This window comes from Cnephaeus nilssonii (genome assembly GCF_951640355.1).
Source record: "Cnephaeus nilssonii genome assembly, chromosome: X".
In the NCBI taxonomy this organism is placed as follows: Eukaryota; Metazoa; Chordata; class Mammalia; order Chiroptera; family Vespertilionidae; genus Cnephaeus; species Cnephaeus nilssonii.
The window spans coordinates 112,603,173-112,675,261 of NC_137071.1; the positions used below are offsets into that span (position 1 = coordinate 112,603,173).

At 37.9% G+C, this 72,089-nt stretch overlaps 1 protein-coding gene across 1 annotated transcript; it reads right to left on the reverse strand.

The window, feature by feature from the left end:
• Window positions 1-39,135: 39,135 nt before the first annotated feature.
• LOC307095849 (constitutive coactivator of PPAR-gamma-like protein 1) lies at window positions 39,136-43,788 on the reverse strand (the record flags this gene model as incomplete). The annotated part of the gene is given in 6 exon segments (XM_079765448.1): window positions 39,136-39,607; window positions 39,609-40,204; window positions 40,208-42,342; window positions 43,274-43,532; window positions 43,534-43,677; window positions 43,681-43,788. Coding segments are annotated over 6 exon segments (3,345 nt in total). The 3' UTR covers window positions 39,136-39,504.
• Window positions 43,789-72,089: the final 28,301 nt, after the last annotated feature.

A 72,089-nucleotide genomic window follows, 5' to 3' on the forward strand; every position in this document is an offset into this window, starting at 1 on the left:
ACCCAAAGAGAATATGCTATTTTTGAGTAGCATTTAAAGAATTTACATTGGTATGATAATCATAAATCTAATTATTTTGGTACTTGCAACATTAAAAAATAGGAAACACAATTACTTAGGAGTCAAGAAATCAAGACTCATCTCTCACAATTAAATTAAGTGCACAGCAAATGAAAATGTTCAATATTCTCAATATGGGGATAAGGAAAACAAAGCAAAACAAACAAAAAAACTTGAGTTCTGTTATAGTTAGTTCTGAATTCATAGGATTTCCGTCATGTACATAAATAAACCTTAGGGGCTTATTTACATAACAATATGAGTTTTGGATTTGGGTGGGGGGTGAAGTGAGGATTGGATACAATCCTTTTTCAGGGATCCTAATAACTCTTCACATAGAAACTATCTGTTTTGCTTACACGTAGAACTTAATTTTAAATCATTATATACTTGCCAGACCTTATAGATTTCACATTTAGTAATGCAGGCTCACAAGACAAGTTGTCTAAACAATAACAGAAAATTCAACCATACCTTTATATAAAGATGAGTGTACATTTATCCATATATTCATCTATTCAGTAATATTTAATACATTTCTAGAAGACAATATCCAATCACTACAGCAGGAAGACAAAGCATGTACACAAAGCAGGGTAATGTATTGTCTGTGGTATAAGAAATTAAAACATTTTATAGGAGTTCAGAGAAGAGACAGTGGTTTTTATGACTAAGAGAGAACAGAGAAGTTTAGGGAACAGGGGAATGCTCTGGTCCCAGCTCTATTTGATGAAACATAAAGTGGTCAATATAAGGTAGTTTGGAGAATGAGGAGCTTAAAGCAGGGAGACTAAGCAGTAGGCTATAAAACAAAGAGGAGCTTTAGACTCAATAGAGTGGTAGCTATGCAGATGAAAACTAGATTACCTGGGGTGAGGTAGGGAGGCCCAAGGCATCACAAAGGTAAAAGAAACAGGCCCTGACAATGTTTGGATCCTAAGTAATAATAGGGAAGAATGAAAAACAACTCAGTATATTTGGTTGGAAAGACCCATAATTAACAAAAACAGGAAAGCCAGACAAAAAGGTGGATATGGGAAACATGGTGAATTTGATGAATGCTGAAAACCTAGGTTGGTAAGAACAGTTAAACACAGACTTCTGTCACCCCAATCACCACCAGAGTTCTGTTCACATTACACTAATGAGGCTCTCACCTCATTTTATACCCCAGAGGAGTTAAGCTGTGCAAAAAATTCTGTCTTCAGTGCCCTAGAATAAATTTTCTGTTAAAGTGAATAGTGAGACAAGTAACCCATGATGGAAAAAGGATTACAATTAAAAATATATTTAAAGGGGTAAAAACATTCTCTTTATATATCCCTTTGACCTTCTGAGACTGCCAGGCTTCTAATATAAGAAATGTGGATTGAGAGTATCTATAGGCATATACCAGTGTTTGGTATGTGAGATGATTGTATTATTATTAATCCTTACTTTCATTATATAAACAATACAGTCTGATTCAGGAATAATAGGAAAGTGAAGAAACCCATAATGGGAATTTCCATAGTTTTTCTCAATTTTGTTGCTTTACAGTTCTCTCCTCTGTTTCAGACCCATGTACACAAAACCTAATCTTTCCAAAAAAATGAAGAAAATTAGGATTGTTTGTGTTTACTTACTGTTAACTTAGTACTTTGTATCTGTGAGGATGTACTGCTATCACAATAATACATAATAGTTTTTAAAAATGAGTTTTTAAAAGGATAACAATGAAAAATGCTAATTGAGGACACTCATTAACAAGTGTATGACAACAGTAAGAATCACCAACACAAAGCTAAGAAAAGATATCTAAATGAAAATGAGATTTAAGCCCATACTGGGTTATAAAGGAAGACCTTTGCAAAGAAAGACTGGAAAAAAAAACCATTATCCATGAAATTCAAGACATATTGCTCCAAAAAGTCCTGGATAAATAATATCATTTATAATTCATATGAGAAAAGTGGATCTAAATTTGGATTATTTTTCTATTTGACTCTCAGATATAACTGACCTTTAGATTAAATTTTCTGGTGTCAATTTCTCATTAATATTATATGTTCCAAACCATCTTTCAAGTGGGTTTTCTCAACTTCTGATCTGGGATGTTGTATGCTATTGATTATATACCAGTTCTTATTTAATCTACAAATTAAGTTTACATTCAAATAAACATCATTATTAAATTCTAACTTAAAAATGTTTTGATTTAAATTAACTTTATTTTGACAGAACTCTGAAAACAACTTAAAAAACAATTATTTATTGCTATTAAATTCCATAATTCCTATCTTTTACCTACCAGATATCAAATCCTGTGGTATTTATATCCATAAAAATGTTTTATAGATTAAAGAATAAAAAAGTTTTAGGTTAAACATAATTTCTGCAAGTTGTTTGTTTTAAATGTGTCAGTTGAATCAGAATTTCCTTGCCTAAATAAACCATTAGTATTTAAAATACTATTCCCAGTGCCCAGCTGTCATAGTTCAGTGGTTGAGCGTCAACCAATGAATCAGGAGGTCATGACAAACAATAAAACAAAACACCAGTCAAGCCTGTACTTCATTCCAGCCTTGTGCGACCCTAAGCTGAGAAACCAGACAAACTGAACAGGACTTCTGACTTACAGGGCTATGAAATCATAACTGGGTATTATTTCAAGCTGCTAACCATGTGGTAATTTATAACACAACCATAGAAAATCAATACATTCTCTCAATATCCATACCTTCTTTTTCCTTTTTTTATAAGAGAACCTCCCAAGTTTTAGCTAAGCATTCAACTGCACTAATGGATGTTGAAATGTATTGCACAGATCTCCCTTTAATGATCAAGCCATTCATTTTTCTGGATGTCAGGAGTGGTGGTGAAACCAAAAATGTGGGTGTTTTTAGTCCAAGTTCTTGTCTCGCGAAAATCAAAGAATGAAGTCACGGACAAAAACGATTAATGGAACTATCGTTTATTGGGAGAAGCCAGTCCTGGGAAAGGTGCAGCTAGGGTTCCAAGAGCAGTTCTGTATCCAGAGCTTCCTTTCCATGTTACAGTGGGGAGTCGTTTAGTATCCCGGCCAATTAAAGTCTAATAGTCCATGTGTGGAGGCCCTCATGGCCATATGCCACGTGGGCACAGGGGATGTGCTCCTCAGCAACAGGAATGTCAGGTATCCATTGTGCGCTGCTCTGGGGGAGAAGAGAAGGGAGCGAGTGCTTTTTTTGTATATTGCTTGCCTCCCTGCCTTGTGATTGGTTATCTGCACACTGTCTGTCTCAGTAATAACCATACATTTTAAAGTTCATGCCTTTTGCGTGCACTCTTCCTTCCCACCCCAGTTGGGGAATCTTAGTAACTCCGCTTAGCTGGGTTTCTGGTTTCACTTCCTCCTCCCCTGGTCCTGCCCCTGTCTACCTAAATTGTTTCTGTCTCAGTGGCTATTGATGTCTTCCTTCTTATGAATTACCCTTGGCAAGCTGGTTCACCCAAAGTCATGTCCCCTCCTACAGGGAAGTTTCTATCCAATCACTTGTTGGTCCAGGATTGCCTCAATTCTAGACAATTCTGAAGGGATAACAATACTTCAGAGATTCCTGAGGGATCTTCTGTGGTCTCTGTTGCAAATGCACTGAAGTTCAACTCTGCTTTTAGCAATCCTTCTTCCAGTGCTTCCTTACAGATATTGCTTCCAAGAGCACCTATCCCATTAAATTCCTGAGAGAAATATCTTCTTTGAAATCCCTTTCCAGGGAAACTTGACCTAAGACAACTGTCCAGTGAGATAACGACATTCCTTGCCTCAAATTTGGTCACATGATCAAATACCAGAAAATTGAAGATGAGCAAAAATGCTGTGTGCAATTTTCAGATAATATCCCTAAAAGAAATGTGTTTGCCATTCACTCTTCCCCCCCACACACACACCTTCCTTTGGATGTAGTGATGGTGAAGCTTAGATAAAGGCAACATCTTGGGAGTTGACACAATAGTAATGACATAGAGGAAACCATTTCCTGGTTAACCTCAGGGGAAAAAACTCCCTATACTTCTTTACTTACCTGTGAGAGAAATAAACCTTTCTTTTTTAAGCCTCTGTTAATAGATAGATCTGTAAAAGTGGTTAAACAAATATTCTAATACATGTAGTAATTCACTAGCCTAGTGTTTAAGGAACCATTTTGGTATGGAACTATTTGGAAGATCATTTACATATTGTTTCTTGTGTGTTGGACTTTTAGAGGTTGCAAGAAGATTCATCCAAACCTACATGATAACATTTAAAGCATCTATAATAGGCATCCTTATTGTCCTTTTCACAATTAAAATGAAGGCTAAATGCCTTGGTAAACTAATATAGTATTTTGTGTTTATAATAATTGAATGCCTATACTCAAATACTATTTATTGAATAATCAATGTGGACACTTGTTCCAAGAACTGAGATTGAAAAGCTTAATATGACACTGTTAGCAGTTTATGGTCCAATGGAGATTTCAAACATGTAAACAATTATAATACAGTGGGCACAGTGCTATAAAATGGGAGAGTCTCCAGAACTAGGTAACATAAAATAAGAGTAAAGACTTTTAATTGTGAGAAACTAGTTGAGAAACAATTGAAAAAGATGATGAAGGCCTAATCCTCTGCAGTTCGGATGGTTCAATAGAAGAAGATATTTAGAATTTAGAATTGATAATACTTGGTGACTTATTGAGTGTGGAGTATGAGAAAAAGGTAAATATAAAGGACAACTCCAAGAATTTTAGTTATATAAAATGGCTCAATAATAGTATCATTAACCAAAATATGAATGACAGGAAGAGGAGATACTTTCAGGAGATGAATTTAATGAATTGGTTGGAACAAACTTCCAGACAATGAGGTGAACCTGTTTAATATGTGGACTGTAAAACTGAAAGCAACAAATAAATAAACAAGAGAAACAAACAAACAAACATCTCATAAACACAGACAACAGTATGGTGGTTACCAGCTGGAAGGGGTGTGGATGTAGTAAAGGGTAAAGGGGGTCAAATATGTGGTGACAGAAGAAAATTTGACTTTGGATGGTGGGTACATAATGCAACATATATACAGATCAGGTATTATAGGAATTTACACTTGAAAACTATATAATCCTATTAACCAATATCACCCAAATACATTTAATTTTAAAAAAAGAATTTAAAAACATGACTGGAGGTTGGGAGAAAAATGAGTAATCAAGATAGGGAAAGTATAACAGAATAAAATAAATAATTTGGAGAATCTGCAATTACCCATAAATATTGAGTGAGTGATAAGAAAAGAATGATTAGATAGAAAATTAAGACCAACAGTGCTTGAAATGTGGAAAAAAGGAAAGAAACTCAGCAAATAAAAGTGAGAATTAGTCCCAGAGTATGAGACCCAGGAGAGAAAAAAATGTTTCAATAAGTCAGAAGAGAGTTTTAATGTAGTAAAAAGGGTCATCAAGGTCAGGTGCACAAATGAGTAAGAAAGATAATTTTTTAAAGCAGATAGCTAATGAACATTTCTCCTGCATTTCAGTAGAATAGAGGAAGATGGAAGGCAGATAATACTAATTTATAGAGTTTGGCCAAACATGAGAATTTAAGAAATTTTAAAATATTTAAACAAGTTGTCAAGGAAATTGAATTTCTTACATAGAAATCATAGAATTGATAGCACAAATAACTTGAAGATCCCAACAATATGAGTAAAAGATGTTGTCGGATACTATCCAAAAAATTTAAAAGGCACAAAAAATATGCAATCAGAATAGTAGTCAAAGAAATAGAGATTATAAACTAGTGAGGTACAAACTTGCACACACACACACACACACACACACACACACACACACACACACACACCATCCAATAACCTTTTCTAGCATTGTCAAATGAATTCAGTATTAGCATGCCTTGTTATTGCCATTGTCATTGGTACAAATCTTTTGGACATCCACAAGATAATTTCTATGAAAACTATAAAATATTCATATCTTTTGATGCTCTAATTAAATTTCTTAAAACACACACTAAGAGAATTATCCAAAACTAGAGGCCCAGTGCATGAAATTCGTGCACGGGGGTGTGTGTCCCTCAGGCCAGCCTGCACCCTCTCCAATCTGGGACCCCTCAAGGGATGTCTGACTGCCTGTTTAGGCCCGATCCTACCGGGATCAGGCCTAAACGGGCAGTCGGACATCCCTCTCACAATCCAAGACTGCTGGCTCCCAACTGCTCGCCTTCCTGCCTTCCTGATTGCTCCTAACTGCTTCTGCCTGCCAACCTGATCACCCCCTAACCACTCCCCTGCCAGCCTGATTGATGCCTAACTGCTCCCCTGCCAGCCTGTTTGCCCGAAACTGCCCTCCCCTGCAGGCCTGGTCATCCCTAACTGCCCTCCCCTGAAGGCCTGGTCACCCCTAACTGCCCTCCTCTGCAGGCCTGGTCACCCCTAACTGCCCTCCCCTGCAGGCCTGGTCCCCCCCAACTGCTCTCCTCTGCAGGCCTGGGTCCCCCACAACTGCCCTTCCCTGCAGGCCCGGTCGCCTCCCACTTCCTCTGCCTGGTCACCCCTAACTGGCCCCCCCTGCAGGCCTCAGTCTCCCCCATCTGCCCCCCCTGAAGGCCTGGGTCCTCCCCCAACTGTCCTCCACTGCAGGCTTGGTCCCCCCTAACTGCCCTCCCCTGCTGGCCTGGTCCCCCAACTGCCCCCCCCCCTGCAGGCCTGGGTCTCCCTCAACTGCCCTTCCCTGCTGGCCTGATCTCCCACAACTGCTCTCCCCTGTAAGCCATCTTATGGTGGCCATCTTGTGTCCACATGGGGGCAGCCATCTTTGACCACATGGGGGCAGACATCTTGTGTGTTGGAGTGATGGTCAATTTGCATATTACTCTTTTATTAGATAGGATGAGCCTCAAATATTCATTAGAGTTATTCTTCTAAGAATTATTTTTAATACTAACAAAATCAGAAGCTAAATATTCAACAATAAGGAACTATTCTTTTAAATGTCTTATCTGACAGAATGATTTGCTAGAAAAGCATAAAGATTATGCTCATAACAATAGCAATAAGGAAATGAATTTGCTATGATATTATAGGGAAAAGTGTACAAGATTGTATTAACACTGTTTACAACTATGTAAAATATACTGCTGTGATAATAAGTTCTATTCAACATTCTTTTTTGTTTTTCCTGAAAAGGGCCAGAAAGTAAATATTTTAAGTTTTTTGGACCATACAGTCTCTTTGCAACCACTTAACTCTTCCATTGTGATATAAAAGCAGCTACAGACAAAACAGTAAGCAAATGTTTGTGTTGGTGTTCTAATGAAACTTTATTTACAAAAGCCTGTGGTAGGCTATAGTTCTTTCGCCCCCTCCCATATTGTAGAACAGATCTGAGGTACCAAATTATTGTGTTAGGTTTCTAGAATTATAGATATCATTTTTTGTCCATCCTAATTTTTTAATTTAAATGACTTTAAAAAAAATAAAAAATAAAAACATTTCCAAAAGTCTATGTAATTATATAGAAATAGAAAAAATAATCTGGGGAAAATATGTTTTCAAGATTTATACATGCACACAGAGACAACTATTATAAGGTTTTGGGTCATTGTACAAATTAAATAGAAAGAGTAAAAATGGAAAGTCCCCTTTATCATGCCCCAATCTAGCCTCCATGCATTTTTTGTGTAATTAGAATTATTAGCATTAGGAGATTTTTTAATGTAATATATATTATAGAGCATCTATATTAATATACTTGCACCTACTGTATTCTTTTTATTAGTTACATAGTATTCACTATTATGAATAAAATATAATTAATTCAAACTTTTTCCTACTAAGGCCTTAGCAAAAAATTAGAATCAAGCTAGCCTAACTGGTCTGGCACCCGTATGGGCATTTCTATAGGACAAACTTGCCAAAGTGATGATTTACTAGGCTATCAAGTATGGATGTTTAAAATGTTGGTAAATGTTAGCATACATCCTTTAAATTTCACTTTTAAATCTAAAATTTCAGTTACACAAAGTTTGAAAGTACCTTTTTACAACAGGTTGTGCATGTATAAGTGTTTGTGCATGTATAAGTGTTGCATTTGTTTGTTTTAAGATAGAAGAGATTGAAGCATGTATACAGGCTGATAAAGAAGGGTAAATTGCCTGGCCGGCATGGCTTGGGGGTTGAGCATGGACCTATGAAGCAGGAGGTCATGGTTCGATTCCCGGTCAGGGCAGATACCTGGATTGCAGGCTCGATCCCCAGTGTGGGGCATGCAGGAAACAGCCGATCAATGATTCTCTCTCATCACTGATGTTTCTATCTCTCTCTCCCTCTCCTTCCCTCTCTGAAATCAATTTAAAAAAAAGAAAAAGAAGGGTACATTGAGGATATAAAAAAGTGGTGCTTATTGATGGAAATGGAATCAAAAGGTCAGAGGGGATGAATGCAAGTGAAAAAAATATGAAATATATCTGAGGGACTGATGGATAATAAAATGTAGTTTAAAAGATGGAGGTAAACAATACTGAGTAAATTCCTTTTTCTATTTTCTATGTTAGGAGGAAAACATGTGCTAGTATTGAGGGAATGGAACTTGAGGAGAAAGGTAAAGTTTGACACAGCTTCCATGGGCAGTGAACACAGGACATAAAATTATCACTTAACTGCATTGATATTTTGGCAAATCCTTTCTGAGAGTTAGTGTTGATGTGTGAAAGGGAGAAAAATCTCGAGTGATTTAGGCACATAAAAGAGGTGAGGTCAGAACTGGAGTTTAAGAAAAATGGGTAGATAACCTAGAGGAAGAATTAGAGATTGACACCTGCTGTAATTCCTGACCCCATCCCTGACTGGGATTAATATTACAAAGTGGCTGATGGGACAGTAAGAATAATGCAATTGATCTTGACTTGCTTTCTAATTTTGCCTGGATTATGTATTGAAAATAATGAATTTGTGAACAGGTGTATTAAGAGATAAGGTTGTTAATTTAATTTGTGCCAAAGTGTTTCAACTTATACTGGAGGAAACCGGTAGGTTTTAAAGATTTTGAATCAGGTTTGTGACCAAATGGTGATTTGGGATAATTAACATTGAAGCTGTTCAGATTAAATTGGAGAGTGGAGTGATTAAATGTAAACAGAGAAGTTAGACTACTGAATTAATTGGTCTATGTGTTAGATGATGAGGCCACTTCTAGAGTAATGTCAGAGATTAAGAAAAAGGTACATAGTCAAGAAATATCATGAATGAAGAATCAACAGAAATGGGGTACCAGATAGATATTTATGTCTGCATGGGAAGAGAAAATGCAGGGAGTAACCAATGGTTACTGTTAACAGTGATGGGAAGGTTTTAAAGAAGACAAAAATAGATCCAGAGACAGATAAGCATCGAACAGACAGTCAAACCTCAGAGGAAAGGCAGGAGAGGGTGGAGGGAGCGGGTAGAGATCAACCAAAGGACTTGTATGCATGTATATAAGCATAGCCAATGGACACAGACACAAGAGGGGTGAGGGCATGTGCTTCGGGGCGGCAGGGGGGGAAATTGGGGGAAAAGGAGACATATGTAATACCTTAATCAATAAAGAATAAAAAAACAAAAAATAAAATAAAGAAGATATTGTTTTTGGGGAAAGATTTAATTTTGAATCTCAGAATAACACATTTTATAGATAACTGTGTTTATAGATAAGAAATAAATTCTTATTCAATTTATCGAATTTAAGTAATTTGTCTAAATTCATAAAATCAATTAGTAATACAAGTGGGCTTAGAACCAATAGATGTATTCAAATATAGTACTTTTCTATAAAAAATATATTTGTTCTCCTTTGCACCAAGATTATTTATCTCCTTAAGATATTTCCGTTCGATTTCCACAGATAATTTTAGAGACATGTCTTCTGAAATTATATATAAACTGAAGTAACTTTCAAGAAACCTGAGACTTTCAATCCTCTTGTGTAACACTTCTTGGCGGTCTTGTAATTAATCCATCCTTAATTTTCTAGATCAGAAACAGATTATAGTAGTTTATAGAGTATTCTACCATTCAAGACAATTTACTTAGTAACTTATCTTGTTCTTTCTCTTCAAAGCAGTTAATGAGTATTAACAGCCTTAATTGTGATCGCTTCCAAAGCTGGAGGCTACTTATTTCACCAAAGTTTTATTTATAAATATGACATTAATAAGAGTTGTTTTAATTAAGCTATAGACAGTTTTAGAAGTCATTTTGTTAAAATTTGGCAAGAGGAAAGGCAAAAAAGTCAAAGCAGAATATGTATTGTGAATTCTTAAGTACATAAAAAAATAAGAATAATTGTGTAATATAAGTTGCAAAATTTATATGTACATCCTATATAATAAAGATGTAATATGCAAATTGACCATCACTCCAACACACAAGATGGCTGCCCCCATGTGGTCAAAGATGGCTGCCACAATATGGCCAGCAGGGGAGGGTAGTTGAGGTTGATCAGGCCAGCAGGGGAGGGCAGTTGGGAGGGACCAGGCCTGCAGGAGAGGGCAATTGGAGGTGACCAGGCTGGCAGGGGAGGGCAGTTGGGGGTGACTGGTTGAGCAGGGGAGGGCAGTTGGGGGCGACTAGGCCTGCAGGGGAGGGCAGTTGTGGGAGACCAGGCTGGCAGGGGAGTGCAGTTAGGAGCGACCAGGCCGGCAGGGGAGGGCAGTTGGAGGTGACCAGGCTGGCAGGGGAGGGCAGTTGGGGGTTACTGGGCCAGCAGGTGAGGGCAGTTGGGGGATATTGGGCCTGCAGGGGAGGGCAGTTGAGGGGGATCAGGCCAGCAGGGGAGGGCAGTTGAGGGGGATCAGGCCAGCAGGGGAGGGCAGTTGGGGGTTACTGGGCCAGCAGGGGAGGGCAGTTGGGGGCAATCGGGCCTGCAGGGGAGCAGTTAGGCATCAATCAGGCTGGCAGGGGAGTGGTAAGGTGGTGATCAGGCTGGCAGGCAGAAGCAGTTAGGGGCAATCAGGCAGGCAGACAGGCGAGTGGTTGGGAGCCAGCAGTCCTGGATTGTGAGAGAGACTAAACGGGAAGTCGGACATCCCAGAGGGGTCCCAAATTGGAGAGGGTGCAGGCTGGGCTGAGGAACACACACTCCCCTCCCCCCCCCCCCCCCCGTGCACAAATTTCATGCACTGGGCCTCTAGTAAGAATATATAAATATAAAACAGTATGGGAAGCATGATAAGTACTGTTTAAGGGTTAGATGTTATTATTTGCTGGAAGCTAAATTCCAGCATGTCATAATAAATGCAAGAAGTCCTCAAAGCATTGATGGGCTTCTATATTCAGCAGGGCTGAATCATATTATTGCCTGCTGGAATGGCTCAAAGCATTTCCCCAAACCTGAAAATCTGCATATATTATTGCCTGCTACTGGAACAGCTGAGGGCAGTTCCTCCAATCTGACAATGCCTATGTATACCAAACCTTGCCTTTGGTATGTATATCTGCTTTGCCTGAGGGAAATTTGTGTTAATAAAAAGCTAGAAATCCAGAGATTTGGGGAACTTGGTTACTGAAGCTAAGTCTCCTCTGGCTCCCCAAAATGCCTTCTAAATTTATTTTTCATGTCTATTCTCTTTATTAATTTACATGTAGCCCCTTCTCCAGATTCCTAAACTCTTCTAGATGCTGAGAAAGACCCCAGCAATTACTGTTTTTGTTGTTATTCCATAATCTGATGAGAACATGTCTGCACTTTATTCTAGCCAACACCTTTAAATGGAGGACACCAATTACCTGATTTTGAATTCTGATTCCTCATTGTAGTGGTTGCTTGACCTTAAAAGTGATAATTATATTCTCAACCATATTTTCACTGTCAGAATAAATAGGTATAATAATAGAACTTACCTTATTGCAAATAAAGGTTACATAACTATGTTATATTTCTTATCATTGCCTAAAATACAATAATTTACAGTCTTTGTTTTATAAACAAGAAAACCAAGACTATGAGCTGTTAAAGGACCTACTCCATGATTCCACACTAAATAAGTATTTGGGAAAGCAGAGATCTAACCCATGCCATTATTCTTAACACCATATTTCCTCCATTAAATCACCAAAATCATGCCTCTGATTATTATTCCCTCTGCCACTGTTGCTACCTTATTTCACTCCTTCATCCTTTACTCAATTATTGCAAAAGCCTGGTAACACTTGTCACTCATTTCCAATGCATTTAAATTTGTTTTTTCAAGAATGAATTTTTTTATTTCTTCTTTTTGTACTGACAATTTTTGCTTCATGCATTATTGTGTTATGTATTAGTTGCATGACCTTTAGGAGTATTTCTAACTCATTGGTGAAATTACTACTTTATAATTATGAAATATTATTTATTTCTATAAATAATCCTTGTTTTGAAGTCTATAATGTTTGATATTAACATAGCCACTTCAACTTTCTTATTAGTATTTGTGTAGAATATAGTTTTTGATCCTTTTGCTTTTAACCTATAATTCTTTTATATTTAAACTGTTTCTTCTTTATTTGATCATATGATCTTAGTCTTTTTGCTGGAATTTACTTGTAAGTGTATTTATTGAAAGAGTTGGTTTAAATCTATTGGCTTCTTATTTTCCCCATTCTTTCTTTGACCCATTTCTGTTTTTATCCTGCCTTATTTTGGATTAATTGCATATTTTTAGTATTCCATTTTATTTCCACTTTTGGTTTATTAGCTATACTTCTATTCCTCACTTATAGTTCTATGTGACATTGTTTATGATCTGCTGATGACAAATGTCTTTGAGTTTGTTTTTCTAAAATCCTCTAATTTTCCTCCATTTTAAAAATAAATTCTCACTAGCTTGACAAGTATAGCTTTTCCGTTTTGTTTTGTTTTCAACCCTTAACAGATGCTTTCCTATTGTTGTCCAGCTTAAATGGTTTCTGACAGGAAGTCTAACATCCTTTCTATGTTACAAAATTTATCTCTTTTCTCCTTTTCTTTTTAACAAGTTGGTTTATCTTTTATAACTGATTTTCAGCAATTTGAATTTGATATGCCTTCATTTGGTTTTCTTTGTTTTTATCTTGCTCTACTTTCATTGCAGTTTTTGAATCCATGGTTTTATTTACAGTTTTTATAAAATCCACAAAATGTTCTTCAATTATTGTTTCTGACAACCTTTCTCTTCCCTCTCCTTTTGATATTTCATTTACATCTATTTATAAAATTTAATAGTGTTTACAACATCACTAATACTCTATTCACTTATTCAGTCTTTTTTTTCCTTTTTTTCTGTTTGCCCTTCATTATTATTAGTTTCTACTGTGATGTGATGTGATCAAATACACTTATCTTTCTTCTTGGAGTGTCAGTGTCTACAACGCTGTTAATCCAATAGAGTATAATTTATATATCCTAGGTCACACTTTTTAAAAAAAGTTCTACAAATTTCACTTGATTATTTCTTCTATGTATTCTATTTTCTTCTACATTACATTTGTGTTTTCCAGCAAATACTTGAGCATATTGATTACATTTGAAATGGCTAAAAGATCTTGTCTGCTAATAACAGAAACTCTGTCATTTCTGGGTATGTTTGTAGTGACTGTGTTTTCTCCTGGCTATGACTCACATTTTACTTCTCATGTCCAGTAATCTTTATTGGATTATAAACATCTTAAACTTTACATTTATGAGATTCAGAATTTGTTGTATTCAAAGAGTGTTAGACTTTGTTCTGGTAGGCAGATTAGTTACTTGAAAATAAGTTTGATCCTTTTAAGTATCATTTTTACTAGGGCAGACACAGAGTAGTTGATAATATAGAGTTCATTTATTTTTATCATTAATGTGTGATTTCTCTGAGGTTCCTACTGAGTGCATTGTGTGTTCTCCCTGAAGGTTGGGATCTTGAATGTGAAGACAAAAATTTTACCACCTTGAAGCTGCATTTTTGGGATATTAATTTTAAGTGGTTTATTAAGAAACAAGAGGCTCAGAAAGAACCTTTGACTCTCTCCTTGTGTAAAGTATTTAAATAGAAAAACCTGCTTCAAGAGTAATCTTAGGCTGTTCATCATAACCTAATTTGAATTAAGAATTGGAAATAGGAGGACTTCAGGTAGGGGCCTGCCAACTAGATACCCACTGTGTCCCACTGAGTTACCTAGCAAGAATTTGCCTGCCATGTGTGTTCATGTCTTCCTCAACCACCTGTAAATCACCCATTCTCACCTCTGAAATCTAAGACTCCGTTCTCCCTGTCTCCTCCTTTGTCCAAAATGTCATGTATACCCAATGCTGCTTCATTGACTTTGGAATTATTCATGCTAATGTGAATTCCTCTCGTGCCTATACTAAAATTTGATTTTCTCCTGTTAATCTTTCTCTGCTTATTTGATTATCAGCCCAGCTAGAAGAACTTAGAAGGTGGGAGGAAAAGTATTACATTGTTTTTAGCCCCTACAAGTAATTCCTGGATCAACCTTAATTTGGAGGCTTGTGAATCTTACTCCCCCCCCCACCTTAGTTTATTTCTCCTGGGAAGTTATTATTTTTGCAATCTCTTGCAGTTTCTCCAAATGCATATACAAAATTGATTTAAGTCAAAGATCCAAGATGAGCCTTATGTTAGTTCATAGAGCTCTTTTCTTTGTAGCTTCATTCTATCTGGAATTATACCTTAGAACTTCTAGCCACTGTGGCCTCTCCAAATTTCAATCACTATCTCCATTGTGTTGTGAGAATTCAGGGGTCTATTTGGCTTCTCCAAATCTGTGGCATGGTCTGCAGTTACAGCTAGGCTGAAAGCCAAAATAATTGCATGTCTCACCTTGGATATTTGCCCTTTCTCAGGGCTCACAGTCCTGTGATGTCTGTTTCCTAATATCTGTGCTAACTGTTTTTCCAGTGTTTTATATACAATATCTTGTATAGTTATTGACTTAATCAAAATTCAAACAGAAAGTGAGAACCTGTTACTCCCTCATGGCTGTAAACAGACTTAATTTTTAAATCTTACTTTAAAATCAGCCACTGCCATGGAAAATAGTGTGTATTATCTACCTCCATTTTGATTATAAGACAATGGGCCCTGGATAGAATTAGTAACTTGCCTCAGGTCACATAGGTAGTAAATGGTGGCATATAGGCTGGGCATGGAGGGGGGTTGGTGGTAGAGAGAGTAAGCAAAAAAGTAAAAAATATATAGAGAGACAAAAACTCACGGACATGGACTACAGTGTGGTGATTGTTGGGGCGAAGTGGAGGAAGGTAAAGGGGGAATAAATGGTAATGGACAGAGACTTGACTTGAGGTTGTGAACACACAATACATTGTACAGATAATGTGTTGTGGAATTGAGCACCTGAAACCTGTATAATTTTTTTGCCCAGTGTCACCACAATAAATTAAACAAAAAAGAAAAACATCTATATATATAAAAGCCTAAGAGACCTTCTGACTGTTCAACAATCCAACCAACAGCTATGTTGCACACTGACCACCAGGGGACAGATGCTAAACACAGGAGCTGCCAAGCTGTGGTGACTTGGCAGCTACAGTTCTCAGATGACTCACCTGGAACCAGAGAGGAAGGAGCCCAATTCCAGTGTGAGTCACCTGAGAACTGCCCTCTCACAATCCAGCACCCCTCGGGGTATGTTGGAGAGCCGATTTTGGCCTGATCCCTGCAGGCCAGGCTGAGGGACCCCACCAGTGCATGAATCTGTGCACCGGGCCTCTAGTATAGTTATAATTTTTTTTTTTAAAAAGTAAATTAAATTTAAAAAATTAGTCGGGAGCTCAGGTTCTTAACCAAATTAGTTATTCTACTAATTCAGTCTTCTGAACAAATTATACATTTAGTTACCAGGTATCCTTTGGACATCTAGCAAAATAGTGAAGGTAGTTTAACTTTTTCTGACATACTAAATATCCTGAAATTACAGTGAGTGAAATTACTATATTGTCTAAAAGTAAGCAGGAAATTTCAACCTGAATCATTATTTCCAAACTGTAAATGCTTAATCATTCATTCACCCAATAAAGATTTATTGATATTGGCACTGTTCTTTTGGAAGATGACAATATCCTAATAGAAAGAGATTTTTTATAATAATTTAATCAGCAAGCTAAAAACTCTTAATCACTTAGTTGTTTCTCGCAGAGTCAAAAGCCAATGAGATCGTAGGCAGTTTTAAGGTGTGAACCAGGACTTAATTATCTTTGTATCTTCCAAAACAGCTAGTTCAGTCACTAACAAGAACTTTGTAAATATCCTATATAATAAAAGCCTAATATGCTAAGTGTCCGGTCATCAGGTCGTTTGTCCATCCAGTCAAAGCATAATATGCTAATGATACGCTAAGGCCCTCAACCACTTGCTATGATGTGCACAGACCACCAGGGTGCAGATGATCAGACTGGTAGGTTACCTTGCTGCTGGGGTCTGGCCGATGGGGACTCAGTGAGACGGGACAGACACACTCTGGTGCCCTTCCACAGTCCCTCCCTGGCCCTGATGGTGCACCAGTGGGGTCCCTTGGCCTGGCCTGCACCCTCTTGCAATCTGGGACCCCTCGGGAAATGTCAGAGAGCTGGTTTTGGCCTGATCCTGCAGGCCAGGCCGAGGGACCCCACTGGTGCATGAATTCATGCACCAGGCCTCTAGTTAAATATAATTAACAAGCAGTCAGGAAGAAAGTTTGATTTTCAGTGCATATTTGCTTATATTTCTTTGACTTGCCTAGAAAACTAAGAAGGCTGCCTTTTATCTCTAAAAGGCAGCGGTTACTATTTTTTAAATGATAAGTGGTGACACATTAAATCTGACATTTTGTTGAGTGACCATTTTCCTTAAGTGGTAAAAATGTACCAAAAAAGAGGGTTGCATATGAATACCCAATACTTTTTTTTTATTCTATTAACCTCCACATTTTCAATGCAGTGACCTGCATTCTCCAGAAGCTTATTCATTTTTTCTCAAAAATTCATTTGTGCACATTTTCTTGGTTAATCTGGTTGCAGAACTGCATGGCTACTTTATTTTGCTCACTTCTAAATTGCTAATTTACTTTTTGTGAGGTATTGACAGTAGAATAAATGAATTTGCTCTGATTGGTTGCAAGAATTAAACCATAAGAAGGGTTAGGAATTAATCTTAGAATGCTCAGGCTGGTTCTTCTCAAGTGTGACCACAGGCTTTTATTAACTCAAAATCCAGCCCTCTTCCACAATGTGACTGAATTAGGAAAAGATTGAATGTTGAGTAGGAATGACTCTTTTCAGATGGTAGTTAGCATTTAGATATGCTATTAATTCCTTGAGGTAGAATGATGTTGGGCTGAGAAACTAAATAAAAGTTATTTTTTTCTGTTATTTTTTTACAATGGTTGCTAATTTGAAATTTAGCCATTGTTTATATTTACTGATAGTAAGTGATTAATGAAAACAAAATGGATAACATAGGGAAATACATCAACCCATAATTTGTCATCAAATTCACAGCATTTTAGAGTTTAAAAGGAGCTGTCTATTTAAAATCTCAATTTATATACAAAATATCTGATGTTCAGAGATTAAGAGATTTACCCAAAGTAATGTGTTACTGGTCAGTCAGGACTTCTGATTCACAGTCCAGGATATTTCCATCAATCAATACTGAGTGTTTTCTTTGCTTTGAGTTACTCAGAAGATGTCAAAATCACTAGCTCAGTGAAGCCTTAGAAAATGTCTGTGATTAACCTGTTGTGCTAGGGTGAGAAAGAGTTTCACACACAGGTGTTTACATCTCATTAGCAGTTTCCCATGTGACTCCAAAGTGCACTTGAATAAAGAAAGAAAGCAGAAAGAATAATATTGAAGAAAGAACCATGGTATTGTTAGAGAGAAAAGGCTACTTAAAACCTCTGGTGACAGGTTCAGATGGACTGGTGAAATAAGATAAAGAAGAATGATTCAGGCTGACAGAAAATGAATTGAGGTTTTTTTGGACAGAACAGATACTGATGGAGAACAACAGAGTTTGTCAACTTCCAATTAAAGAAGTCAGAGTTATATTTTTTTTATCACAGTCTGCTATTTTTTACTTCCTATAATATTGTAACCTCATGAAAAGACTCTTACAAGAAATACAAGGTTTGAAAGCATACCTTTGATAATGAACAATCCCATGAACTTTCTCTCAGTGGGGATTTTTTTTTCTGTTTGCTTGTTTGTTTCTTTTTTATTTTTGGCTTAAATTAATCAGATTAATTGGAAATATTGTTTTTAAAAGAACCAATTTAATATTTCCCAACCATATGTCACAGATTAAAGAAGCATTGTGTGTTTTTAATTTTCATTCCTGGCATCAGCAGGACCAAAAGAACACAAATCAAAAATCCCTGATATAAAATAGATTGTCAAGTACTGTTCTAAATTGTTCCCCAAACCTCAGAGACAAGTAGACAGGTTCCAAGATACAGAACACATTTGCAAACCAGAAATTATTAAATAAATCATCAAATATTTAAAATTCTAAACTCTTATTTTTAAAACAAAATACCTTGGCAAGAAAGTGTAGCTTAATAACATCACAACAAAGCACGCTTCTTTCTGGAATCTTAAATCTTATTTTATGTCATAAATGTAGAATAATCTTTAGTTGGCTTAAATGAGGGAGGTGAGTAACTAGATTTCAAGATAATAAAATTATGATCACAAATAGTCTATTCTACTCCCAGGTATTACAAGAAGGACACTGAACATAATCTAACCATTTTTTGATAACTAAAGATGAACATTAAGATCATCCTTTTTTTTTAAATCCTCACCTGAGGCTATTTTTTTCCATTGATTTCTACAGAGAGTGGAGGAGAGGGAAAGACAGAGAGAAACATCAAAGTGAGAGAAACATCAATTAGTTGCCTCTTGCACACACCCTGACCAGGTCCTGGGCCAGGGAGGAGCTTGCAACTGAGGTACGTGCCCTTGACTGAAATTGAACTCAGGACCCTTCTATCCACAGACCGACACTCTATCTACTGAGCCAAACCGCCTAGGGCAAGATCATCTTTTATTGTACTATGTAAGAATAAAATTCACGACTATCTTTTAGTTATTCTATTCCCTTCCTTAAGGTCACATTTTGAGTCTTTACTTCTCCTGCCACCATTATAAGTGGCTTCAAAAGTTTCCTCCAGTTTCTTCTTTGTTTGTTACTAATAATCTCTTCTGAGCCAGGAAACCAGATGTTTAATCTGTATGTTAAAGCAAAGTAGCTACTCTGATTGAGAAAAACGAATAATTCAAGGCTAGGAGTTTTTGGACGACTATTTTAACAACTCGAAACTTTACCCCTATTTATTGCATTCTATCTATGTTCTTGAGGGTTGAGGTTTAATTTTAATTTTCTTTGAACATTAATGTGAGATATTCTGATAAATTTGTATATTATACATTTTTATTTAAAACAAAGCAAGTCAGACACTAAAAAAAAAAAGTGTTCATTTTAGAACACTTACATTGTAAAAGCCAACAGTTAAACTTTTTTGGGGGGGAGGGGAAAACTGTAATGGTAATTTGTCCCCATCAGAAGAGAGAATTATCCTTCAAGGTTGAGTGGATATAATTGGCCATCATATAACTCTCTTGACAAATAGTGCCTTCAGGCAGTGTGGCTGTAATAATTGTTCAATTACATACTTTTGGCTTTCAAATGATCAAAGCCATTATTATGTATCACATTAATAGATATACAGGCATAATTAAGCACATTGATAAAATGTTTTTGTGGGGGGAGGAGGATGAGTTTAGCTTTGAAATTAAGCTATAATGTAATTACCTGTAATTTTTAGTAATTGTAATTTAATTCCCTCTAATCTAATAATGATGATTACTCTCTAATCAAATAATTTTACCAAATGCAATCCCTGTCATCAAATTGAAATGCAAGAAGATGGTTCCTTGTTAAATTTAATAAAACTGCTAAAAAAGTATTATTTTTGTTAAAACAAAAGTTGTATTAACTTTTGTAAAGGAAGTGTTTAAACTATGACACTGTATTTCTAGAAAAAAACAAAGTCCATTATGCTTAGGGGCTTTATCATATGTAGTCCAACAGAAGAGTGAGACACCAGGAGACATTTTGAATTCAAAAGTGAAGTGGTTTGCCTTAGTTACCATTGCAAACCTGAAATCTGTGACATATTTACTTTTATACAGGTGAGATTAGGTATTCAGATGAAATGATCAATTAAAAAAGCTCACAGTGTCTTACAGAATTATAAACAAGCTAAAAAAAATTGGGACTGAGGCAGGAAACTACACAAAGGTAATAATCAGTGGCTTAATAAGGGAAAGGATTTGTATCTGACGCTTTCAAGCCACGAAGGCAACTTTATTATATTTTTAAAGCAAAGTGATATATGCATGCTACCTGGAAAATCCTGTCTAATACTTTATTTGACACCTAGAATCTAAAAAAATTTCAATTGGGATATCCACAAAAAATGAGCAAAATTTTATTGTCAAGTTTTTAAATTAACAAGTAGAAAAGTATCTCCAATTTTCTACTTAGTAATGGCTCCTTTGGACTTGTGTCACTTGCTGTAGAGTGCCTCCATTTATTGCCCAATTATATTCATACATTATGCATTTTAAAAGCATTTCCTCTCCACTATTTCACTTGAGATACATAATCATTCTTGCTTCCTTGGATTTAAAACTGTGAGATTTGACTGGATTTATAAAGCTAGTTTGGTTCATTAGCAATCTTTTGTCCTGAAATTTAAGTAAGAGCCCTTCAGTTTGTAAAAGAATACATTCATGAATTCTTTAGAAACAGTGGAACTGGGTGAGTTATAAGATGAAGAAAGGCAGATTCCACTCTCAGAAAAAGAGCTCCTCATATTTTCTGTCTGATCTACATTTTAGAGTGGGAATCTGCTTTTACTTAAAAAAAATACAGTTCCTGGGATCCAAGATGGCGACTGGAAAGAAGGTAGGGAGGAAGAGTGTGTGAGAGAGTGAGGGAGCAATAGAGGAGTGTGTGGATGTGTGTGAATGAGAGCTAGGGACAGTTATATCCTGCAGGTCTTCCAAGGGGCTGCCAAACCAGGCAGTCTTAGACAGCGAAACCCTGCTGCCACTGCAAACACTCTGGGGAGGACATTGCCGGCACAAAGACCATGCCATCTTGAAGAACAGAACTTTTTGAGACTAAGATCCTAGCCTCGTCACTACCCAATCTGGTCTCAGTTGCAAACCGGGATCCTACAGTCACACAGGTAAAAGACCTGCGACCACAGCTGCAGACCCACAGACACCAAGACCCCAGGCACCCTGGCCTCAGATTTCTGTGACTCACAGAACCAATATCCCTCCCCACCAGCCCCACAGCAGTGGCATAGGAACTGCCAGACCCTCTCCACACAAACAGGCTTCCTGCCCACACACAGCAGTGGTGGCTCTACCTGAATTTGAGCCTGGGTGTGTGGACACGGGAAGTTGGTTTCTCGCACCCAGACCCTGTGCCCATGCAGGGAGGTTGCACTGAATTTGAGCCTGGGCACGTGAACTCAGGGAGTTTGTTTCCCGTGAGCAGACCCTGCACCCACACAGGAGGCTGAGCTGAATTTGACTAGGGTTCACAGACACGGGAAGTTTGTTTTCTGCAGTACACACCCACGTGACCAGACCCCACACCCACACAGGGCAGCAGTGCCACCTAACTTTGATTCAGGTCAAGCTCACACAGAAGGCTGTTTTCCTCAGGGCAGGAGTGGACCTCCTGCCAACACAGTATGACAGTGCAACCCGGTCCCCCAAGCAGACCTGGGACCGACTGTGATTCTCTGTGCAAGAGGCAGCACTGAGCACCAGTGACTTTGCTCTGTTTCTCATGTGCGTGCCTGGGATCCCTGATTCCCAGTGCACACTAAGAGCCAGTGACTCCAATTCTTGGTGCATACACACATGGGGATCCTGATTCTTGACGGGAGGCCAAACCAAGAAACAGAGGCTCTGATACTTGATTATCAGCACAGACACAGGGGGTCTCTGACCCCTGACACGTGCTAGGGGACTCTGATTTCCAGCACATGCCAGCGGGGTTTCTCTTTCAGCGTGGAGCAGGCGGGGTCCCTGATTCTAGGTGCACACACGAGGCCACACTAAATGCCTGTGACTCTGATCCTGGGTGAGCGTGGATCCCACCAACCCACAACAGCCACACGTCTTGGTGACAGAGCTCTTCAGTGACATTCGGGGGTTGCAAAGCTCCCACTGCACATGGCCCAGGCCTCCACAACTCGACATTTGAACCTTCTGGTGATAGTCAGAATGGGGAGAAAACAAAACAATCCCCAGAGGAAAGAAAATGAGGAATCATCAAGAAAGGAAATAAGTGAAAGGGAAGCATGCAACATGACAGAAAAAGAAATAAGAGTAGTGGTTGTACAGTTCATACACCAGATGGATGAGAAAATGAACAACCTATGCAAAAATCAGGAAGAAATCAAAAGTGATATAGCTATGATCAAAAACACCATGGAAGGTTTCAACAGTAGACTAGAAGAAACAACTGGAGAAAAAAATTAAAAAGCAGGAGGAGAGCCTAAGGGAGCTTTGGGACAACACAAAATGAAGTAACATACATATAATAGAGCTGCCAGAAGGACAAGAAGAGCAGCAAGGATTAGAAAATCTATTTGAAGAAATAATGACAGAAAACTTCACAGATATGGGAAAGAAAAAAAGTTACACAAGTACAGAGAGTCCCAAGTAAGATGAATCCCAAAAAGACCCACAGCAAGACACATCATAATTACAATGGCAAATGTTAATGACAAAGAGACAATCTTTTACAATTAGAGAATTACCTACAAAGGATCCACCATCAGATTATCAAATGATTTCTCAACAGAAACACATCAAGCTAGAAGGGAATGGAAGGAGGTATACAAAGTGATACAAAGCAAAAGACTGAATCCAAGAACACTCTATCCAGCAAGACTATCAATCAAATTAAAGGGGAAATCAGGAGCTTTGCAGACCAAAAAAAAGCTAAGGGAGTTTATCACTACCAAGCCAGCAATGTAAGAAATGCTGAAGGGAATGCTGTAAAAAGAAGAAATAGAAAGGGAAGAACGAACACAGGCATAAAATACAGAAATGGCTATAAACAAGTACCTATCAATAATAACATTAAACAAAAATAGATTAAATACTCCAATCAAAAGACATTTAGTGAATGAATGGATTTGAAAACATGAATCAGATACATGCTGTCTACAGGAGACCTACCTCAGAACAAGGGACTCACACAGACTGAAAGTGAAGGGATGGAAAAATAACTATCAGGCAAATGGAAATGAAAAAAAAACAGTGGGGGTAACAGTACTTATATCTGACAAAATAGACCTCAAAGGGAAGACCATAACAAGAGACAAGAAGGCCACTTCATAATTCTAAAGGAATCAATACAACAAGAGGATATAACTCTGGTAAACATTTATGCACCCAATGCAAGAGCACCCAAATACATAAAAAAACTTCTGGAAGATATCAGGGGTGAGAATGACAGCAACACAATCATAGTAGGAGACTTTAATACCCCATTAACATTGCTGGATAAATCCTCTAAACAAAAAATTAACAAAGAAACATCAATCCTAAATGACTCACTAGATCAGATGAACTTAATCAACACCTTTAGAATATTCCACCCCAAAACTACAGAATATACATTCTTCTCAAGAGCACATGAGACATTTTCAAAGATAGACTATATATTGGGACACAGGCAAAGTCTCTCCAAATTCAAGTAGATTGAAATAATACCAAGCATCTTCTCAGATCACAATGGCATTAAATTAGAAATCAACTACAGCAAAAACAATCACAAAAAGTCAAACACTTAGAGGCTGAATAGCATGCTATTGAACAGTGAGTAGGTTACCAAAGAGATCAAAGAAGAAACAAAACATATCCTGGAAACAAATGACAATGAAAACACAACAATCCAAAATCTTTGGGACATAATGAAAGCAGTACTGACAGGGAAGTTCATAGCATTAAAGGCCTACCTCAAAAAAAAAAAACAAGAAAAACTGATAATAAACCATCTAACTCTGAAACTTGAAGAATCAGAAAGAAAGCAACAAGAAAAGCCCTGAGTGAGCAGAAGGAAGGAAATAATAAAGATCAGAGTGGAAATAAATGCCATAGAGACCAAAAAAAAAGATTAATAAAACCAGAGCTGGTTATTTGAAAGGATAAACAAGATTGATGAAGCTTTATCCAGGCTCACCAAGAAGCAAAGATAGAGGACCCAAATAAACAAAATCAGAAATGAAAGATGAGAAATAACAACAGAGCACACAGAAATACGAAGAATCATAAAAAAGTACTAGGAACAAGTGTACTCCAACAAACAGGTCAACCTAGAAGAAATGGACATATTCCTAAAAAAATACAACCTTCCAAAACTCAACCAGGAGGAATAAAAAAATCTAAATAGGCCTATAACTATGGATGAAATTGAAGAATTAATCAAAAATCTTCCAAAAAAACAAAAGCCTTGGACCAGACGGCTTCACAGGGGAGGTTTATAAAACATTTAAAGAAGAAATAAAAACTATCTCCCTCAGACTATCCCAAAAATTTCAAGAGGAAGAAGCACTTCCAAGCTATTTCTATGAAGCCAGTATTACCCTAATCCCAAAACCAGATAAAGACAATGCAAAGAAAGAGAATTACAGGCCAAAATCCCTCATGAACATAGATGCCAAAATCCTCAACAAAGTTCCAGCAAATTGAATCCATCATTACATTAGAAAGATCATATACAATGACCAAGTGGGATTTATTCCAGGGATGTAAGGATGGTACAATATCTGCAAATCAATAAATGCGATACACCATATAAACAAACTGAGAGATAAAAACCATATAATCATATTCATTAATTCAGAAAAAGCATTTGACAAAATCCAACACCCTTTCTTGATAAAAACACTCACCAATGTGGGAATAGAAGATAATACCTCAACATAAAAGCCATATATGACAAACCCACAGTCAACATCATACTCAATGGGAAAAAACTAAAACCATTTCCCCTAAGAACAGGAATAAGACAGGGATGCCCACTCACACCACTCCTGTTCGACATAGTACTAGAAATACTAGCCATTGTGATCAGACAAGAAAAAGAAATCAAAGGCACCCAAATTGGAAAAGAAGAAGTAAAACTGTCCTTATTCGCAGATGACATGATATTGTACTTAAAAATTCCCAAGGACTCAAAAAGGAACCCTCGTACACTGCTGGTGGGAATGCAGACTGGTGCAGTCACTGTGGAGAACAGTATGGAGTTTCCTCAAAAAACTGAAAATGGAACTCCCATTTGACCCAGTAATCGCACTCCTAGGAATATATCCTAAGAAACTGGGAACACCAATAAGAAAGGATATATGCACCCCTATGTTCATAGCAGCACAATTTACAATAGCTAAGATCTGGAAACAGCCTAGGTGCCCATCAGCAGATGACTGGATCAGAAAACTATGGTACATCTACACAATGGAATATTATGCTGCCATAAAAAAGGAATTCTTACCATTTGCAGCAACCTGGATGGAATTGGAGAACATTATGCTGAGTGAAATAAGCCAGTCAATGAAAGAAAAATACCACATGATCTCACTCATTTATGGATAATAAAGAACATTATAAACTCGAACAAAAAGATAGATACAGAGGCAGTAAAGCATCAAACAGTCTGTCAAATTACAGCAGGAAGGTTAGGGAGAGGTGGGGAAGATAAGAGATCAACCAAAGGACTTGTATGCATGCATATAAACATAACCAATGGACGCAAAACTCTGGGGGGTGAGGGCATATATGGGAGTGGGGTGGGGGGGCAATGGTAAGATATGTACACATATAATACCTTAATAAAATAATTTTGAAAAACAAAACAAAAAACACTAGTAGACTTAATAAATGAATTCAGCAATGTAGCAGGATACAAAATTAACACCCAGAAGTCTTTGGCTTTTCTATACACCATTAATGAACTCACAGAAAGAGAAATTAAAAAAAGCAATCCAATTTACCATTGCAACAAAAAAATTAAGATACCTAGGAATAAACTTAACCTAGGAGATAAAGGACATGTACTCAGAAAATTTCAGAATGCTGAAAAAAGAGATAGTGCAAGACATGAACAAATGGAAGAATATATCATGTTTATGGATTGGTAGAACCAACATCATTAAAATGTCCATACTACCCAAAGGAATCTATAGATTCAATGCACTCCCCATTAAAATACCAACGGCATACTTCAAAGACCTAGAACAATTTCTCAAAAATTCATCTGGAATAAATAAAAAGACCCTGAATAGCCACAGCAATCCAGAGAAAGAGGAACAAAGTTGGAGGGATTACAATACTAGATATCAAGCTATATTACAAAGCCACTGTTCTCAAAACAGCCTGGTACTGGCACAATAACAGATATATAGACCAGTGGAACAGAACAGAGAACCCAAAAATTAACACAAGCCATTATGCTCAAATAATATTTGACAAAGGAGGCAAGAGCATACAGTGGTGTCAAGACAGTCTCTTCAATAAATGGTGTTGGGAAAACTGGACAGATACATGCAAAAAAATGAAACTAGATCAGAAACATCATGCACAAAAATAAACTCAAAATGGATAAAGTACTTAAACATAAGATGGGAAACCATAAAAATATTAGAAGTGATAGGCAGTAAAATAGAAGACATTTCTTGCAGCAATATATTTAAAGATTAGTTCCTAGGACAATGGAAACTAAGAAGAAAATAAACAAATGGGACTACATCAAAATAAAAAGCTTCTGCACCGCAAAAGAAACCATCAACAAAACAAGAAAAAAGCCCACTGCATGGGAGAACATATTTGCCAATGTTATCTCCGATAAGGGTTTAATCTCCAACATTTACAGGGAATTCATACAACTTAACAAAAGGAAGATAAACAACCCAATCAAAAAATGGGTAAATGACCTAAATAGACACTTTTTGAAAGAGGACATTCAGAAAGCCAGGAGACATATGAAAACATGCTCAGTCACTAATCATCCGAGATATGCAAATCAAAACAACAATGAAATAGCATCTCACACCTGTCAGAATGGCTATCTTCAACAAATCAACAAACGTCAAAGGCTGGAAAGGATGTGGAGAAAAAGGAACCCTTCTTCACTGCTGGTGGGAATGCAGACTGCTGCAGCCACTGTGGAAAACAGTATGGCATTTCCTATGGAAATTAAAAATGGAACTGCCATTTGAACCAGTAATACCACTTCTAGGAATATATCCCATGAAATCAGAAACACCAATCAGAAAGGATAGATGCACCTCTATGTTCACAGCAGCACAATTTACAATAGCTAAGATTTGGAAACAGCCTAAATGCCCATCAGCAGATGAGTGGATTAAAAAGCTGTGATACATCTACACAATGGAATACAATGCAGCTATAAAAAAGAAGGAATTCTTACCATTTGCAACAGCATGGATGGAACTGGAGATCATTATGCTAAGTGAAATAAGCCAGTCAGTGAAAGAAAAATACCACATGACCTCACTCATTTATGGCTAATAAAAAACATTATAAACTCATGAAAAAAAAAATAGACACAGAGACAGAGAAGCATTGAACAGACTTTCAAAATACAGAGGAAAGACTAGGAAGGGTTTGGGGGGACTTAAGAGATCAACCAAAGGACTTGTATCCATGCATATAAGCATAATCAATGGACACAAGACACTGGGAGGGGGGTGAGGGCATTTGCCAGGGGGTGGGGGAGGCTGGGGGAAGGTCAATTGGGGAAAAAAAGGAGAGACATATGTACTACTATTTGTATTTCTTTAAACAATCTACACTAGTAAAAGATAAACATGCAAATTGACCGTCCCTCTGCTATAACCACCAGCCAAACAGAGAAAGTATGCAAATTAACCCAACAAAGATCGTGGTTAATTTGCATATGCATGCGCGGAGTGAAGACCAAAGACAGTGTAGAAGGAAGCCAAGCACTGCAGAAGGGAGCGAAGCTGTGGATAAGCAAGCGGGGCGGCGGAGACAGGAAGGAAGCAAGTGGGGCGGCAGAGATGGGAGGGAAGCAAGTGGGGCAACAGACGGTCTCCAAGCCTCCTTCGGTGGGCTTCACTCTCTTCTCTGCTTCGCTCCAGCCACAGGAAGCCCTATTATTGCAAGAATCTTCCTGCAATGGGCCTCTAGTAAAAAAATAAAATAAAATAAAAACATTTCCAAAGTATACTGGATGCTAATTGAATATACACACACATGCCTGAGGGAACACAAATATATGTATATGTATATGTATATATATATATGTATATGTATATGTATATGTATACGTATGCACATGCACACACACATTTTATGAGCTGAATTTTGTTGCCTCAATTCTTAGATTGAATCCCCTACTCCCAGTACCCCATAATGTGACTATATTTGGAGATAAAGTCTTTAAAGAAATAATTAAGCTTAAATGAGGTTATTTGGGTAGACCTTAATCCAATCTGAATGGTAAGATTTGGATACATAAAGAGGCTGTTGAACCTCAGAGGGAAGGCAGGGGAGTGTGGATAGGAAGAGATCAATCAATGGACTTGTGTGCATATATATATAACCCATGGCCACAGAAAATGGGGTGGGGAAGGCATGGGGTGTGGAGGAGGACGGGAACGGGCTGAAAGAGGTTTATGGGGGAAAAGGGAGGACCTAGGTAATACTTTCAACAATAAAGAGTTTAAAAAAGAAGAAGAAGCATTGGGTTTGCATGAGCACATAAGACAGGAAATGTGAGGATGCAGGGAGAAGGAGGCCATCTGCAAGCCAAGGAGAGAGACCTCAGGAGAAACTAAACCTCCGGAACTGAAAAATCCATTTCAGTTGTTTAAACCAACCAATCTGTTATTTTGTAATGGCAGCTCTAGCAAACTAATATACATGGCAAACAGATTATATATATATATATATATATATATATATATATATATATATATATCCTATCTAATAATAGCGTACCATGTAAATTACCATCACTCCGCTACGCCCACGATTGGGTGGCGGGAGGCTGGGGGCGGGACTCGGGGTGGCCTATCCGGCCATTGAGAGGCACGGATCCGCTGCCACTGACAGGCGCTACCCTGCTGTTGAGAGGCGCAGGGGGCAGGACTCCCGCCCCCTGCGCCTCTCAACGGCCAGATCCACGGCCGCTGAGGGGGCCTGCCGCGGACACCCAGCGGTGCCTCTCAATGGCAGGGTGCTGGCTGCTGGCACAGGGACGGGCCTGCAGAACATGCCGCTATCCTCACACCAGCTGGGAGGCCGCGGAGCCCCCTGGTCAGAGGAAGCATGGCCTTAACAGACCCGCTGAGCCAGCGTCGGCCGGTCCACGAAGTTAGTCGCCCCAAGAGCCAGGAAGTCAACCCTCGGAACAGAACTGCAAACGTGCGTCACGAAAGCGTGCACAAGGCCGCTCCAGGCAGCGCCCACGGGAGCCGGAACACGGATGCTCCAGGCAGCGCCCACGGGAGCCGGAACACATGCTCCAGGCAGCACCCACAGGAGCCGGAACAGAAACCCAACGTCCCCGGGACAGGCGGGTGAGAACCGGGTGCGTTAATTCACGCACCGACTGCTCAGGTACGGGGCCGGAACGTCCCGGACTCCGGTGGCTGCTGGCTGCTGGCACAGGGACGGGCCTGCGGAACATGCCGCTGTCCTCACACCAGCTGGGAGGCCGCGGAGCCCCCTGGTCAGAGGAAGCGTGGCCTTAACAGACCCGCTCCCACCCGCCAGGGGGCCACGCCGTCGCCGCTCGCCGAGGTGGTCCTGGGGGTGCTGCTGTGACGTCACCTCTGGAAGCTCTCTGTGGTTTAATGATCCGGAAGCTCAACCAGAAACAGCCGGTGGCAGATGTACCAGAGGAGACGGGGCAGGGCTGTACGTCCCTGCCGGCCAGCTGCGCCTCTCAACAGCAGGGTAGGCCCCATCAGCGGCCGCGGACCATCAAAAGTGGGGGAGCTGGGTGACTGTCTGCTCTGACACCAGGCCTTTCAGAAGCTAGCCGGAGACTTCTGAAAGGCTTGGTGCACCAGCAGACAGGCACCCAGCTCCACCTCGAAAAGCAAAAGCATGTAGGGGACCCTAGATGTGCATGATTCAATCATGCACTGGGCCTCTAGTATATATATATTCTACCAGCTAACACTATTCTGCATCCCCTTGCCAAGTGATAATATAATATTTAAAAAAATATTTAAACTCCAATGTATTATTGATGATAGTTTTCACTGACATGAGCTCTTCAGAAGGCAATGTAAAATATCTGGCAAATTTTTAAATAGCTATACTAATAAAAGGTTATTATGCAAATTAGTCACGATGCCCTCACAGTATCACCCAAACAGCAGGCTGCATGGGACGACAAGGACGGCTGGGGGGTTAGCGAGGGACGACCAAATGACTGACCAGCAGGCTGCGTGATGAAGTTTGGAGGAAGATTAGTCTGAGGGGGAAAAACAAAGGGGTCTAAACCATCTTCTGCATGTTAAACACATATATCGTAAAAATAAAAAATAAACATGCTTCGATAACACAAACTAATTTTGTTAATTGTGAGAAATGATATCACTGGGTATTAGTTGCAGTTTTTAACAAATTTTTTATAAAGTTTTCAGCAAGTATAAACAAAAATAAATCCTAACATAATATTACACAATGCACTTTCAGAAGCATTGAAACTTTCCACACTGTGACTGAAAACTAAGATCTAATTGAAGAAAATCCCCCTTTTCTGAATTTTCAGTTTGTGTGACCCTATGTTCTAGACATTGTTGCACTATTAAATGCAATTAATAGCAATTAAAAATAGCATTAATAAAAATGGTAAATATAAGTGTGACATTACTTGAGATTAAATGACCATTATTCACACCATTTTCTGAAAATGCTTCTTTTTGTGTTTGTTTCTTTAATTTCTTGAGAATAAGTAAAGTATTTTTCCTTTTTTAAAAACTTATTTCCATTCTTGTCTGGTTGCTCTCTGAGTGTAAAGACAAGCCTGCTGAAAGGTATAGACAGGTAGGAATTTTTGAGTAGAAGGATGAGTCCTACTGGGAATTTCTCAAGTAGTTTCTACTAGGTAAGCACATGATCTTCTAACTTTCTCACGGATAAAAGTAATGCATGTAAATACACTAACCCCTTCCTGAAGTTTAAAATTAAAGTTGATCTTGCTTAAAATGCAAGATTTGCAATCTACCTTAAAGTAAGGAGGTATTATAGTAATTTTCCAACCTTTACAAAATCAATACAGTCATTTCTAGCCTATCCAGCTCTCCCAAATTTTGCATTTTTGACACTTTTGCAAAATTATCTCCTAGCATCTCTGTAGTAATTCGCATTGATTGCAATGCACTTGATCAGAGACAAAGCAATAAACTGCAGGCCCTGATGCTGCTAAAGTCAGCAAATAAGCCAGTTATGGTTTCATTTTTTATTTTTGCTTTTTTAGGCCTTTTAAAAAAAGTTTTGTATTAAGGAAGTTTTTTGTTCTCGAACTTAGAAACCATCTTTACACCAGGCTTGACTAAGCCATCTAAGCTAACTTCATTATCCTAAATGTTAATAATTGCATTTCAATAATGGTTTTCATTAAAGTACCTCCAGGCGCTTAACACACATCAATTAAAGTACAGCACACCCCTGTGAAGCAGGTCAGGATTATTATATCCTCTGAGACACAATGAGGTTACTGACTGAAGGTCACGGAGCAAATGAACAACCAAGTAAGTAGTAGAAGACTACAGTTCAAACTAAACTCTTGTTTTCTCTCAATATTATATTTGGTTTCCTAAATGCTATATGCATTTTATTTGCCTTTAATTATAAATGAAGTAGAAATTCAATACTTCAAATACTTTGAACTTAAAATACATAACTATAGGTAGCTTAACCAATTCAGATCTACACAAGATTGATCAATTTATGTCATAACTTTTAAACATTGCTTGGGTTTTATACTTCCTGCTCAAGAAAAATCATTAGTCCAACCCACATGGATTTTAAATATTAATGCAAATATTTATCCTTCTGTATAATTTTCTCATAAATCCCCTAAGTAAAATTATACTTATTTATGGGTTAAATTACTCTTTCTACTTCCTACAGTAGCCAAGTCAGTACTCATAATTACATATAGTGAATAGCTGATCACTGTCATACCCTGGCAGGAACTAAATAAATAGTTAATAAAGAAGTAATCGCTTCCTAGTAGAGTATTTCATAGTACCTAACAGAAAAAGTATCTTGCTTGGCAGGCATTTCTATAAGCATTAGAGTGGGGTTCAGAGAAACCCATCTAGAAAACATTTGGCAAAGGGAAACTAAAATGATGGAAAGTTTGGTGAGATATACATATGCAGGCAACAATATTAGGACTTGTGAGTCTAAGAAGATGAAAGCTATGAGAGATATGGTAAAATTTAACAAAACTAAGAAGTGTGTGTCAAAATGTGTTTAGGCCTTGAAATAAGACCATATAATTCCTTGACTTTTGAAGGAGATCTTAGAACCATGCGACATATCTACTTAAACAGCAGGCAAAAATCATATGATGAATGTATTAATATCCTTAAAATGGCACTAGCAGAAAGTATAAAAGATTCAAAATGGTGTTAGGTGTGTTCCATAATGATAGTTTAATTTTATACATAATTTACTAGATTACAGATGTTTCAGAAAAACAATCACATTGCATAAGTTATTGTTCATTTTAAAGAGATGTTTCTGGGTTATTTATGGAGCTTACTAGTATATCTTAAGCACTAGATATTTAATATTCATTTCATTTGCATAAAATTATTTTCTATATAGCAAACTTTTAAAATTTTTTGATTGGTTTTAGAGAAAGGAAAGGAGAGGAAGGGAGGAGAGTGAGGGAGGGAGGGAGAGACAGAGAGAGAAACATCAATTTGTTCTTCCACTTATTTATGCATTTATTGGTTAATTCCTGTATGTGCCCTGACCAGGGATCAAACCCACAACCTTGGTGTATTGGGACAAAGCTCTAACCAACTGAGCAACCCAGCCAGGGATCCATATAGCAAACTTAACTGATTTGAATAAACCACTTGATCACTGACTATGCTGAGGCAAAGAAGTACAATTTTGCCTAACAACTGTTTCATCACCCAACCTCTTAACTTCTATGTCACATTTCTGTTATTGGCAAGGATGTTGAGTATGTTTGGAAGTTAACTAGAGATATGCCTGTAAGTAGAGAGACTCCTAAACTTTTGTATGTTTATTCCGTTTAAATTACTGCTTGATTCAATTAAAATATTCTGCATAATTTATCTTCCTCTCTTTGGGGTTCTCTTATGTTGTAGGTTTTTTCTGTTTTATCCCTTTCATTAATACCTCCAAAAATCAGTGAAATCTGTTTTAGCATGGAAACTTAAAGGAGTAGAAAACTTTAGTGCAGACTATGATACGTATATGTAACTAGAGGCCCGGTGTATGGGGGAGGGGGTCCCCTCAGCCCAGCTTGCACCCTTTCCAATCCGGGACCCCTCAAGGGATATCTGACTGCCGGTTTAGGGGCATTAACTCCAGCCATTAGGAAAATCACACAGAATATCCTTGACATACAAACAGTGTGGTTTTATGAGTTGTTTTAATAAGAATGGCCATTCCTTTAAATAATATCCTGGGGATCAGGCCTAAACTGGCAGTTGGACATCCCTCTCACAATCCTGGACTGCTGGCTCCTAATCGCTCACTTGCCTGCCTGCCTGGTTGCCCCTAACTGCCCCTTCCCTGCCAGCCTGGTCACCCCTTACTGCCCCCCTACTGGCCTGGACGCCCCCAACTGTCCCCATCCTGCTGGCCTGGTCACCCCTAACTGCCCCCCTGCCAGCCTGGTCACCCCAACTGCCCCCCCCTGCTGGCCTGGTTACCCCCAACTGCCCCCTGCACCAGGTTGCCCCTCACAACCCCCCCACCAGCTGGGTTGACCCACACAGTCTGCTTGTCCAGTTGTTTGGTCATCACTCACTAACACCCCTGCCGGCTGGTTATAGACAGCCATCTTGTGAGGGCATGAGGATTAATTTGCATATTACCTCTTTATTATATAGGATTTGTAGATGACAACATTAATGATGAAGTTATTTGGTTCCTAAAAGCCCATTTCACCCAAGATTTTTAAAAAATTTTAGTCATTTTAGGACAACCTGGGTAAGGAGCATGTCACAGACTCTGAAATCTGTACAGTTCCCTCCTAATCAGCACCATGCATCTTGCAAATTGCCTATTCGTTGTTTTCTAATTACAGACACAATTGGTAATGTTGGGTGGGTGACAATATCTACTAAATTTGTGTCCTTTTGAATTTCATTTGGCAAGCTCTGACTCACATTTTGTGGGCCAGCAAATATGAAGAAATCATGGGATAACTCTAAAACTAAATTTCAAAATATAAATCAATATTCCATTTTGAGCCTTGTTTATTTCAAACAAAATTGACTAAAAATTCAGTAACATTGTAATTTATTTTTTAAAATTCAGTTCATGGTGAAGCCACATATAAATCAAGAAAACCTACTAACCATTCCAGAAGGTGAGAGAAGGACTGCTCAATTGTAAACTTAGAGCAAGGGCAGTTTTCCATATTTTACTGTATTTTGGTTGTGGACAAAGTGTGGGCTGAGTAAAGGACACGGGGGAAGGAAGAAGTGATGAAAAAAAGCAACTTCTGCTCATTTCACATGATTAATTTTAATTGTATTTCCACACTAGTATTGAGGTCATTACTTTATAAAGAGCACAGAATGCAAAGGAAAATATCAAGAAGAGCTACCTATTAAAGTAGAGAAATGCTAATTGAATTTCCTTATTCTTCGATAAGACTTAACAAAATTGTGCATTCTATTCTGGCCATCACATGAAGATAAAATGAGATAAGGTAAAGGCCATTGAAATCATAGAACTGAAAAACTAGCTCAGCTTTGCCTTTCTAACTCCATTTAAGCATTTTATAAGTAGAAGAGAGAAGTGGTATAACAAAAAATACCCAAAACACCACAAAAAAGAGGTAGTTCATTTATCTCAATGGACTTATTGAGAAAATATCAACTAAAATTGCAATCTTTATTTTTTTGCATTTTAACACAACACATATAGTTGATTTTTAAATAAGTAAAAAGCATAAAATATAAAAATACAGAGATGTGAAAAAACTGCTTCAGCTCCTGAGCAAAGTTGTAATAAATGAAGCAGTGATTCCCCAAACTATGATTCTTATTCTGTTCCAGCTTATAGGAAATGTTGTTGAGACTTCTAACAGCTACCCGTTTGGGGTGACATTTGAGACTCGAGTGAATGATTTTACACCACACACACACACACACACACACACACACACACACACACACACACATCCTTTAAAGAAGTCAGGGGCCAGAACAATGTAATGCTTATAATTAATGTACTAAAATGCAAAGAGCAAATCTATACGTGTGCACAGAAATTAGAGTAGGGCTGAATATCCATGAGGCAGAGCTTCAAAGGGGGAGTGGTAACTGAAGGAAGGTGATGAGACAGTGAAAGGCAAGCAGCTGAGATGAATGGGGTGAAGGCAGAACTGCTCTCTTGTTCCTGAGTGGGAGAGATTGACCATATATTCTTCCCAGAATAAAGTTTAATGAATTTATGATTATCCCATACAAATATTATGAGATTTATTAATTGAATTTATTAATTGTCTTTCACATTGGTATTTACAATACACTTATTTTTTGTGTGCGTGTGTATGTGTGTGTGTGTGTGTGTGTGTGCATGATGTGAGTAAGGGGTTCATTTTCATTTTGTTCCAAGTTAATATCCAATTGAGTCAGCCCATTTATCAAAATGTATTTTGTTTTCCCTCTTGTCTTCCATGCCAACTTTGTAATATAATAAATCTCCAATGTATGTGTGTGTGTTTTTTTTTCTGGACTGTCAATTCTGTTACATAGCTATATTTGTCTATTCTTGAATCAATAAGATGCTGTCTTAATTACTCTTATTTTATAGTTATACATTTGCTAAAAGTTTTTTTGTTTTGTTTTTTACCAGCCATCTATTTGACATCTAGTAAATTACATCCTCCTACCTTGTTATTCTTTTTCAAGGGCGACTTGGTCAATTTTCATCCTTAACATAAGCATTAAGTTTTTAAAAGAAGTATGTAAGTTTTCACAAAATATATAAATAGAATTTTGCTGTGAGAGTAATGAGTGCATAGGTAAATTCAGGGAGACTATTTTTAAAAATTGAGATTTTTAAATCAATGAACATACTATATGCACCACTTATTTATACCTACATATGTTTTTATGTTTTATAACTTTCTGTGTTGAGTTTTCCTATATCTTATGTTAACTTTATCTTTGGGTATTGTTTTACATCTTATTGCAAGGTATTCTTTACATGTACTTGAAGAAATGTCTATTATAAGTGGCATAGTTTAAAATTCCTTGTTCTAATTTTTTTATAGTCAGGATGTAGACATGCAACTGATTTTGAAACATTTCCCTCATATTCTCTTATCATGCTAACTTCACTGATTAATTTATTCAACATATATTGTCTGTGATAATACGAGTTTCTTTTCTTTCATTATAACACCTATACTATACATCTTACTGCTTTTTCTTGATTTGGCACTGGCCTTGTACACCACTAAAAATTTATGTAGCATGTGGAAGTGATGATAGACAACAAAGTCTCCCTCTTTATCTTAAGGAGAAAATTTGCAACGTTTGCAATTAAGTATGAGGATTGCTGTAAATTTTTGTTCATAGTTTTTAAAGATTAAGGAAGTTCCTTTTATTAGCATTTTGTTAAAAAGTTATTTTATCATAATTAGATAGTAAATTTTATCAAATGCCTTTGTTGCATTTGATTGGGTTGATCATATCATTTTATTATTTTTTTAATTCAAGGGTATGTTGTTAAGGGCATACCATTTTAGAATCTCTATATATTCATAGTGTACTGACACTTTCATTATTATTGAGTATCACTATTTCTCTCTAGAAAATATTTATCCCTATACTTAAAATATACCTTCTCTGATATTAATGTAACTATCTTATTTTCTTTTGGTTACTAATTCCATGATATATTTTATCCTTAACTTTAGCTTAAAACTTTGTTTTTTTACAATTTGTGCACATATTTAAAATAATATATGATCATGTTTTAACACATAACTCACAATTATTTTGTCTTTTAATTGGAGAATGCAGTTTATTTAAATTTAATGCAATTACTGATGTATTTGATTTTAAATCTACTCTTTCATTTTTGGCCTTCTATTTTTTCTTCACATTTGATATTTCTTTATTCTCCCTTAAGTTTTCTGGAATAAGTCAATTTGATTCCAGCCCCCCTTTAATTGTGCAGCTATAAATTATAATTATTGAAACATGTAATCAATACTAATTTATATTTTATTACATATGTATTCTTTTTATTCATTTCCTAATTGATAACCTGCCATCTGGTAACATCTTCCTACTTCCTAAAGGACCTTTTATATTTCCTTAATGTGAGTCTACTGGTGACTAAATTATCAATTTTTTAAAAAAAATCCTTATTTCAAATTCATTCTTAAAAGCTGTCTTTGCTTGATGTAGAATTTTATGTATGCAATTAAGTTGTTTAAGCACTTTGACAACATCATTTTATTATATTCTGCTTCCATTATTTCTTTGAAATTATTTTTTCTCTCATAAAGCTTTTTTTAATATACTAAAAGAATCAAGATTTTTATTAAGCATTGTAAGTTGCATTCAATAGCCTTCAATACACCACACCACAACCCATCTACAATCAGTCAAACCCAACAGCAGTTCATTCTTGCACAATCCATGAGTTAGGGCAAAACTCCCATCAACTTACAGTAAGATCCTACTCAGGTCTTGCGGGCAGGGATTGGGGAATTACATCTCGTTTCTGATCACTAATGTGTGATGAAGAGCATCAGGAGAATTATATGAAAACGAATAAGAAGTGATTCTGATTTCAAAGTACATTGTTTGGAAACATTAACAAAAACATCAAAATGATATAAGTATACCTGCTTCTACTAAATTCTTGATGGGAAAGTTCTCAAGAACAAGCAATTTGTTTCCTGCTACAGAAGAGGGGGCGGGGGGTTAAAGATCAAAGGGATGTTTTTTGTTTTTCACAGAATTTCATATTTTGCTAATATGAAGGCATAAAACAGCAACAAAGAACAGTAATGCATACAGCAGTGAATACACCAGGGTAATGTTGATATTCTAAACAGCTAGATAATTTTGGGGTGTTTTAGAATAAATGCAACAGAGGTCAATAATCACAAAATTTTAAGGTTAGAGCAAGATCAGTCAATGACTAAACAGAGTTAACATCTTTTATAGAACTATTACTGATTATTAGCATTTTTGTTTTGCAAATGGGCACATACTGGTAAGAATGGAAGAAAGGACAATAACATGCATAATATTAACTACACACTTTAAAAATTATGAACCATGCAGAAGTTTAGCTCAAGTAGTAGCACTAATGGTCTACATTCGATTCAAAACCACATAGTTCATTGATCACAGATGCATGGTATTTAAAGTCACAAAAAGTTTCAGAACACATTTTATTGATTTTGAAAGGTCATTTGCATCTTCTATGATTTCAACTTTATCTCCATTTAACTTGCTTGTAAAGTATGTATGATGTACTGTATATTTAAAATCAGCAGAACGGCAATATTACTCTATAATTTTTTGTTTTGATAGTTGCACTTTTTCTTTTAACACAAAGGAACCACATCAACAGTGATGAAATTTAAGTAAGAAAGAAAAACTGTGGTTGTGCCTTCTTTCATAATCATAAAATCAAAGCCTTAAACAAAGCTTTCTTGTGAACAGTAATGCAAAATCAAAGATAATGGCATACATATGGTGCCAAATGCTAAAAATTATATTTTAAGCTATATATACTTAAAGACTGCCAAAATTTGTTTTCTTTATAGTTCAAGAAACACAACTATAGGCTTTTGTCATAACCAGTTTAAACTTTGTGTGTACTTCTTTTTAAGAGTGGGAGTCAAATGCTCTTCATTTTCTTTCTCTCTTTTTGTTTATTGTAGCATTTTGACTACAACTGGTTAAAACTAAAAATGTATTTTTTAAATCTCTGATATCAAAGAGGGATCCGAATTTCCAAAGTCCTCATTTTTCTCTTACGGAAAGGAAAAAATGTACATAACTGTAGGCTCTCTTTCTCTCCAGATATTCCTAAATCCTTACCCTTCCAGCATCCTTCACCCTCTATAAAAAATAAGTTTATTCTTCTTGCTTTAAGACAGCTGCCTCCAGAGCATCAGCTCCAGGGCAAGCACTGTCTGTGCTTAGTGCATTTAAGTGAGGATTTGTATTGCACGTCTTAGTCATTGTTCAAGGCACTTTCCGAGTGGCTGGGGGCCCTGGTGTCGCCTGCACTCCCATTCATCTGGGAAGCTGGCTTCTCAGCCACCACTCCATTTTCAGCCAGGGACCCGTCTGAAGATATGGCGGAGGACTTAGATTCCCCGGATCTCGACTTCAGTTCTTTGGCCACTTCTTCTGCTGAAGCAGCATAAGGAGGCTTGCCCTGAATCGCACCCTGCTTTTTGTAACCTCTGCCATAGTACCTCCCACTTCTTCCAAATGTTCTGATCACTGGGGTGGAAATAACTCCTCTTGGACGCCCTCTTGCTGGTCCTTCAACAGAAACGACCTGTAGGGGGAAAGGCCCGCGGCCCCCGCGGCCCCGTCTGCTCCCAGCCCAGTGGCCGACCATGGTGCCAGCTCTTTCTAGGTTCCCTCCCTGAGAAGGTATAGGTTGGATTCCGCCTTGTGACTTGCTAGTCCTGCTGCCGTCACTGCCTGAGAAGGCTCCACAGTGTCCTGCTGTCGTCGCCACGAGGAAGGCATGGTAGGCGCCTGTTGCTACAGTTTCCCCATAGGGGCCTCCAAAGCCACAGACTCCTGCAAAGCCACGCCCTCAGCCCTGAGCTGGGGGGACAGGCCCGAAGTGCCTCGGGTACACAGAGGAGGGGTAGAAAGGCAGCGCCGAGGGCGGTGGGAAGGGGAGCGGGAGGCTCTGCCGGGAGAAGTTCAGCCCTTCCAGGATGCTCTGCCACATCTTTTCTACCTTGGCAGCTTGCTCAGCCTGACCATCACAGAGGTCGATGAGTGGGGTCTTTTCCCGGCTTGCTTTGAGGAGTTTGGACTGGAAGAGCTTCCCATCAAAATACATCCAAGGACAGCAGTGTTCCCAGGGCACGGGCTGGCCACATGCGTCGTTTGCAAACAGGGCCATGTCCACGCCACTCATGAAGAGAGCTGACAGCTGAATGCCTCGAAGGTCGAGGTTCTCAATCTTGAGCTCCTGCAGCTGATCAGGCTCGTAGAGTTTGGGGGACAATGCCTGAGCTAGGAAGGCATCCAGCTCCTGACGACGCAGTATCAGTGCTCCAGGCCACTGCACCATATACCATAGGACACAGCACAGCACCGTGAGATGAGTGGGCACGCTGGCTGGGTTGAGCATGGCTGGAGTGTCTGACCTCATGCAGGCCAGGAAGGCCCTCATCCTGCGGTTCTTGTCCTCCACTGCCTTCCCCAGCCAGAGCCTTTTCAGGTTGGGGCAAGTCCACTCCCTGAAGGCAAGAGCTTCCACCAGTTCTGGAGTTTGCGGAGATTTCCCTTTGTAAGCTGCCCACTCCTTAATGATCACTGGTGAAACCGATTCTGGTGGAAGTCTGTTCTTTCTAAAAGCAAGTCTCTCAGTTTTCTTTCTGCTTTCTGCCAAGCTAAACAGGACTCTGTAAACATACTGACGAACTGGCCTATAGAGCAGGGCGGCGGGAGGCAGGTCTTTGCTGGCTTCATCTTCAATAGAAACAGCAATTTTGATTTCACCCTTCGTCAGGACGTGGAAGATGTACGGGTACATCAGCCCCTTCTTGTGACGGTGCTCGGCTACTCTCAGCACCTCGGGTGCGACAGGGGGCAGAGGAGGGGTGGTGATGTCCACGTGGTTCCTGGTGGGCATGGAGAGGAGGCATGGAATTGGCTGGACAGTGCCAATCTGGCTTCCCTTTCCTTCAGCAAGCTGGCTGCCTGAAGAGGCAGTGGACGAACCTTCTACCTTTGTTTGGTCTCCTGGGTCTCCCCGCGCTTGAGGCTCCGAGTGGCTTCCTGTCTTCTCCCAGCCAATTTTGTTCCCACTGATAGGGTTTGCAGCTCCTCCACTGCCTTCATCATTGTCTGAAGATGATGACGTAGAAGAACCAGGAAAGTACGCTGAGTCCACATGATTGGGGCTGCCGCTCGGAGCTGGGTTGATCGGGGAAGATCTTTCATACAGTGGAGTATGTTTTCCTTCATGAGGAATGTTACTGTAGTTGTTCTGCTCAGTCAGATTCTTTCCGCTTGTTTCCAAAGTGAGGGCCGGCTCAGCGAGGCTGTAATGGTGTGGACCCTGACCCGGAGCACCTGGGTTGGGCCCCTGTGGAGCCACGGGCTTGGCTTGCAGAGAGGTCTGTGGAATGTTGAGCATCTGGGGGGGAACATATGGTGGCACTATCCCAGGCATTCCAAACGAATGTGCTCTGGCTAAGTAGTGTGGTGGGTGAAATGCCACACGCTTACTAGTCGCTGAATAATATCCAATTGCTCTCTTAAATCGAATAACTTTGTCATCTGTTCTAGACTGAGAATGCTGGAAAACATCTTTAGCTATGGCATCCAAGTCCGAGGTGTCCTGGATGTTGCGGACATGGTCAGCCACAGCCTTGATCACCACGTCACATGGCGGCAAGACCAGCTGGTGGGCCTGGACCTTAAATGAGGCAAGTGGGTGCTCTGGACCAAGTAAACTCCAGTGAAAGGAAGCCAGGTCTTCATCGGGTAGAATGTGATTTCCTAACAGAGCGGCAAAGATAGGGAAGCGGTTTGGGTTCAGGTCCAGCTGCTTGGCCACCTCATGCATCAGGTATTGGCTTGTGGTGAGATTTTTCCCATTCTGGCTCAGTTTTAGGGCATGGGCACTGAAATAGTAGGGGATGTTGCACAGCGCGTAATCAGAGTCGTACGCAACCAAACCATGAAAGCCGTTTTCTCTGCAGAAACCAATGACTTCTTTTTTTTTTTTCAATTTTTTTTATTAAGGTATTATATGTGTACATATCTTACCATTGCCCCCCCACCCCACTCCCATATATGCCCTCACCCCCCGAGTTTTGCGTCCATTGGTTATGCTTATATGCATGCATACAAGTCCTTTGATTGATCTCTTATCTTCCCCACCTCTCCCTAACCTTCCTGCTGTATTTGACAGACTGTTTGATGCTTTACTGCCTCTGTATCTATCTTTTTGTTCAAGTTTTTAATGTTCTTTATTATCCATAAATGAGTGAGATCATGTGGTATTTTTCTTTCATTGACTGGCTTATTTCACTTAACATAATGTTCTCCAATTCCATCCAGGTTGCTGCAAATGGTAAGAATTCCTTCTTTTTTATGGCAGCATAATATTCCATTGTGTAGATGTACCATAGTTTTCTGATCCAGTCATCTGCTGACGGGCACCTAGGCTGTTTCCAGATCTTAGCTATTGTAAATTGTGCTGCTATGAACATAGGGGTGCATATATCCTTTCTTATTGGTGTTCCCTGTTTCTTAGGATATATTCCTAGGAGTGGCATTACTGGGTCAAATGGGAGTTCCATTTTCAGTTTTTTGAGGAAACTCCATACTGTTCTCCACAGTGGCTGCACCAGTCTGCATTCCCACCAGCAGTGCATGAGGGTTCCTTTTTCTCCGCATCCTCGCCAACACTTGCCGTTTGTTGATTTGTTGATGATAGCCATTCTGACAGGTGTGAGATGGTACTGCATTGTTGTTTTGATTTGCATCTCTCGGATAATTAGTGACTTTGAGCATGTTTTCATGTGTCTCTTGGCCTTCCTTCTGTCTTCTTTGGAAAAGATTCTATTTAGGTCCGTTGCCCACAGGCAGCTTATACAACTTAATAAAAGGAAGATAAAAGGAAGATAAATGATCCAACCAATGACTTCTTGATGATGGTCCTCGATGCTCTGTGCAACCTTGACGTGGAAGCGGATGAGCGCCAGGTGGATGCAGTGCGCCATGCAGACGGGCGGCAGGAACCAGACCTTGGGCAGCGGGGTGCCCTTGTTCTGGACAGGGCTGATGATCTGCTGCGCCTTCTGGCGCTCGTTGCCCTGCCTCTTGACCCACTCGTGCAGCCGCGCCTTCTTGAGCGCGCTGTTGAAGAAGATGAAGAGCTCGATGTTGCCGCCGAAAGCAGGCCTTGGCCAGCGCGGCCAGGTAGCCGAGCATGTGGTTCCACTGGCCGCCGCTCACCCAGTCGGTGTAGAAGCCGCCATAGAGGCGGTGCAGGCAGTTGTCGGCTTCCACCTGCAGGCGCAGCGGCGTGTGCAGGGGCCGCTACCGCCCGCCGCCCACCAGGCTGCCCCAGGCCAGCTTCTGCAGCTCCACCGGCACCAAGGCGCTCGGGCAGTGCTTCTTGATGTAGTCCTGGAAGCCCTGCATGCCCATGGAGGAGGCGGCGGCGGCGGCGGGCTCGGGGCGGCAAGCAGGCTCTAGGGGAGGGCCTGGGGCGGGCTGCGTGTGTGCTCATGGCCTCTGTGGCCGCCATGTGCTGCCGCCTCCCAGGGCCATGGCGGGGAGGGACTGCGCCTTGCGCCGCTCCAGGCCCAGGCCAGGCAGAGATCTCCTAAAGCTTTTAATAATTTTTTGGTCATTGGTTTATAGAGTTTCATGGTCATGTTCCTAGTGTTCTTTACCTTTTATTTACTCTTGTTAAGGATCATATGGATTATTGCACCTATAACTTGAGGGCTTTCATAAACTTTTAAGAATTTTCATCTCATATCTTTAAAGATATATTTGGCTTTCTTATCCTCCCTCTCCCTTTTGGACTATACTTACTAGTATATGTAGAAGCTTTTCAACTCTATCTTCCATTTCTCTTACCCTCTTATGTATTTTCCACCCATGTTTTTTCTCTCTGACTTCATACTATATATTTTCTTTTGATCCACATTTTATAGTTTCTAATTATAACTCTACCTTTAATATTCTAGTAAAATCACACATTAATTTCTTAATATCAGTTGTTATAATTCTCAATTCTAAACCTTCCATTATTGTTTGGGTTCCAATAAAACTTTATGTTCAACCACTGAAATTAAATTGCACATAATGTCAACATGTCATATATTAAATATGTTTCTTTTTATTTTTCAACTCTTTAAAAATGTAAAAGACTCGTCTATTTTGTGGGCCATATTTGGTTCATGGACCATAGTCAGCACCCCTCTATCTTAAATTCTAACTATAGGCCAAAAAAGCTGCTTTTTACTGTCCTAAGAAAATTTTGATTAGTGAATTTTTTACATGTGAAAAGGGATGATGAGATAAATTAACAAAAATATCAGTGCTAATGCATTATTTTTTCAGCTTTTAATTCTTGGCTAAAAATGTAATGTCTCTAAGAAATTTAAGGTATTTAAAATTTATCTGATACTTGCATTATCTGGAGCCCCAGTGGGTCTGCTTCTCTTGTCTGATTTTAACCTTGTTCTTCTTGTTGTTCATGCTTGACTTACTCCCTATGTGCCCAGTTATTTTGATTTAATGAATTCACTTTATATGAAGAAAATGTGGAAACATTTTGAAGCCTTGGATACAATAATGAGAGAGAGAGAGAGAGAGAGAGAGAGAGAGAGAGAGAGAGAGCTTTCATAGATCAGAGAAAACTGACAAACTTCTAGAGGAGGGTTTCTCAACCCGAACACTATAGTGTAAAAAACTGTTTTAGATATTATTTAAATATCTCATCTATTTTATTGAACTATGCATTCTTGGTGCCCTTATCAATGATTAGTTTACCTTATATGTGTGGGGATTTTTTTCTGGACTTTTGATTCTGTTCTGTTGATCTATATGTCTATTGCTTATAAAATTTATTTGTATTGTTGACAGTATTAAGATGTCCACCATTTTCTCCCCTTTGCCCTCCTTCACCTGGCCCCTGCACCACCCCAGGCCTTCATCACAGTATTTTCTGTGTCTAAGAGTTATTCATGTATGTATATAAGTTCTCTGGTTAATCTCTTACCACACTTCTCCCCCTTTAATGCCACTATCACACTGTTTTGATTACTATAGCTTTGTAATATAGTTTGAAATCAGTAAGTTGATGCCTTCAGCTTTGTTGTTCTTTCACAAGACAGGTTTGGCTTTTCAGAAACTTCTGTGTTTCCATATGAATTTTGATATTGTTTTTTTATTTCTGTTAAAAATGATATTAGGGATGCAATTGAATCTGTATATCATTTGGGGTAATATGGACAGTTTAACAATATCAATTCTCCTAGTCTGTGAACAAAGGGTATCTTTTCATTTACTTGTATCATTTCCAATTTCTTTTATCAATGTCTTATAGGTTTTAGAGTATAATCCTTTATCTATTTGGTCCCATTTACTCCTACATATAGAGGTGGGCAAAAGTAGGTTCACAGTTGAGAGTACATGAGACAAAATTGATTCTTGTATTATTACTTATTAATTATTGTATTATTTATTTGTGTTACAACTGTAAATCTACTTTTGCCAACTCCTGTATTTTATTTTTTGATGCTATTGTAAATGGGATTCTTTTCTTAATTTGTTTTCTCAGATAGGTTGTTGTTGGGATATGGAAATTCACCTGAATTTGGTATACTGGTTTTGTATCCTGTGACTTTATTGAATTGTTGACTAGTTTTACCAGTTTTTTGTGGAATGTTAAGGGTTTTTTATATAAGGCACTTTTGTCCATTGAGGGCTGTCAAATTATTGTTGCTGCGGGGAGATGTGAATGAGCCACCTCTAATTGTGCTATTGTGTTCCATTATTGATATATTGAAGAGGATAATTCTTTGTAGTGGGTGTACAGTATGAGGCCTGAAATAAAGGCCAAATACTAGGAAATATCTTGATATCTGGTAAGATCAGGAGGGCCTTGAATGACCTAAACACAAGTTCTCTTCCCTACTTTACTCTGCCAGATAAAGTCCACTAGCCAAACAACCTTCTTTCTCAAAAGATACAACCACAATTCCTGCTTATTCCAGAGCACTAGGTTTCAGTTCCTTGCCTGACCACAGATTATTTAAACAAGCCAATCACATCATCACACAGGAACTAGGGGACACCCCATCCCTCTTTATACTATAAAGCCTGCCTCCTATAGCTCCTGGATTTTTACTTTGTTTTGGAACACAGTCTCCACATGTGGCCCTGCATGGCATGCAGTGCTTTCTTCCCCTGGACTATGAGTGATTAATAAACAGCTTTGAAACATGGGGTTCGCGGTGCAGACTTTTCTTCCCAGGGCTTCTTGTCCTCATGAAGTTTGAAGAATAAACTCACGGACAAAGAAGCTTTTTTAATAAAAAATGTAGAAGTTTATTGGAAGCAGATACAAACTCCATCTGGGCAGGGGTGTCCCCAAAGGGACCCTATATAAAACTCCTCCCCCCCAATGAGGAAAGCCTGCTCTCTCTCTCTAATGGGAAAATAAATCTATAAAATGTGTCCTGTGTACCTTTGTCTCCCGTTTATATATGCTGCAGTTCTTTGTCTGAACCTGACCCTTTTTAATTGATCCTTTTCCTTAATTTGGGACCCCATCCCCCAACCCCGCTTTCCTCATTGGTCATTCTGCTACATAGAATTAGTTTCAAAGCTCAAAGCCCACGTGGTGCCGCACCCCCTCTCTCTTCACTTATTTTGCAACATTCCTTTATCCTCTGTACAAGTAAGATAAGCTTTTTGGCGTCTCCAAGCCTCCATCTATGCATCCTTCTCCCATGGACCCTCTTTATCTCTAAGACTCCCTAAACCTGCCTGTTTTGTCCCTAAAATTTCTTTCACTATCAATCTCATCTGTAATCTGTTTTTATAACATTAGGATGGGATTTCCTCCCTCATCAATAGGCAGATACAAAGTGATTTATATAGGCAGGCTATCCAGTTCATTGCAGGATTTTTATAATTACCCCTAATGTTTAATCACTTGATGCCAGTAGACCCCTCCCAGTCATAATAATAAAAATGTCTATAGAAATTACCAAATGTTTCTATGATATGAAACAAAAAGCACAAAGCATAAAACAATAAAAAATTGACAAATTGTGACTCATGAAATAAAAAGATTTTTCAATTCTAAAAAAAGTAAGGTAGCCCAGCTGACATAGCTTAGAGGTTGAGTATCGACCTATGAACCAGGAGGTCAGGATTCAATTCCAGGTCAGGGTACATGCTTGGGTTGTGAGCTCGATTCCCCAGTGTAGGGCATGCAGGAGCCAGCCAGTCAATGATTCTCTCATCATTGATATTTCTCTCTCTTTCCCTCTCTGAAATCAATTAAAAATATATTACAAAAAAGAAATACAAGAAGGGAACAGTATGCAAAATAGAGAGTAAACATGGGGAAACAAAAATTACAAAACAAAAACTTCTGAAAGCATATTCTGTAATTGAAATTGTGGATATCCCATACAACATATGTTGCAGAAGGGCTTCCATGGTTTCTACTGCTCCCTAACTTATCCCACTGGGCTTCCTTCTGCAGTGACAACCAAGCACAGCACAACAGGATATACACAATGGCTACACTATTCTTTTGTCCTGACTTTGGGTTAAAAATAGGAACACAAAGAATTTTATATATCTAGATTTTATAGATTACTATAATGTTTGTCTATTGATAGTACTATGCCTCCTCTTTGTTGAACCTTCTCCTGAAGAGTTAAACATTTTTGCACTTTCTGGCCATGGGAAGCAGTGGCAATGTAAACAGTGTATCAGGGGTAAACACTTTTAAATATTAAAGATGTGTAATTTTCTTATTGGGTTCAATATGTTTAGGGAGACTATTATTTGTCTTGTAGAATCTGTTAGAAAAGTCAATATTTACATGTACACATCAAATAATATTTTAAAAGCACATGCAACGTATTGTGTTAATGCCATACACAGAGAGGAAACTAAGCAGAAATATTCAATATCTGAATTAATTTTTATAACGTCAGCATTGCTTTGCCATCATATTATATTTACTGCTTATTACTCAGCTCAGAGCAAAGAGCAATTACTTACTTGCTAACAGTGTATAATTTAAATCAAATGGGACTTACATAGGAAGAAAACAGTAGTTGAATGGATGTGGGCAGATTACATTTTCAACATATACCTCTCTGAAACTATTGAGAAAAAACTTTATCCTTTGGTAGGGTGATCACTTTTTCTTATTTCATCAAAGAGCTACAAAGTGGCCCGGCTGGTGTGGCTCAATGGTTGAGCATCAACCTTTGAACCAGGAAGTCAAGGTTCGATTCTCAGTCAGGGCACATGCCCAGGTTGTGGACTCGATCCCCAGTGAGGGGCGTGCAGGAGGCTGCTGATCAATGATTCTCTCATCATTGATGTTTCTATTTTTCTCTCTCCCTCTCCCTTCATCTCTGAAATCAATAAAAATATATTTAAAAAAATAAAATAAAATAGGAAGTGTCATTGAGGAATCTGTAAATATATGTAGACCTTATTCTCCTCTCTGCAATATCATTCCTAATGTTGGTTACAGCAATGATATAATTCAGAGCTATGGAAAATTTGAAAATCTTTACAAAAGTATAACAAATCCCTGTACTTACCTTTTATGGTGTGCATGTTTGTGTTCCCCCCAAATTTATATATTTATATCCTAATGCCCACCATAATGGTATTAAAAGGGGGGTATTTGGGAGGTGATTAGGTAATGAAATTAGAGCCTTCATAAATGGGATTAGTGCTCTATTAAAAGAGACCCCACAGAGCTTTCTAGCCCCTTAACACCATGTGAGTACACAACCAGAGATTGGCAGCCTGCAGTCAAGGAGAGGGCACCCTGATCTTGGACTTGTATCTTCCAGAATTGTGAGCAATAAACTTGTTATTTATAAGTTAACCAGTGTATGACATTTTGTTTTAACAGCCTAAACAGACGAAGACACTATTATATAGAAAATTATCCATATAGAGATGCATTTTAAATATGTCAAGATGATCATGATCCTCCAAAGTTCTTATTTCATTGACTTGTGAAATATAGGCAGTTTCTATTACAAGTAGTTCTACATAAATTATGGCATATTTTTCTATAAATAATATACTAGTAAATTCAACCCTTGGTCTTTAGCATTAAGACTGGTGGTTGAAATATTCATGTGTAAAACAATCATTATGCGATTGTATCTGATGAAAGTTTTATTGTGTAATTCCAGACTCATGAAACTAGAACGTTTTCTTCCTCTAGGTTACAATTCTTAGGGGAAATCACTTTGAAATTACCTGTTTCACAATGGAGTGTATTTTCAGCATCTATGTTCTGTTAATTAGCCAGTCATGTGTTTTGAAGGGTGTTTAACCTTTCTTTCATATGGTAATGTTTTAAAAACTAGAAGAATAGCTTGTTTATAAAATAAATTTTCCAGCCCAATCAACTTCTGTGCTCCATTGCCTGGAGTTCAAAACTGTTGGACTTTAAAATATGCAACTACAGAATTAAGCATTCTCAATGTCATTTTCCCCCCAATACTATTCATTCGCTCAAACCCAGAAGACTTGAAGCAATAGTGTTCTAATACAGTAAAATTATAATCAAATTACCTACATGATGAATAGAATAGAATTATATATATGAATATATATGTATATATATATGTTTATATATATATATATATATATATATATATATATATATATATATATATACTAGTGGCCCAGTGCACAAAATTGGTGCACATTAAAAGGGGATTAATTAGAGGAAATATTTTAATATTACTATTTGCCCTTTATAATAGAAGTGTCAGAGATGAAAGAAAATTAGTAAAATGTATATAAAAATCTTCCTCCTGTTAGAGTCTGGGGTGCACCACAGGACCCAGAGTCAAGCCCCCCCCCATTGGGCTAGACCAGACCCAGCTGGTCCCACCCTTGTCAAGCCCTATTGGGCAGGGGGCCCAGCCTCAGGTCCCCCATCAAGCCCCACCAGGAGGGGGGCACAGCCTCAGGTCTCCTGTCAAGACCTGCTGGGTGGGGGATGTGGCCTGAGGTCCCCCGGCCCAGCACTGGGGCAGGAGGGGCGCACCTTGAGGTCCCCTGTCAAGCCCTGCTGGGTTGGGGGCATGGCCTGAGGTCCCCTGTCAAGCCCCACAGGGGTGGGGGGGTGCAGCCTCAGGTTCCTGCTGATTGCTCGTTAAGGCTCGTTATGGGAACTCGGCCTCTGCTGTGGGTGCAGCCAACTTTGTGGCGGAGTGATGGTCAATTTGCACATTCCCTCTTTATTATATAGGAAATATAAATATAATTATGACTTTATATGACATACATATAATTAGATATAGGACAACTTTCTTAAGTTATATAAGAAATTCAAGATATAGTAAATTGATCAAAGCAGCCTTGTCCTTACTTTCCCTTACTTGCTACAAATGCAAATTACAGATTTCTCTCCTCTACTGTTTCCATCATGTAGCACTAGAATCCCCTACAGAGTCAGAGAGGAGGGTTTTAGATAAGTACACTTCAGTGCTTTGCTGGAGTCAACACAAACTGACTGTGTGCTTCTATTCCCAACTCCACGGGTTTAGTGAGGTCACATTGGTAGCTTGAAATTGACATGGTAGGAATATATAGACCATAGAAAACAACAAGCAGTATAAATCAAAACTTTTATGTCCAGGAGAGCCAATTGTTAAACATTTAGCAGCATATCACTTCAATTCCTATGTATGGGGTGGTATGCTAGTGAGCCAGCTCTCTGAAACGTACACAATCAACTTTATTGATCCAGTGTGAGCCAGCTCCAGCACACCCATTTGATATAACTGCATGGACCCCATTTATACAAAACTTGTGAAAGTATCTGCCTGGCTCCTTTATTATGAACAAAGTTGGCATTATCAGCATGATGAAATTTTAAAAACACCAAAGAACAGCACTGCTTTTGTAGTAAGGATGCAGTGTATCAACCTCTTAGAATATGAATTCCCTTCCTGTTTAAAAATTCAGGAAGTTATCAAGAGTGTAGAATGGTTGCATAATTATTTCATCTAGATTCATATTCTCTCTCTTTTAGTTCTAAATAATTATTTTAGTAGTTTGATATTCACTGTCTTCTATATTTTTCCTGGAGACATTTTTAAGCTAAAAAGTATTTAATTATGAAATATTTAAATATAAAATACAGAGTATATAACAAAAAGTAGTTACCACAAGCTAATTTTAACAAAGATTAACATTTTTCCCTATTTGCTGAGACTCTTTCCCTCTCTCTACTGTACTTTTAATTAAAGAAATGATGCCCTGGCTGATGTGGCTCAGTTGATTGAGTATCGTCTCATGCACCCAAATGTTGCAGGTTCAATTCCTGGGCAGGGCACATGCCCAGGTTGTGGGCTTGATCCCAATTAGGGGGTGTGCAGGAAGCAGCCAATTGATGATTTTCTCTCATCATTGATGTTTCTATCTCTCTCTCCCTCTCCCTTTCTTTCTTTCTAAAAATCAATTTAATTTAAAAAAAAGAAATAAATCCTATCTAATAAAGAAGGAATATGCTAATTGACTACCACACCCTCAAAGATGGCAGCACCCACAGCCACAAGATGGCAGCACCTAGTTCCCTTAACCCCGCAGGGGCAGCAGTCCCACAGCATGCTGGGCCCGCCCCCAGGTGCGTCCTGCCGCTCAGAGCTCCTGCCTCCAGAGTCCCCCAGTCTCCTCAGCCTTCCAGCTGCCCAGGGCCTGCCCGAGGCATAGGCAATCCTCAGATGTTGGCTGCCCAGCCACCCGAGGCCAGCCTGAGGTGCAGGCAAGCCTCGGATGGCAGTTGTCCAGCCGCCCAGGGCTGGCCCGAGGCACAGGCAAGCCGCCAATGGTGGCTGCCCAGCTGCCTAAGGCCGCCTGAGGCTCAGGTAACCAGGGCCTGCCAAGGCTTGCACTGCCCACAGTGGCAGCAGCAGAGGTGTAATGGGGCGTCACCTTTCCCTGATCGCAGGTCACCTCCCACCCTGAGGGCTCCCAGACTGTGATAGGGGGCAGGTTGGGCTGAGGGACCCCCTTCCAGTGCATGAATTTTCATGCACCGGGCCTCTAGTTAATTATAAGCCTCACCACTACTCTGTCCCTCACTGCCATTCTCTTCTCCAGAGTTAATAACTGCTTGATATTGGCATGTGATATCATCAACCATAATCAATGTGTAAAATAATACATAGTATATTTGTATACTTAAAGTACTACATAAATGGTATTTCACTGTGCATATGTTTCTTTTCTTTCTATAATTTTTATTTTGTGATTTCTAAATTATTGTATATCTATTATACTTAAAAATTGTAATTCAAACATAGACAAATGTTGAAAAAATCATCGCCACTTATCTTCTATTCAGATCCAACAATAATCACCATTGATATATTTTATTGTCTACTTTTTCTCTCTACATAAACATTTCAGCTTAGATCTCCTAAGAATAAAACCATTCTTCAATATAATCACAATATCATTATCACACCTAAAACAATAAACAATATTTCCATTATATTATCTAGTGTCTGACCTCTATTCATTTCCCCCAGTTATCACAAAATATAACCTATCTTTGATTTGTTTAACCAGGTTCCAACCAAGATTCATGCATTGCATTGGGTTATTTATATGTTTCCTTTCATTTTTTAAATTCAACTCATTATTTTAAACCTAGAGGCCCAGTGCATAAAATTCATGCATAGGGGGGCTGTCCCTCAGCCCAGCTGCACCCTCTCCAATCTGGGACCCCTCGGGGGATGTCCAACTACCAGTTTAGGCCTGACCCCACAGTCGGACAGCCCTCTCACAATCTGGAACTGCTGGCTCCTAATCGCTCACCTGCCTGCCTGCCTGATTGCCCCTAACCACTTCTGCCTGCCAGTCTGATTGCCCCCTAACCGCTCCCCTGCCAGCCTGATTGATGCCTAACTGCTCCCCTGCTGGCCTGATCACCCCCAACTGCCCTTCCCTGCTGGCCTGATTGCCCCCAACTGCCCTCCCCTGGTGTGATCCACCTCCTCTGCCAGACCCCACCTCCAATGTGCATGCAGCCATCTTCTGATGGCCATCTTGGGACGTCCATCTTGTGATGACATTAGGGCACCACCTAGGCTATTATTAGTATAGATTTCCCAGATAAGTTGCTTTGTAGAATGCTACACCTTATTTGACTGTTCCCTTATAGAATTAATAAAAAAGAGTGCCTTGTATTTTTGTGAACTGAGAATGTCCTTCTGGTGACTGCTTCAAATATATCTCATATATTGTAATAATGTAGTATTGTCATAATCATTGCTTCGAAGGATGCCTGTAATTTTCCTTAGTATCCTTTGCTCCAAAAATTGTGTAATATTTACAGACAAAAGTGATTTTCAAGTTATTGCATTGTAATTTTAATTCCCAGGTTTTATTCATGAAGTTAAGAAAATACTTATACATTTTCTCTTTGTGACACTTCCTGATATTTTCCCAATATGGGTCCACATATATGATTAAATCTGAGAGCATTGTGGGAGAACATGCACTGTCTACTCTTATATTGTAAAATTTAATATGTATCTATAAAATATACTCTATTATAATTTGTTTTTATTTCCTACTAGAGGCCTGTTGCACGAAGATTCATGCAATAGGCCTTCCTTCCCCTGGCTGCTGGCATCGGTTTTCTTCTGGTACCCAGGACCTGGGCCACAGCAGAGCCAAGCCTTCAGCCTTCAGGCTTGGCTCCATCCACAGCGGAGCCTTTAGTCTTCAGTCTTCAGTCTTTGCTTGGGCGGAGCCTTCAGTCTTTGCTCCATGCCTGCATATGCAAATTAACCCACCATTTTGTTGGGTTAATTTGCCTACTCACTCCTGATTAACTGGTGGGTGTCGCGGAGGTATGGTCAATTTGCATCTTTCTCTTTTATTAGTGCAGCTATTTTGACCTATTTATGCCTATGCTTATTCATTCTTTTATATTGAGTGTAGTATATTGAAATTTCCCATTATTAATGTTTTCACATATTTCTCCATGTATTGCCTGTACTTTCTCCTTTAAATGAGTAGTTACTGTGTAAGTTGGTATTATACAGAGATATTAATTTCTATTGTGTCTTCATTATGAAAATGAGTTTTGCATTATAAAATATACTTCTTGCTCTAGTTTAATACTTTTTTCTGAATTCAACCTTCTTTGCATTTTTTTCCTTTTTATTTTTTTAATTTATTATTTTTATTGTTGTTATTAAAATCACTCATCAAAAGTCCAGCTTTACTTACAAAATAATGTTGAATATAGAGGCAAGATTCTATTCTGTAAAATAAGAAATATGATTTTTAAAAATCTTTACTGTTGAGTGTATTACAGATGTCCCCCATTTTCCCCCCATTGCTCCCCTCAACCTGGTTCCTGCCCCACCCCAGGTCTTCACCACACTATTGTCTTTGTCCATGGGCTATGCATATCTACACTAATAAAAGAGAAAGATGCAAATTGTCTGTACCTTCGCAATGCCCACCAGCCAATCAGGAGTGAGTATACAAATTAACCCAACAAATATGGTGGGTTAATTTGCATACACAGGTGCCTATCGGCCAGGGGCAGGATGCTTGTGTCATCACCATGGCAACGACACAGGCATTTTGCACCGCCCCAGCTGCTCAGGGTGGAGTGAAGTCAGAAAGGCGGCTCCGGGCTGGAGCAAAGGCTGTGCCGGCAGCCAGGGTAAAAAAGACCCATTCTGCACGAATCTTCATGCATCGGGCATCTAGTATGCATATAAATCCTTTGGTTAATCTCTTCCTGCCCCCCTCTGTTCCCCTTCCCTCCAAGATCCTTCAGTCTGTTCCATGCTTCTATGCCTCTGGACCTATTTTGTTCTTCAGTTTATTTTGTTCAGTAGATTCTACATATAAGTGAGATCATGTGGTACTTGTCTTTCTCTAAATGGCTTATTTGACTTAGCATAATAACCTCCAGATCCATCCATGCTGTCTCAAAGAGTAAGAGATCCTTCTTTTAAACTGCTGCATAGTATTCCATTGTGTAAATGTACCATAGTTGTTTTTTTATCCACTCATCTACTGATGGGCACTTGGGGTGTTTCCAGATCTTAGCTATTATAAATAGCACTGCTGTGAACATAAGGGTGCATATATTCTTTCCGATTGGTGTTTCAGGATTCTTAGGATATATTCCTAAAAGTGGGATAACTGGATCAAATGACAGTTTCATTTTTAATTTTTTGAGGAAACTTTACTGTTTTCCACAGTGGCTTCACCAGTCTGCATTCCCACCAGCAGTGTACTAGGGTTCCCTTTCTCCATATCCTCAACAGCACTTTTGATTTGTTGATGGTAGCCATTTTGACAGGTATGAGATGATACCTCATTGTCATTTTTATTTGCATCTTTCTGATTATTAGTGACTTTGAGCATTTTTTCATATGTCTCTTGGCCCTTTGTGTGCCCTCTTTGAAGAAGTGTCTATTTAGGTCCTTTGCCCATTTTCAAATTGGATTGTTTGTCTTCTGTTTGTTAAGATGTATGAGTTCTTTATATATTTTGGAAATTAATCCCTTATCAGATATATCATTGAAAAATATGTTCTCACATACAGTGGGATCTCTTTACATTTTGTTGATGGTTACTTTGTGCAGAAGCTTTTTATTTTGATGTAGTCACATTTATTTATTTTCTCATTTGTTTCCCTTGCCCTAAGTGTTGTATTAGCAAATTGCTATGAGAGAAGTCTGAGATTTTGCTGCCTATGGTTTATTATAGGATTTTTATGGTTTCACAACTTACATTTGAGTCTTTTACACATTTTGAATTTATTATTGTGTATGGTATAAGTTGGTGGTCTAGTTTCATTGTTTTGCATGTATTTGTCCAATTTTCCCAGCACCATTTATTGAAGATGCTATCTTTACTCCATTGTATTCTCTTGCTTCCTCTGTCAAATATTTATTGAGCATAATGGCTTGGGTCAATTTCTGGGGTCTCTGTTCTATTCCATTGATGTATATGCCTGCTCTTGTGCCAGTATCAGGCTGTTTTGAGTACAGTAGCTTTGGAGTATAACTTGATATCTGGTATTGGGATCCCTCTAACTTTGTTCTTTCTCAAGATTGCTGCAGCTATTTGGGGTCCCTTTTGGTTCCATATAAATTTTTGGAGTATTTGATCTAGATCTGTGAAATATGTCCTTAATATTTTAATAAATATTGCATTGAATTTATAGATTGCTGTGCGCAGTATGGACATTTTAATGATGTTAATTCTACCAGTCCATGAACTCGGTATATTCTTCTGTTTGTTTGTGTCTTCCTCTATTTCTTTTTCAATGTCCTGTGGTTTTCTGAGTACAGGTCTTTTACCTCCTGGGTTAAGTTTATTCCAAGGTATCTCATTTTTTGTTGTTGTTGAAATGGTAAGTGGAATTGTTTTTTAAGTTTCTCTTTCTGAGAATTCACTATTGGTGTATAAAAATGCCATTGATTTCTGGATTTTAATTTTGTATCCTGCTACTTGGTCGATTTCATTTAATAAATATAGTAATTTTTTGGTGGAGTCTTTGGGATTTTCTATGCACAATATCATGTCTGTAAATAATGACAGTTTTACTTCCTCCTTTCCAATTTGAATGCCTTTTATTTTTTCTTCTTTTCTGATCACTGTGTCTAAGACTGCCAGTACTCTGTTGAATAAGAGTGGTGAAAGGGGGCATTCCTGTCTTGTTCCTATTCTTAAGGGATTGAGCAAAAAAGAAAAAAAAGAGGAAAACTCATGGACATAGACAACAATATGGTGATTGCCAGGGAGAAATGGGAGGGGAAGGTGAAGGAGGGTATAGGTAGGACAAATTGTGATGGACAGAGACTTGACATGGGTTGGTAATCACATAATGCAGTGTACAGATGACGTGTTGTAGAATTCTGCACCTGAAACCTGTAATATTTTTTAACCAGTGTCACAACAGTAAATTCAATACGGATTATTATTCCATTCTCTTTGGTATTTTTGTTTGTTTGTTTCTAGAAGTCTCCAGAGGGTAAAATACCTGAACAATTAGAATTAATTTCGCTTTTTTATCTAGATGCATATTATATTTTCATCTTGTCATTGAATTTCTGTGTACTATGTCCATGTATAGATATATTTTTATTTATCCAATGTGAGTCATTTTCTTCAATCTGAGGATTCCTATATTTTATTAGTTATTAAAAGTTATCAACCATTTTCCATTTGAGTATTACCTTCTTTTCCTTCTCTTTCACTTTATAAGCCTTCTCAATCCACAGTCAAGGACTTTTTTTTACCATTTTTTCATATTTTCTATTACTTTATCTCTCTGTGTTTCCTTAGGAAAACTTGATCTATCATGCAGTTCCCTAATTCTCTTTGCAGCAATGTTTTATCTTTTTTGTCCAATGATTGGGTTTTTTAATTCATTAATTCTATATTTTGAAACTCTAGAAGTCTATCTAGAACACAAAATCTTTTCTCTTGTATTGTGTAAACTTTTCTCCCATGACTTGATCATTTTAACATACATTAATTTTATTTCAATAGTTTCAGTATCTCAAAAAGGTGGAGTGAGCTTCTTGTTGGTTTTATAAAGCAATTATCCCTCAAGATAGATACTGTCTTTGCTTGGCTTAAGAATTTTATTGTATGTTCACCTTTTGCAGAGATTAAAAAAAAAAAATCACTGCTTTCCTCAGCCAGTGAATAGAAGTTTGTTTGTTTGCTTCTTTTCAAATCCATTATTCAGGGAGGAAATAGTTCTTTTGGGTCTTCATATTTATTCAGAAGTGCCAGTTCTACTTTTCTATGTTATCATTCATCACTCTTTTCACCCACCAAACACACACACACTTTTTATCCCCACCAGCCAAATGAAACTTGTTAAATTTTCTGAAGCAAGCCTTGTTTTTTCTTGCCTCTGGGTTTTGGCTAGTGTTGTCGTAGTCAGCTCTGATTTGCTATAACATAGAACAAAATACTATAAACTTGGTGGCTTAAATAACACACATTTATTTCTCACAGTTATGGAGGCTAGGGAATCCAAAATGAAGGTGCTGGTAGATTCAGTTGTTGGTGAGGACCTTCTTCGTGGCTTATAGACAGCAGCCTTACTGCTGTGGGTTTGCATGGTCTTTCCTTTGTGCGTGTGCATGGTAAGAGAGATCTCTCTGTCTTTCTCTCCCTAAAAGGGCACTAATACCATCATGGGAGATCTACAATTATAATCTAATCTAAACCTAATTATCTCCCAAATGTTCCGAACCTAAATACATTACATTAAGAATGAGAAAAAAGAGGATTTGTAAAAGGTGTTTTGTTATTGGTGTTTTGTTATGTGGGAGGTGTTTGAGCAGGAACATATAATAAAAGTTGGGACAAGAAGTCCTGGAGGCTCAAGTAAGGTTTTCCTTTGTCTTCACAGATGTGTTACATTTTATATCAGAATAGTTCAATAAAGTGTTGAATTGAGCTGGGTTTTTAACTCAGATGTAGAAGAATAAAAAAATAGTAAGTTGAGTTGCACTTAAATATAAAAAATAAATATTTCTTAAAATGATGAAACTTCAGCCAGAAAAGAAATAATTAATGAAAAAGGTACATCTTTTGTATTAAAACTTCATAATGGCCTTAGAAAAGAAAAATGATTTTGTGGAGGATGTTAAAGATAACCATGCATTAATAAGCTGAATGTAATTTCTTGTGAATATTTTTAAAAATTCTTGCAAGTGTATCTGTTTATTATGAATAAATTAATAATACAAGCATTATTTTTTAGTGCTCACAAGAATGAGCAAAACATATCACACCAACTCAAAATTGAATGTGTATGTTTATTTGAGTACTTCAGTCTCTGTTCATCAATATTCCTCCAACATTTTTAAGGGTGCTAGTCTGTGAATTAATGACTAGAAGATAAAGTAGGGTCAACATGATGTAAAATAAGTCAATGATAGGGTTTTTCATAAGATGTGAGAGTCTCTGAAGGGTCCCATTGTTCCAAATAATCTTCCTCACCATGTTTCTGGTGGCTAAAATTTCTGTTGTTTTAATTCAGTAATTTAAGATATTATTGTTATAAGACCTGAATATGAATAAGCAAAAGTTCTAAAAAAAAAAAAAAGCTCATAAGTATATTAACTTAATTGATTATCAGTGCCTAACAACCACAGCCCATACTACTTTATCAGAAAACCTCCAACTGGGGTAAAAACAACTATAATTTTGTGAGGGATCAAAGTGAGAAAAGCTCAAAAATACAGATCATGGGTCAGTATAATTAGCTGAGCAAACAGGCTATGTTTTATTTTCTTTATCTTCCTATTTTTAGCTACATGGATTTTTCTATGTCTCAGTTTTATCACTGTAAATGAAGAAAATAATAATACCCACTTAATGGGATTGTATATTAGGGATTGTATGAGAAAGTACATTAAGGTACTTGTCACAATACCTGGGAAATGGTTAGCACTCAATAAATATTAACAACTGTCATTATCATCATCATCATCATCATCATCAGCAGCAGCAGCAGCTGTTTTAAAGATAGGGGATCCCAGGAATCAATAAAGGCATACTTTGCAGAATACAAAGATTAATGATACAGTTACTGAAGAGAAACATCATAAATACCACTCATAAGGTGAAAAGATAACCTACAAAATAAGATAAACTATTTGAAAACCATCTATATATATAAAAGCCGGGCGATCCTTATGGCAGAACCACTGGAATGACCAGAATGACTGGTCACTATGACACACACTGACCACCAATGGGGCAGATGCTCAACACAGGAGCTGCCCTCTGGTGGTCAGTGCGCTCCCACAGCAGGAGTGCTGCTCAGCCAGAAGCCAGGCTCATGGCTGGCAAGCACAGCGGTGGTGGCAGGAGCCTCTCCTGCCTCCATGGCAGCACTAAGGACTGGCAAGCCAAACGGTAAGGAGCGAGCAGGCAGGCAGTTATGAGCGAGCAGGCGGGTGATTAGGAGCGAGAGGCCCAGATTGTGAGAGGGATGTTGGGCCTAAACCAGCAGTCAGACATCCTCTGAGGGGTCTCAGATTGCAAGAGGGTGCAGCCCGGGCTGAGGGTCCCCCCTTGCACAAATTTCATGCGTCGGGCCTCTAGTATATTGATAAGTAGCTTCTAACCACAATACATGAAAAACTCTTACAACTCAACAATAAAAAAATGAATAACCCAATTTTAAGAAAGAGAAAATAACCTGAAGACAATTCTCCAAAAATTTACAAATGACCAATAGACACATTTGTTTGATACCAAGTTACTAAGGAAATGCAAATCAGAATCACAATGATATATGAATTCACACCAAGTAGGATAGCTAGAATAAAAAAACTTCAATAATTGAATGTAGATATAAATTATACACTACAAATAAGTGGCATTTGCTCCCCAGATATTCAAGCCTGGTTCAATATTTTAAAATCACATGATCATATAAGCAGATACATAAAAAAAAATTGAGAAAATCCAATACTCATTTGTAATAAAAATTCTCAGTAAACTGTGAATAGAGGGAACCTTCCTCAATTTGATAAAGAATATCTACAAAAAAAACCCTACAGCTAATATCATACTTAATGGTGAAAAACTCAAACTCAAAGCTTTCCAACTAAAATCAACTACAAGACAAAATGTCCCCTCTCACCACTCCTTTTGAACAGTGTACTAGAAGTTTGAGCTAAAGGGAACAAAACAAGAAAAGTACATTAAAGGTACAAAGGTTAGGAAGGAAGAAATAAAACTGCCCCTGTTTGTAAATGATGTGAACATTTATGTAGAAAATCTGAATCACAACAAACACTTGGAGCTAGTAAGAAATTATAGCAAGGTTTTAGGACACAAGGTTACTATACAAAGGCAAATCAGTTTTCTATAGACCTGCAAGGAACAAGTAGCCATTGTCATTAAAAATGCAAAACCATTTACTTAAGCACACCCCAAAATGAAATCAATAGGTATAAATCTAAAAAGATATGTACACGATCTATATGAAGAAAGCTACAAAAGTCTGATGAAAGAAATTAAAGAAGAATAAAATACATAGAGAGACAGTCCATGTTTAAGAACAGGAAAACACATATAAATTGACAGTTACAAAATAGTCACTGGGATGTAAATTATAACATAGAGAATATAGTGAATAATATTGTAATAACTATGTTTTATATTTGTTTTTTTATTAAAAAATTATGAGCAAAACCTGACAAAAAACTGAATATGGTATTTGAATAATAGTATAAATTTAGACTTCTTCATTTGAAAAACATCCCTCACTGAATTAAATTGAATTTAGTTGAAAATTATATTCCAAGAGTTTCTTTTTTATTTTTTAATTACAGTTGATATACAGCATTATATTAGTTTCAGGTGTGTACACCCCAGTGATTAGACATTATAAAACTTACTAACTGATCATCCCCCAAAATCTCATATCATTCTGACACCATATATAGTTATTACAATATTATTGACTATATTCCCCATGTTATATTTTACACCCCCATGACTATTTTGTAGCGCTAAGTTGTACTTCTAAATCCCTTCACTTTTTTCACCCAACCTTTCAACACCTCTCCCATCTGGCAAGCATCAAAATGTTCTCTGTATCTATGAGTATGTTTCTGTTCCACTTGTTTGTTTATTTTTTTATTCCATGATTTATAGGTATGTATTTATTGCCACTTTATTGTTCATATTTTTTAAATATGTTTTTATTGATTTTTAGAGAGAGAGCAAGGGAAAGAGATAGAGAGATAGAAACATCAATGAGAGAGAAACATCATTGGTCAGCTAACCCTGCACACCCCTTACTGGGGATTGAGCCTGCAACTGCGGCATGTGCCCTGACCAGGAATGGAGCCAGTGACCTCTTGGTTCCTGGGTTGATGCTCAACCTCTGAGCCACACCAGTCAGGCTATTGTTCATATTTTTCATCTTTTTTTCCTTCTTCTTAAAGAAGACCCTTTAACATTTCATGTAATACTAGTTTCGTGGTGATGAACTCCTTTAGCTTTTTCTGTGTCCCCTCCAAATCATAGATTGAAGTTCTAACCCTTAATTTATTTGGAGATTGGATCTTTGACAACATAATTAAGGGTAAATAAGTTTAAAAAACGTGGGGCCTTAATTCAATAAGACTGGTATCCTTATAAGAAGAGGAAGAATCACGAGGAGTGCATGCACATAGAGAAAAGGCCATACAGTGGACAAAGAGACTGAAGTCAAGGAAAGAGGCCTCTGGAAAAACAAAACCTGCTGACATATTGATCTGGGACTTGCAGCCTTCAGATATCTAAAAAATAAATTTCTGTTATTTAAAGCCTCCCAATCTGGGGCATTTTGTTATGTAGCTAGATGACTAAAAATAAGTTATTTTAAAAAGCCAAATAGTTCTAGTATTTTTGATACGTGATTTCATATTTCTTGGGTGAAGCTAGTTTAAGTGTTATTTAAAATGATCATTCTTAATGTAATTTCAAGAAAGTAGATTTGGAACACCCACCTATCACAGAAACAGCTTATCATTGTATACGTTAAAAAAGAAAAAAAATCTGTTGATTTTAGTAGAAAATAAATGAGCATAAGGGCTAAAGGCATAAGTCTTCCATATGCATTTATATTCAAGCTCAGGTGCAAATATAGTTTTCTGATAGATTTTAATATTCAGTCCTGACTATATGTTGAATAACAAGGCTGTGACAAAGGCAATAATTGCAGCCATTTCTGCACTGCCAGAAGGAATTTCTGTTTGTCACTCTTGAACAATAAGCTTTTGGACTATATTGTCAAACTTGTCCAACTCAGAGTCTCCTTCTCAGTTTGTTGAATGTTTTTGTCAAGTCTCTACATTAATTAAATTTATTATATGTTGATCATATATCTCTTTAAAGAATCCCTCTCCATATTAAAAAGGGAAAAATCCTGCAAATAAAAAGATAAAGTAGGCGGCTCTTATAAAATTCTGGACATTTGAAATAAAAAAAAATTACATATGTGACCCTAGCTGGTTTTGCTCAGTGGAAAGAGCATTGGACTGTGGGCCAAAGTGTCCCAGGTTCAATTCCGGTCAAGGGCACATAGCTTGGTTGCAGGGCCTGGGCCCTGGGCAGGGTGAATGCAGGAGGCAACCAACCGATATGTTTCTCTCACATGGATGTTTCTCTCTGTCTTTCCTTCTCTCTTCAACTCTCTTTAAAAATCAATGGAAAAATATCCTCGGGTGAGGATTTAAAAAAAATAAAATAAAAATTACATATGTGTATATTATATACATAAATACACACTTACACATAGTATATGTATAACATGATTGGATTTTTAACTCAAGACCACATGACTTCCAACTGGATTGACTACTTTGACAGAATTGATCAAATAAACTAAAAAACAAGCAGTTCAGTTAAATAACTACATAGACAGGGAGACAGAGAGAGAGACAGAGAGAGACATTTTACTTTCATTCACTATTAAATTCAGTTGAATAACATGAACTGAGGTCACGTGTAAACATGAATTCTATGTAACAAATTTGGAGCTATTGTTTTTGCTCTTTAGTATGGATATAAAAAATATGTAGGTGTCATTCACACCTCCACCAAGGAAGACATAACCTTGCCACTTTTCTGCTGACTTTCTAAGTTATAGAAGTTGTTTGGTGACAGTCACACCTCCTCTGTGAGGTGCTGCATTTGAAGATTGCATTGTCCTTCAACATGACTAAGAATATTGGACAGTGATTGAATGTTGTCTAGTACTTATTAATATGCATGTTGTCATTTGTCATCTCAGTCATCACTGACACTTTGTCATTTATGTTACTGTAAGCATTATATCAACTCTGAGTTGCTAGATTTCAGGCCCTTCTTTTCCTTGCAAACTCATCAAAAATACAGGTTACCATCTTCAAGACGCCATGCTAATAAAAACAGATGGGTTTAAGATTGTTTGACTCATTCAGTTCTTTAACACAATACAGAAGAGAACTACCAAAGTTATAAAAGGAAAACAGCCACAGATATTGAACTTTGCCTTTTTAATATATTGTATCTAAGCATACTGATTACCACATGAAAAAATGGCATCTCCTTTATCAAAGGTAACTAATATGTTTTTAAATAAGATAGTACTTCTAAGTCGAAGAGCTCTCATATTCATTATTCCATTTTATTATCATTATATCTATTTAAATTATAATGTAGGTAAAGAAACTGAGGCTCAGATATTTTTAATGATTTGCCTAAGAACACAGTATTTTGTAATTTGAGAAATGACAATAGATTTCAGACCCTCATATATTCCACCTGATGTTTCTCTGCAATGTGTTTTTCTATTTCAACAAAGTCTATTATTTTAAAGCATTCTTCTTTGAGATTATTTTCTTAAATATATTTTTTATTGATTTCAGAGAGGAAGGGAAAGGGAGAGAGAGAGAGAAACATCAATGATGAAAGAGAATCATTGATCGGCTGCCTCCTGCATGCCCCACACTGGGGATCTAATCTGCAACCTGGGCATGTGCCCTGACCTGGAATTGAACCGTGACCTTCTGGTTCATAGGTCAATACTCAACCACAAGCCACATTGGTCAGGCAAAAGGAATTATTTTTTTAATTTCTTTTTTTGAAGTTTCATTGTTAGTATATAGGAAAGCAGTGGATATTTTGTATGTTAATTTTGTATCCTGAAAATTTACCGTACTTGTTTATTGTTTCTAATTGGTTTTGGTTGGAGACTTGAGGGTTTTCCATATACAGATACATGTCATCTGCAAACAGTGACATTTTTACATCTTCATTCCCAACTTGGATGCCTTTTATTTATTTATCTTGCTTGTTTGTTCTGACTAGGACTTTCAGAACTCTGTTGAATAAGAGTGGTGAGAGTGGGCATCCTTGTCTTATTCTTGATTTTATAGGAAATCTTTCAGTTTTTTACCATTGAGCATGATATTGGCTGAGGGTTTGTCATTTATGGTCTTTTTTTATATATTTTTATTGATTTCAGAGAGGAAGAGAGAGGGATAGAGAGATAGAAACATCAATGATGAGAGAGAATCATTGATTGGCTGCCTCCTGCACGCCCCCCACTGGAGATCAAGCCCGCAACCCAGGCATGTGCCCTTGGCCAGAATCGAACCTGGGACCTTTGAGTCTGCAGGCCGACGCTCTATCCACTGAGCCAAACCGGCTAGAGCTCATTTATGGTCTTTATTATGTTGAGGTACTTTCCTTCTATACTAACTTTGTTGAATGTTTTAATCAGAAATGGATGTTGTTTCTTATCAAATGCTTTTTCTGTAGCTATTGATAAAACAATATGTCCATGCAAAGAAAACATAAATACTCAATTGATAATGGGTAAATACAAAGTGGTATACCCATATAATAGGATATTATTCAGCAATAAAAAGAAATGAAATACAGATACATACTACAACATGATGAACCTTGAAAACTTAATGCTAAGTGAAAGAAGATAGTTACAAAAGATCACAGCCTATGTAATACCAATTTTATCAAATGTCAAGTTTCCTAGGGCTGGGGTTGGGAAGACTAGCAAGAAATGGGAGAGACTGCTAATGGGGAAGAGGTATTTCACTTAGGGATTATGGGAGTGTTCTAAATTTATTGTGGTGATGGTTGCTCAACTTTGTGAATTAATATACTACAATTCATTGAATTATATATTTTTAAAAATATTGTATGATATGTAAAATACATACAAATAAAGCTGTTTTAAACAATTTAAAAATAATTTTAAGGGTAAAAAATGTCAACAAAACCTTAATGCTCAATTCAAGTATTAGCTTTTTAAAAAATTCCCTCTGCATTTGGTTTGCACTCCCAAGTATATCATTGTTCACAGAAACTTTAGTAATAACATACTCTAATAATTTATTTTATAGAAGAGGTTGTGAAGCCAAGAGTTGGAAAGCATCTTGTTTGAACCTCCAGAACTGGTAAGGGATTAAAAGGCATCATGTACAGAAAGGGTTTACATAAAAAAGATCAGATCAGTGTGAAAAGCTCAGTTGTGAACAATATACAGTACAATGTAAAAATATATATCAGAACACATAGGTGTTATTTTCTGGGGTACAGAATTGAATACCATATAGACTCTGTCCTCATGAAATGTAATATCAGCTTAGAAAGGTTAGGATGACTGTTTGGCACATTTTAAATTTAAGTGCCTACTTTAGCCAGTTTGAGCTGCTATAACAAATTTTCAGAGATGGGCACATTTAACAACAAACATTTATTTCACATTTATTTCTCACAGTTCTGGAGGCTGGAAGTCCAAGATCAGTGTGCCCGCATGGCCAGGCTCTTGGTGGGTGCCCTCTTCCTGGCTTATAGAGAGTAGTCTTGTTGTGTCCTCACATGGTGGAAAGAGAGGCAGCAAGGTCTCTGGCCTCTCCTTTAAAAGCAGGAATCCCATTAATATGGGCTCCACCCTTTCAATCAAATTAAGCCCCAAGGCCTTACCTCGAAATACCATCACATGGCGACTAGAGATTCACTTATGAATTGTGGAAGAAACACATTCAGTCCATTGTAGTGCCTGTGAGACATTCAAAGGGAGATGCCAACTATATCTGAATCTTTAGGGAAATGTATCCCAGCAAATATATATTTGTCAGTGATTAGCATAAAACTAGTAAGTAAAACAGTAGAAAAGAGAGGGTGCATTGAAGAAGAGCCTATAGCCCTAGCTGGTTTGGCTCAGTGGATAGAGCGTTGGACTGCGGACTGAAGGGTCCCAGGTTCAATTCCTGTTAAGGGCACATGCCCAGGTTGCAGGCTCGATCACCAGTAGGGGGTGCACAGGAGGCAGCCGATCAATGATTCTTTCTCATCATAGATGTTTCTGTCTCTGTCTCTCCCTTCCTCTCTGAAATCAATAAAAAAGTAATATACATATATATTTTTTTCTTTTTTCTTTTAAAGAGCCTATAGAATGAGATGGCAAAGCGTATGATGCTAGAGTATGTCAATATTTATGATCAAGCAGGATATAGATGTACTACAATGTATTTTACATTGAAACACCATTAAAAAGCAAACAACAACAACAACACAAAACTAGGCACAAACTGTTTAACCTGAAAAGAATAAGTGCATAAATACATGTAATGTAATACTTATACCATATGTGTTCAAAAGGGAAATCATGAAGTAAAATTATTTTTTAAAGGGACCAATTGATATTACCAGATACCCTATGAAGCAAACAGGTCTCTGCCTCCCAGCTGAATATGCTTAACAATTTCTGGCTCTCCCTTTACTTCCTTTTAATAGGTAGCTAAAGACAATAACAACACAGCTGACTTCCTTCTCCCATTTTACCCATCCTCCAATGCCCTTCCCCTCTGGCAACCACTAATCTGTTCTCTATATCTATGAGATTATTTTTATTTTATTTTGTGTGTTTTTTAATATATATATATATATATATATATATATATGTAAATTTATTTAAGAGGGGAAGGGCGAAGGAGAGAAAGATAGAAACATCAATGATGAGAGAGAATCACTGATCTGTTGCCTCCTGCATGCCCCCTACTGGGGGATCTAGCCTGCAACCTGGACATATGCCCTGACCAGGTTTAGAACTGTGACCTCCTGGTTCGTGGGTGGAAGCTCTACCACTGAGCTACACCAACACCAGTCGGGCTCTTTTCTTTTGTTTGTTGTTTTGCTTCTTTTAGGTTTCATACATGGGTCAAATCATATATATATATATATATATATATATATATATATATATATATGCCTTTCTCCATCTTAACTTGTGGTAGTGATAACTTTGTAGGGTATACAGATGTCAAATTATAATGCTATATACCTGAAACTTCTATAATAAAAGAATTGTTAGAAGTTAAATGAAATAAGTAGTATTTGAAAACATGGAGCAACCTCCATTTTACACTGGACTAATTTTGGGTGCTGTGTGAGGCATTAATTTTAACTCATTATGTATAATTTCTCTTCAATGTTTCCAGCATTAGATAAGTGAGCAATGATAATTACTGAGCACCTTAATATGTAAAACTTTGCACCAATATTCTGCAGACAGGATGTAAAATATATAAATGACAGAAACTGCAATAAAAGAAGAGAGTTAGCATGCCTGCCAATGCTCCCATATATTATAGTATTAACAGGAAAATTAGAAACAAGTGCAAGCTGTTAATAAAAAGAACCACATTTTAGCTAGCTCTTTCATTCAACTAATATTTTCAAGCTCCTACCTTATTTTATAAATTATGTTAGTGACTTGGGACAAAATAGTGAACAAATTGAATACGGCACTTACACCTGGAGAGTTTATAATACAGAAAAGAACAAACAAAAATTTTTGCAAAAATGTGTGAAAAGAAGGATGCACAATATTCTGAGAGCACTAGCCAATTTTTTCAAGGGGGTGAGAGAGAGCTTTCCACAGAATAAATAGTCTACATAAAAGTTCTGCCACAGATAGGTTTGTGTTTTGTTTTGTTTTTCAATCAAAGGTTGGCAAAAAAAGAAACATTACACACAAAGTCTTGAAGGCAAGAGAGGAACAGATAGAAATATGGCTGCAACACTGAGTAAGTGGAAGGAATCTGGGGATGAATTTAGAGAAAGGAAGTAAAGTGAAGTGCTTAAGTGCATACATACTAAAAAAAAACAGTTGGTTTTGAATCCTGAATCTAAAACAATTTGTGTAGCAACAATTAAATTAATTATTTTTTAAAAAGAAAAGCAGCTGTTGTTTCCATCTGCAAAATGAAAATGAAAACAATTTTATCTCTATATGGTTTTGGTGTGAAAATGAAATAATATATTGGATTCAAAGTGGGTAGGCACACAGTAAACAGTCAATAAAAGATAGCTGTTATTAAAGGGTTTCTCCTCTCCATCACTGGGAATGTGACCTACCACATTCCAAAAGAAATTGAGATAATTTACTTTTTGGCTTTTTCATCCTTTCAAGCTTGTTGATCATCACTACTAATAATAGTAAGCAATGTCATATTTAGAACACCCTTTTTAGATATATTTGTCATATTGGAGATAATTTCCACTGATTTGTTGCAAGAAAGATAGGTCTTTCTGAAACCGAATGCCCATGTTTAAGCTGTACATTTCCCCTTAAGGAGAGTTGATAGTGCATATGCTGCATGTTTCCATAACCTGCCGGTTTTTTTAAATCTTTCTAAGCGATTTTGTTAAAAATAGATTTTGGTAAAAATATATATAAATATTTTCTAGGTATAAGTTTTCTTGATGATACTGTAACCAGACAATCAATGGGTCTGGGCTGCCTGTCACTACTTGAGCCAATTCAGTAGAGACAGGGTTGAATCATATATGAGCATTTATTCCAATAATGCCGGCAGTATGGGAGAGCAGCAGGTCACCCACAAAAGTCTGCTCTGCACCCACCATAAACCAGATGCTTATATTGGGCAGAAGGACAAAGATTACTTGGGGAAGTAGGCAAAAGGGTATGCTAAATGGGCAGTTTACAGATAATGCAGACTGGAGATTTTCAAAGGCCTGTGAGTGTGCAAAGGCTGGGGGTCTTCAAAGGGCTGGCGATATACAAAGAGCTGGAGGCTCTGATTTCTGCAACAAGGTTGTTAATCTGTCCATGATAATAGGCAGCTCCCGGATGAGGAGGATGTGCTTCATTTCCAGGTGAGCTCCCAGGTCCCACGTGCAACTTTCAGTCAGGTTAGAATGTACCTTCTTTAATCGATCAGAACAAAACAATCACGATTAATAGAGCATGATTAATATTTCTTACAATTATAGCTGGTCCCCAATATTCTATTTCTACCCCTATAAATACTCTTGAGAAAAAAAAGAAATAATTTAATGTCTTAAAATAACTTGTTCCTTTAAACATCTACTATAAATAAACCTTTCATCTTTCTTATTGTCTATAACAACAATAAGAATGAAGATTCCACAATTGAGACTTTACCCAGTGCTGCTTGTAGCCAGTATTGAGTCTTAGACTTACAAGAAGGTTAAACAAAATAAACTGATTATTAAGTAATTATTTGTTAAATTCCTGAAAGACATTAAGCATACATCCAGCAAATAAACAAAAGGAACACAAGGGTTTCCTCTTGGATTCGCCTAGTCAAATATCTCTAAACAGTATGTCTCAAACCAAAGCACTAAAAAAATTATGCAATCTTTTTTTTTAACTGCAATCTACTATTTTTAAATAAATCTTTATTCAGATTATTACAGTTGTTCCTCTTTTTTCCCCCATAGTTCCCCTCCACCTGATTCCCACCCTACCCTCTGCCCTTACCCCCACCCCACTGTCTTCATCCATAGGTGTATGATTTTTGTCCAGTCTCTTCCCACACCCCCACACCCCTTTCCCCTCAAGAATTGTCAGTCCACTCCCATTCTATGCCCATGATTCTATTATATTCACCAGTTTATTCTGTTCATCAGATTTTTTATTCATTTGATTTTTAGATTCACTTGTTGATAGATATGTATTTGTTGTTCATAATATTTATCTTTACCTTTTTCTTCTTCTTCCTCTTCTTAAAGAATACCTTTCAGCATTTCATATAATACTGGTTTGGCAGTGATGAATTCCTTTAGCTTTTTCTTATCTGTGAAGCTCTTTATCTGACCTTCAATTCTGAATGATAGCTTTGCTGGGTAGAGGAATCTTGGTTGTAGGTTCTGACTATTCATCACTTTGAATATTTCATGCCACTCCCTTCTGTCCTGCATAGTTTCTATTGAGAAATCAGCTGACAATCATATGAGTACTCCCTTGTAGGTAACTGTTTTTCTCTTGCTGCTTTTAATATTCTCTCTTTGTCTTTTGCTCTTGGCATTTTAATTATGAGGTGTCTTGGTGTGGTCCTCTTTGGATTCGTTTTGCTTGGGGTTCTCTTCGCTTCCTGGACTTTTAAGTCTATTTCTTTCACCAGGTGGGGGAAGTTTTCTGTCATTATTTCTTCAAATAGGTTTTCAATATCTTGCTCTCTCTCTTCTTCTGGCACCCAGATAATTTGGATGTTGGTACGCTTGAAGTTGTCCCAGAGGCTCCTACACTATCTTCATATTTTTGGATTCTTTTTTCTTTTTGCTTTTCCGGTTGGGTGTTTTTTGCTTCTTCGTATTTCAAATCTTTGACTTGATTCTAGCGATCCTCTAGTCTGCTGTTGGACCTCTGTATATTATTCTTTATTTCAGTCAGTATATGCCTAATTTCTAGTTGGACCTTTTTCATGTCCTCAAGTGTCTCACTAAATTTATCAGTGGTTTCTAGAAGATTCCTGAGTAACCTTATAACTGTGGTTTTGAACTCTATATCCAGTAGTTTGCTTTCCTCCATTTCTTTCATTTGTGACCTGTTTCTTTGTCTCTACATCTTGGCTGCTTCCCTGTGTTGATAGAGTGGCTTTGTATGCTAGGTGTCCTATAGGGTCCAGTGGCTCAGTCTCCCCAATTACTTGAGGTTGACACTCTTGGTGTACCCCTTTGTGGGCTGTATGCACAGTCTTGTTGTAGTTAAGGCTTGATTGTTGTTGGTATCACTGGGAGGAATTGACCTCCCAGCCAATTGGCTGTGAGGATCAGCTGTGTCTACGATGGGAGAACTTCTGTGCTGGAGACACCCTTATGGGGCAAGACTTGCTTCAGTGGGGCTTTGGTGC